At 43.6% G+C, this 72,089-nt stretch overlaps 1 pseudogene; it reads left to right on the top strand.

The window, feature by feature from the left end:
• The first annotated feature begins 56,702 nt into the window (after window positions 1-56,702).
• On the top strand, window positions 56,703-58,137 carry LOC106992554 (heterogeneous nuclear ribonucleoprotein K pseudogene; annotated as a pseudogene).
• Window positions 58,138-72,089: the final 13,952 nt, after the last annotated feature.

Raw genomic sequence — 72,089 nt, 5'->3', positions numbered from 1 at the left:
AGCATGTTGTTTTAATTAGACAATCCACAGAAAACATTTGGCACAGTGTTTGGCCAATAGCAAGCCCTTGAGTTTTTTAAGTTCTTAAGTTATATTAACATAATGAAACCTTTGGTGTTTGCTTTTTCACAAGGCCCTAAGAACACCTCCCTGATGTTTCAAAGCATAGCACTGGTTCTCAAACTTGGCTTGTTTAGAATCACCTGGGGAGTTTTAAAAAGTGCAGGTGCCAAGGATACACTCCTGAAGATTCTGGCTCAATTGGTTTAAGGTGCACTTGGGACTTTTCCCCCATTGTATAAAGCTCCCAGGGGACCTTGTATGCAGCAAAGTTTGAGAATCACTGATCTACAAAACTGAACCCATAACCAGAGAACAGGCAAGACAAGGACCATCAAGCAGTCAAGCTTACAGTCACCGCAATATCACTCCATCTCCCTACCTCATGAAGTTCACACTGAGATCTCGAAGCTTCTCATTCCAAAATATTTAAGATAAAAGAGGCCAGGCACAGCAGCTCATGTCTGTAATCTCAGCACTTTTGGGAAGCCAAGGCAGGAGGATCTCTCGAGGTCAGGAGTTTGAGACCAGCCTGAGCAACGTGATGACACCCTGTCTCTACAAAAAAAATTTAAAATTAGCTGAGCATGGTGGTGCATGTCTGTGGCCCCAGATACTCAGCAAGCTGAGGTGGGAGGACTACTTGAGTCCAGGAGTTCAAGGTTACATAGAGCTATGGTCATGCTACTATGCTCCAGCCTGTGTGACAGAGCGAGACCCTGTCTGAAAGAAAAAAAAAGAGAGACAGAAAGATTAGACTAAAATTGAACTAACTCCAGACCTTACCTGGTAGATGATTTTGGGGTGGGGAGAGGGAGGTGGAGGGGATGTCAAATCTTTTCCCATTTTCTCCTAAAAGAAGAGCAGCTTGGGAAAAAAAAAAAAAAAAAAAACCCAGCTCACCAAAAGTACAGAGATGACGGTTCTGGAAATTAAAGGAGTCATTGTTTTATTTACAATGTGGAGTAATGGATTCTTATTTTTTCCTATAATTTTTTTTTCTACCTGGTAGCAAGGCCTCGAGTTTGACTGCATTTTAACAAGACACAAGAGAATCAGAGGAAGCTTTTGATTAGGGCTGGACTTTGTTTTCCAGGCTTGCCGAGACAAAGGGGAATCAGGCATGTGATCTCCTTTTCCAGCTAATTTCACAGAAGACCTGGAAGAGGAAGGCAGCCTGGAGAGTCCCCATGAAGGTCCCCACGGGCCCAGATTTCGCCCTTTTGCTGGCCTGGCCTGAAGGATCCCAGCATGCTGCCACCAGGCCACTGCAGCTGTTCACGTGCCCCTGTTTGGGGAAGTGAGGCCTGGGAAAGCAACAGCGCAGGGTTACAGTTTGTCCCACATCAACGGAATTTTGACCTGAGAGCTGGCTTCCTCCTCTCAGCATGCTGGTCCTGGCAAGTCCCATCACCAGCCAGCCTTCCCAAAGAGGAACGCCTTAGGGTTGGCTCCAGCCCCTCAACTTCCTCTTTCTTCCCTAGTTCCCTTGCAAGGATGACCCAGGGCCCCTGGCTCCCAGCAGCTCCAAGATGGTGGGAATCTGAAGGATGGCAGAACAGAACTGGGACCAGTGGTCTGAAGCCAGCAAGAGGCTGATTTCAGCTCAAAGTAAGCAATAACTTCCCAAGAGTACCATTGGGGGACAGTCTCAGTGGTTAGAGATCCACATCAGGGCAGGTGTTTGCACAGGGCCATAGAAAAGATTCTGAAACCAGATGAAGTTTGACCAGTTGTTCTCAAAGACGCTGTCCCTACCAGAAAGTACACGTCTATGAATCTTCAAGTTAGCGTCAATTCACCAAGACAACAACAGGAGTAAGAAATCATTTTCTTACTGTTTCAAACTTGTAAATATGAAACATTTCAATCATACTGACATGTAGAGAAAATAATATACTAGATCTGTCAAGCCCATCACCAAAATTGAAACGTGTTTTGCCATATTGGTCTTAGATTGATCTCTCTCTGTCTCTCTCTTTCTCTCCACCCCCGCCTTCAAAGAAAAGTGTCCAGATTCAACTGAAGCTCTATTTCTTCATCCTTTCCCTCCTTCTCCAAAGGTAACTATTAACCTGAAGTTGGCTGGTATCATTCCCATGTGTGTTTTTACTTTTTAATAAATATAAATGTATTAATACAATTATATTGTTTACATTTTAAGATGAATTGCATCTATCTATGTATATACTTATGTGTAGCACATACCTGTCCTTTTACAACCAACTTTTTCATTCAGCATTGTTTTAAAGTTTATACATGTTGATAGAAATTGGATCTAGTACATTTCTATTAACTGCTACATAGTGTAGTATTCAATTCTGTTACCACATTCCATAAACCACAGCTTGTGGGCTATGTAGTCAGCACTCTTTCATGTGTGTACATATGTTGTGTGCACACATATACATGTGTGTATATATGTGTATCTATATGTATACATACAAACACAAATCTGTATACCTGTATGACGGTTTCTCCAGGCTGTTTATTCAGGAGCAGAATTGCTATTTCATAGCAGAAATGCATCTTTGACTTCAATAGATATTGCCAAATTGTTCTCCAAAGTGACTGTACCAATTTACACTCCCACCAGGGAGTTCCCTTACGGCCACATCTCACCATCCCTTTTGTCATCACACTTAATTAATTTTTACTAATCCAGTAGATGTGAATGGCATTTCATTGTTTCAATTTGCATTTCCCTTATCATGGGGAAGCAGTTATAGTTTTGAGCCAAAAAAAGAGTCTAATCCCTCCCCAGCCCACACACATACACTCAGTGGAGGCAGAAGGATGCATGGGGGTGGGAATGAGCCCAGATAGTGAGGTTCCAGAGACCCAGGGCTGGAGCAAGGATTTTGCGCCTCGGGGTCAAGCACAGATTAAAGTCAGAACAGAAGGTTGACTTCCAAAAGCACAGACCAAGGAACTGCCAAAGAGAAGTGACCAAGACCAGGGATAACAGCAGCTTGGATAGAGCCAGAACCCTGAAATCGCAGAGGTAGACAAGAGCAAAACACACTGGAGTCAACGGGAAATGGTCCAAGTTATTTCCTAAATAACAAAGGCAGTTGTTTGCAGCTGGCAGCTGGAGAGAACAAGATTGAGGTTGGGGCAGCTGAGCAGAAAGGAAGGGAGAATAACAAGTGCCAAGGTCCCGGAAGCCCAGCCTGCCACTGTCATTCCCCGGCACGCCATCACTCTCCACTGTGGAACCCGAGTGCCCTAAGTAACTCTTCATAGGTTCTACCAAACAAAGCCCCTCAGGTCAACAGACCAGCAAATATGGGCCACGCTTTGGTCTGAGAGTTTGGGGTTTTCATTTCTTAAGATCTAACAACAACCAAAGCACTGCAGTGGGTAAATGATTTATTTTTGGCAAACTGTTTCTCCTTCTGGTGGCTTCTTTTCAAAACATGTTTTGGAAACATTTAAGTCCTTCCCATAGCACTGCTTCTCAGGGAAGTTAAACAACGCTAAATTGACCGACTGACTTCAAGGCATGTGTGCTAAAATATGCCTCCCATATTAAAGATATTGGAGCTTTCTGGAAATAACTTATTTCCTTGGGGGACCCCAGAGGATGTGGGAATCCCATATATCTCTATGTCCTTTTACCAGGCAAAACCCTGAGAAGCAGAGGCATCTATCAACGCGTGTGACAGATATGGTCTTCTTAATGGGGACAGGAAACCACTCTAACCTCAATGGGTCCACAGTTTCAAAGTCAACTTTCCCTTTGGCTCCCTTTTCTAAGGACAATAGTCAAGGGAGTGTCTAGAGAGACAAGCATAAAGGGGCTAAGAAACCAAGACCCTGAGATCTCCTTTCCCTGATTTGATACCATGCGAGTATAAAATAGGATGCATCCCTCAGTTCAGAATAGACCGTATTTAATAAAACTCTAGAAACATAAACAAGTGTCTAGAACTATTCTGCAAACCCAAGCTGTGTGAGGGTCAATTCTCACTATTCTGACCATTTTAAGATAAAATGTGACAAAGATATACTACCTTTCTGATGACTCTTGAATAACAAGGTCATGCATGACAGTATTGGTCATTTCTAATTCCTCTTGGCATTGGAATCTATCATTGAATACTTTATCTTTAAAATAAGTTTTAGAGCCAGTTTATTCATACATTTGCCCACCCCACCCCCCAACACACACAATAACATCATGTTTATATAAGAACATCAGTCATGTCCTCTGGGATATCCAAATGCCACAGAGCCATTTCATTCAAGATTCTCAGTTGAGCATCTGCTATGGTTGATTAGAAGAGGCTACAAGTAGGTCAGGGTCAGAAGGGTGCAGCTCACAAAGCATCACAGATGGTTCAAATGAAGAGCCTTTAATGAGCGGACCCCTCATAGAGTTGTGGGCCAGGTTGAGGGAACAGAACAAGAAAGGTGAGGCACCCGGGGACCACCAATGAGAAGCAACAGCCACACCAAGGCCGAAGGGACACCGGAAGGAAATAGTGTTACTGGAGCCCAGTTGAAGCTGGAGTCCTGAAGGATGGCTGCCAGTGGGAATTGAGGTAACGGAGGGGCGCAGCTAATATCAGAGACCCGGGGCAGAGAAATATGCCAATGTCTCTTCCCTCCCACCCTCAGATCTCCTGCTGGGTTCCCCATTTGTTAAACCCAACTGGAAGCCAGCTGGCAAGGATGGCTGAGTGATGCAGTGCTTAGGTGTCAGGCCCCACTGGCCGCAGAGCAGGGTGGGGAAGAGAAAGGATAGATCAGGATTTGGAAGGCGCTGGGGGTGCCCAGTGTCTAGCACGGTGGCTTATTTCCCATCCCACTGTGCTTCCCATTTGAATCAGCTGCATCCCTTGGTCACAAGGCACACACAGCAAACGGCACAAATCTTCTCTTGATCTCTTGATCAAATAGCTCATAAATCTCCTGATCCACGGTCTCCACATTTCTTAGGAGAAACATAGTCTAATTCAGAGTCATTTAATTCAAGAGTCAATCAGGCCGGGCATGCCTGTAATCCCAGCTCTTTGGGAGGCCAAGGTGGGTGGATAACCTGAGGTCAGGAGTTCAAGACCAGCCTGGCCAACATGGTGAAACCCCATCTCTACTAAAAAATACAAAAATTAGCTGGGCATGGTGGTGGGCACCTGTAATCTCAGCTACTCCGGATGCTGAGGCAGGGAGAATTGTTTGAACCCAGGAGGCAGAGGTTGCAGTGAGCCGAGATCGCGCCATTGCATTCCAGCCCAAGTGACAGAGCGAGACTCTGTCTCAAAAACAAAACAAACAAACAAACAAAAGGAGTAAATCAAACAAGAGTTTCCCTTATAACCTGAATAATGTCATATTCAATTAGGTGGGTGAGGACCCACACTAGGCTTAAGCAGCAAATTCCATTTCTCCAGACCAATTTGCTTCCGGTTTTCAGCAGAGAGGAGACGGCTCTCTGTTCATTTTCTGGAGAAATGGCCTTGGATAGGCACCAGGCAGTTAGCTACCATTGATGGGAACAATGGACACCACTTTGTCCTTACCAAGTACGGGCACTGTTCCACAGGTTTGGGGTGTGTGCTGGTTGTTCCCCACTTGCTGAGGCACGAGATCAGAGGGTGAAAGGAGGAGGTGGGGTACTGACTTCTCTGCTCCCCTGGCTGTGTTGGCAGTGGCTGCCTGCCTCTCCCTGTGCCCACAGCTCCCCAGCTACAGCTCCACTGTGCCCACAGCCACAGCTCCACTGCTAGAGAGTGGCCCCTCTCCCAGGGCTACACTTCTCCCTGAGTTTTGAGAAAGCACTCCTTCTACTTGCCCCTTCAGATCTGGGGTGATAATAGCTTCTCTTGCAGGTTTCTCCGTCCTTTTTGGTTCCCAAACCCTCCCCACACCTCTGTAGATTGTCTTTTCATTAAACCTCTCCTCCATTATTATCCCTTTCAGTGTGTCGTCTACCTCCAGTGGTTCCCTGGCTGATACAATGTACATAAACCAGGTTAATGACGCTGAAGATCCAGACTAGAGCACCACATTCTCAAGTGCACCGTGGGAACTGATGCTGGCAACGATGCATCCGTTTCCTCCAGGGACATGGTGACCTGATCTGCCTTCAGCAAAGACACAGCGTACTTCATCTTGCATTCTTTTTTCACAAAAGGAGTGGTGAACCCAGAAATAGGTTGAGTAATCACTATCTTGAGAGAGTATTTGGCATTTAGAGAAAAACACCAGCTTTGGGATCAGCCTTCCCCAGCTCTCCTACCTCCCTCTGGCTGATATCGGACAAGTTACCACTCTGGGCCTCAATATCTTAGTCTGTTAAATGGGACAAAACATATCTAGTCTACAGGGCTTTAAAAAGTAACAAATTTTAAATGCCTGGTCCAGAGTATGTCTTTAATAAATCTAAATTCTCTCCCCCTTTACTTTAAGGTTCCCATTGTTTTCTCTCGCGTCCTGGTCTTGTCTTTGGGTCTCAGAATCCTCCTCCTGTTCTCCTCCTTAACATGAGTTGAGTTCACTTTACCCAACCATCTTGAATCCTTAAGTCCCAAGGGCTTCATTCTTAGACTGTAATGGGAGGATGGGTTTCTCAATGATTCTAGGTGCCAGCGATTTGCCTTGTGATGTAACACAGATGCACACACACACACACACACAGACACACACTTGAGCACGCACATGGAAACCTGATCCAGGACAAGCTCATTCCCACTTATGACTCATGCTTCCATTCAGATAATAGTAATTGGTCTCTAGAGAATATTACAGGGGATAAAACAGCAGGGAGAACAAATGGATCAGAGTGAGAACACTTTTTGGAAATAATAGTCACTAAGGGCCCAGGGAGCTGATGCCCAGCTTGGCTAGAATTTAGTAGGTATTTCTTCCAAGGCAATTTTTAATTGGTGCTCAGTTCATTGTGGCAAATTCAAGAGAGTTTCCGATTAGTTCAGTCATGACCATGGGGTGGAACCAGTCCGTGCTTCCTCTTCTAGTGATTAGATCTGAAATGATTAGATCTGAATATGAAATTCCAATTTGGAGTTCTCCAACAAGCCATCGCCAGCCTTCATACTTTAGGAAAACATTTCAGGCAGTGGTTCTCAAATGTTCATTCACATCGGAATCACACTCCCAGAATCATAATCATACGCCCCATCCAATGATTTTATAATTACCCTTGCATTTTTAAGAAGCTCCCCAGATGATCCTCATGAATATTAAAGACTGATAACAAATGATGCTAAGAGACTTGAAGAAGAGTTGTCCCATCTCCTCAATGCACCTGCCAGATGAATTAGAGAAAGGCGATCTGTCACTGGTGAACACACCCATGCACGTTGCCACTGGCCGATGAGTAAGGCAGCAGCAGGGATGACCCAAGGGGCATTTCTCTCTGGTTTTCAAAAGGAGCTTCTCTCTGACTTATTTCTCGCAAAAGATTTGGCAGACACATTCAATACGAACTTTCCACATAATAAAATTTCTGGTGGACAACCGATGAAGCGTGTTGCTTGGTAAGTGAAGAAAGTAGAGAGTATAGGCAGTAAACTGGGTCTCAATTTGGAGAGTGAGGGAGCAATTCTGGGTGAGGCAGAGAGTGAGCATATGGCAGAAGCACAGATGTTAGAGCTGGAAGACTCTGGGCTGTATACATTTATATTCTGCCTTCACAGTGTTGCCCTGCCTGCCTAGGTCTCCACACTTACAGCACAGTGGCCACAAGCCACATGTGGCCATGAGCCCTTAAAATATGCCTGGGTCATATCGAGATGTGACATACAACACACACCAGCTTTTGATGAGTTATTACTAAAAAAAAGTCAATTAGGGCCGGAGGCAGTGGCTCACCCTGTAATCTTAGCACTTTGGGAGGCCAAAGCAGGCAGTTCAGGAGTTCAAGACCAGCCCGGCCAACACGGTGAGACCCCATCTCTACTACAAATACAAAAATTAGCCGAGCATGGTGGCACGTGCCTGTGATCCCAGCTATTCAGGAGGCTGAGGCAGGAGAATCGCTTGAACCCAGGAGGCAGAGGTTGCATTGGGCCGAGATCGCACCACCACACAACCTGGGCAATAGAGTGAGACTCTGCCTCTCAAAAAAAAAAAAAAAAAATTCCGTCAATAAAATCTCTCTTAATAATTTTTCTAGTGATTACACGTAGAAATGGTATTTTTGACATACCAAGTTAAATAAAACATATGCTATGAAAATAACTTTACCTACTTATTTTTTATTCCATGTGACTTTTATTCCATGATTTAAAATTCCATAGAAAATTTTAAATCATGTATGTGGCTCTCATTTTGTCTCCCATTGTATTTCTAGTGAACAGTGTTAACCATACTAATATTCACCTGATTGTTTTTTGTTTAAATTTGACTTCTCTTTTTTACCTAACTAAACTTAGTCTTATCCCATGTACCAATAACCATGAAATAAGAAGTTTGATGTGCCAATTAAATTTTTTTCTAATAAGCATTAAGATAAATATATAACATAGCCTGTCCATCCACTACCTAAATTTGGTTTGTGTTTTGCTGGTGGTACCCAAAAGCGCATTTGAGGAAACATGCGTCTAGTGTAAGCCCTTTGACACCCAGGAAGAGGGAAAGAGAACATGGCGTCCGAGGCCGAGGCAGCCGGGGCTCTTTAGCATCATCTGTGAGTTGCGGCGCGCTGGGGTTACTTAGGGCTTCCAGCTGTGGGAACAGCCCCCACACAAACAAGCTCCCAGTCACTCACAGGCATGGACCAGAGATTGCGTGACTCTTTTCTGGTAACACTCTCTGGGCTTCCACTCTGCCCTGACATTTCATAAGGTAGGCGCCGTTCTTAAAGGGCCAGTAAGAACTGCAGCTTGCCTTTGAGTAATCGTGGAGGCCATGCCCTTCAATAACCCCTGTCTGCCCACTGCCTGCCCGACCACCACCGGCCTCCCTCGGCCTCCCCTTCCCCCCTCCCTCCACCAGCGCTGCTTCTGGGTGGCAGTGGCCATTGCCACAGTTCAAAGCTCCTCTGGCCCACAGCCTGGCCCTGCCTGATCTCGGGGGAGGAGTTTGGTTTTGTCCTTTGGATACAGTCCTCCTGAGAGGCTGTGTGAGCCCGTTGCCTTGGCCCGGGCTAAGGATCCTCCCATGAAGAGGAGAAGCCAAGCCAATAGCCCTGTCCCGCAACCTTTGTAAGCCCCTAACCCAGTAGGTGCTCCATCAGTGCAGGTGAGGAGGCAGCCAGGGGCCCGGCTGGGGGTGGGGGGCAGTAGGTTCCTACTGTTTCTGCCTGGGTCTCTTCTCCAACCAGCAATGTTTCCTCTTGAGGAGGAGGAGGAGGCTTGGGGCCAGTCCCAGCAGCCAGGACTCAACACAGGTGCAAGGTGAGAGAACACTGGCTTTCCTCAGAGGAGCCTTCTAAAACATTTTGGGCCCTTTAAACCGGCCCCCACAGGAGGTCCAAAACAGTCTCCTCACAGACATCAGGGCACGCCCAGCAGTGGTCCTGGGCAGCTCCCTATTTTGTCAGTCTTGCTGCTGCTTCCCTGGCCTCCCTGGCATTCTCATTCCTCAGAGCTCCCATCTGCTTTCGGCCTTCATGTCTCAGGCCTGCCCCAGTGGCTCCTTTGAGCTAACATGATTTCAACCTTCACCCAAAGACCAGATGTAAGCTCCCCACAGCCCCAGCTGAGTTAACCACTGCCCCAGAGCCGATGGTCTCACTCTGTCACCCAGGCTGGAGTGCAGTGGCCCCATCCGACTCACTGCAACCTCCGCCTTCCAGGTTCAAGTGATTCTCCTGCCTCAGCCTCCTGAGTAGCTGGGACTACAGGCATGTACTGCCACACCCAGCTAATTTTTGTATTTTTAGTGGAGATGGGGTTTCGCCATGTTGGCCAGGCTGGTCTCGAACTCCTGACCTCGAGTGATTCACCCACCTTGGCCTCCCAAAGTGCTGGGATTACAGGCGTGAGCCACCATGCCTGGCTCATTTATTCACCTTTAAGTGGACACTGGGATGTTGTGAGGTCACGTAGAGTTGAAGTGTGCAGCTTGAAATGCTAAGGAGATGAGGGAACACCAGCAAGGAGTCAAAACTCTTTGTGCCTCACCTCCATGAAAATGATAATAGTGAATAATCCTGGAGCAGTTACAACATGCCGGCCTGTGCTTAGCAGTGTATCACCTCTTGCAATCTTCATCACAACCTGAGGGAAAAGATTCAGAGAGGTTAAGTCACTTGCCCAAGGTCACACAGCTTCTAAGCGGCAGAGCCAGTCTGTCCTTAATCTGCGTGCACTGCCTCCTTCCCCGTGCCTTGTAAGAGATGGCGGAAAGGGAGAGCGGCAACCAAGGGGGGAAAGGAGGAAATATATTCAGTGCAGCTGCCCCAACGTCCCTCAAGGACAAGCACAAAGGGGCGGTGTGGGTGAGCACAAAGCCATTGGCCCAGGTGGCTTCCTCTCATTTGTCCCTCTTATCACCACAGTCCCACACTCAGCAGAGCCCCCTCAAGGTCGTGTGCCACACGCCTGTCCCCAGGGGTCTGTGACTGGCTTTCAGGGTCTGTGCGGTTGACAGCTTGAATTTGACAAGATCTGTGCTGAAAACGGAGCCCCTTAACTGACTCACAGAAAGCCCCCCGGGCCCTCCCTGGGGGCCCCCGTGATGGATGGGCCTCTCTCTGAGGCCTCAGTGGGCCGGCTGGGGAGGACCGAGGTCCACAGGGCCTCACTGGAGCTGCCAGGAGGTCAACTGCTGTCTGAATGACTGCTCTGTGCCGGCCGCCTCTCTCTCTCTCAATCCAGGCCAAGGTCTGTCTTTGGCAAACCCCACACGCCCCAGGGGACTGGGCACACTCCTGTCCCGATGCTCCCCTTTCTCCCTGCAGGAACAGGGTGTAGATCCCACTTCCAACCCCCATTTCTCCTCACAGTCCAGGGCCTCAAGGGGACCTGCTGGATGCAAAGCCGAGGTAACCTCTCCTCCTAGCGTGCCATTCCCTGTCCACCTCTGTAGACACAGACACACACAGGGTGTCAAGAAACGACAAGATGGTATGCACGCCGCACCTACAGGGAATCAGGGAATGAATTCATTCATTCAACACATTTTTGCCTGGCACCAGCTAGATACCAGGCCCTGCTGTGGTCACAGGGGACATAACAGGGATGGAAACAAATGTGTCCCTGTCGTCAGGGAGCTGACTATCTGGTAGCAGTTTTATATGCGGGGACTCCTGGGAAGAAGAAAATGCTGCAGGATTTTTAGAGGCCATGATCCCAAAAGGATAAGGCCGTGGCAGGGCAGCACTCCCCACTCGCAGCCTCTGTCTTGCTTCTTGCCTTCTCAAGGTATTTGCTACTCAGCAAATACACGTCAAAGTATTGCTACTCAGCGAGTCCCCTGACTACAGGTTCCCCAAACCAGTTGTGTTCAGAGTCGGGCTATGAGTATCTTAAATATACAGATCTCTACAAACATGCTCCTAGAGATTCCGCTTCTGTAGGTCTCCAGCAGGGTCCAGGAAACTGTATTTGTAAAAACTTTCCTAGGTGACTCCGAGACGTACCCAGGTGTGGGAAACCCTCATGCTTAACTCTGAGTTCCTTATTTGTTACACTTTTTTTTTTTTTGTCTTTTTTTTTTTCCTTTTTGTGGAGATCGGGGTCTTGCTACATTGCCCAGGCAGGTCTCAAACTCCTGGGCTCAAGCTATTCTCCCGCCTCTGCCTTTCTAAAAGCTGGGATCATAGGCGTGAGCCACCGCTCTGGGCCCAAGTTCCTTATTTGTCTAGGGATCTGTAGGACCTAGATTAGTGTGGGAATGAATGAATGAATGAATGAATGAATGAATGAATGAATGAACAGACAAATACATGTTTGAGGCATGTTTGGAAGCTTGCGTGTGGCTGTGGTCAGCGGTAGAGGCTTATAGGACTGGTAAAGCAGCGTGGGTCAGAGCTGCTGGGCTTACTAATACCCCACGATGGGTACACAGGATGGGGGCAGGATGTGGGTCATGATGCCAGCAGACCTGGGTCATCTCGCCAGTAGAGGCAGATGAGCTCAGTGTATGTGGAGTGCTGATGACTCAGAGGAAAGTGGAGTTCACAGTCCACAGACATTTCAGGACATCTCAGGTAGCCCATCTGTGCCAGGTCACCCAGAGATGGAGATGGACAGACAGTGTGGGGTGGCCCTGCACCCTGAAACTCCCGGGCACCACCTTGCATTGTCAGTTTCTAATCTTACACACACTGGGGAGAGGTCTGCTGTGGGCCAGACTGGCCACCAGTGCTGGGGAAGTAGGGACTGGCCTAACCACAGTCCTCAAGGATGCCAAAATCTGGTGAGGAAGACAAGCATAGAGAGAGATAGAGATGGCAGAGGCCAGGACAGGAAACCTCTGGGCATCCTGGCTGAGGACACGGTGGCACACCCAGAGGAGAATGAATCCTGGAAATGCTGAAAGCTAAAGAGAGGGTAGGAACCCCAGGGCTGGGGTAAAAATGTGTAGGGTTCAGTTGGAGAGTGATGTGGAAGGATTCCCACACTGAGATTTAAATGCAGTTTCAACCACTTCCTAGCTATGTGACCTCAGACTTGAGCTCCCAGAGCCTCAGTTTCCTATCCCATAAAATGAGAATGATAGTAATTCCTACCTCTCAAGGTTATTGTGTTGACAACACAAGAAATCAGGTGTGAGAACACTGAGCACACAATAAGTACTCGATAAAACAGAACGACGACAACCACTCATTGAGCCCTTTTCACACATTTCTCATATGTATAACACAACCTGAAGGAACTGTCTGTCCTTAGCCCCAGCTCTCAGATAAGGAAACAGAGAAGAGAAGGAGATAAACGGTGAAGCCAGAACGTGAACCCAGGTTTGTCGCATGCCAGAGGCTTCACTGTAATACTAGGCCATAAGCAAATATATTTTTGAAAGAGAAGATGTTTAAAAATCATAGTATCTGTGATTAGCATGATAATCAAAAGTAGCAGCTCATTGGAATTCCACTGAGGGTTAGAAAAATTGTACTGTATCCAGAGGATGCTACTAATCTCTTCCTTATATTGAGGACTTACTGGGTGCCAGGCACTATAGCAAGCACTGTTAGAACACCACACCAAACACCTTGGTTTGTTATTTTACAGATACACCAAGAGGGACTTGAAAAGATTAAGTGCCTCCCTAGGGCATTCAGTAAGTGAAAATAGCTAAGCCAAGATTTGGACGGAAGTCTCCTGGTCCTTGTTGCCTTGTTCCAATCCAGTTCTGCTGCACTGCAGATTCCCACCAGAGATCACAGAGCAGAACATGCAAAAGGTAAGACTCCTTGGACACATGAGGTATTTCCCAGGTGACATCCTCACTGGGACTGAAATCAGACTGGGTGGAGGTGAGAAGGAAGAAAAAGAAAGGGAACGGAGACAGAGTCCAATCCCAGGGTGAGCCGCTGTCCTTTCTACAGGCCATCAAGAAACTCCTACTGCCCTGGTTGACCTCTGTTAGAGCTTCAGGGACAGGGTGTAGGAGGACACCTTCCTACATGGAAGCAGGAATTAGAGGGACTCTAGAAATCTCATTTCACCGCAGGTGTCCATCCCTTTCTGATGGCATTGATAAGTTTGTGATGGCGCCATCTGCTTTGGATGACTTCCCCATAAACTCCAGGCACGTCGGATTTTGTTTGTCTGTATGGGTGAAAGGCCATTTGTTGTTGCTTGCTGGTTGGTTGGTTTGGTTTCTTTTGTCAACTAAAAATGAAATGCAAGCCTTCTAAACTGACGCCGGACGTGCAAGCCCACGGACAGGTGGGTTCCTTCCCTCTCCCCATCTAAAACCTCCCATCCATCAATGATGCCTGTCCTTCCAACCTCATGAGGTGGCTTCAGAGAAGAAACGAGGTCATTTAAAGCATTACAACAAAACAAGGGGGTTTTTGTTTGGTTTGGGATTTTGTTGGTTTTTCTCTTGTTTTACGTCATGACACTGAGCAGTATTGCCTCTCTTTCAATGGGTGAGGTAAGCACTTAATTCTGTAGTTCCAACTGAGGAATATGAAGGCCTGAGCTGGGATGTTGCTGAGCATGTGCGTCTCACATGTGCGCGGGAGCGCGCGCGCGCACGCACACGCACACACACACTTACACAAGTAGCCAAATAGACTTCCAACATGCCCCTTCATCATCACCCAGGTAAAAGACAAGTGAAGGGAGAATTCAGAGACCGGATTTTCCTTGCTCTTGTGACCCTGTTGGCAGAAACACTGGAGGCCCAGACATTTCCACAGCTCCAGTGGTCCCACTGCTCGAGGTGAAAGTAGGAGAGAAGAGGAGAGAAGATTTGGCCTTCACCTCCCATGTCCCTGGGAAGTAGGGCAGTCAGAGGCTGTTCCTCTGGGAACCGAGCCTTTGTGAAGTCCAGCTACAGCCTTGGAGATGCCAGTGGAACACACCCACAGCCGTGCTCTGATTCTTCACAGCTGCCACGGCTAACCACCGCTCTTGCTCAGCAAAGACCTCACATGGAGAAGGCGCAGAATGTCAAGTCTCAAGGGTTTGTTTCAATTTTTTTTTTTTTTTTTTTTTTTTTTTGGAGACAGAGTCTCGCTCTGTCACCCAGGCTAGAGTGCGGTGGCGCAATCTCAGCTCACTGCAACCTCCACCTGCTGGGTTCACGCCATTCTCCTGTTTCAGCCTCCCGAGTAGCTGGTATTACAGGCACCTACCACCATGCCTGGCTAATTTTTGTGTAGTAGAGACGGGGTTTTACCGGGTTGGCCAAGCTAGTCTTGAACTCCTGACCTCAGGTGATCAGCCCGCCTCGGCCTCCCAAAGTGCTGAGAAACAGGTGTGAGCTACCATGCCCAGCCTATTTCGATGTTTTTTATAGATTCCCCCCGCCACACCTACAAGCTGCCATTGCCTTTAGGTAGGACAAATGTCCTCTCTTCTTTATTATCTTAGACAGTTCCTTAAATCCATCCCTCTACTTTGACTAAAAAATAAGCTAAGTCAGGAAAAGCTCAGGCCAGGAAGCTGTGTAGGCGGTATCATAAATGTTCTACTCATGGATATAAATATCTTAGGGCTTTGTCCCCTTCCAGCAAAAGGCAGGCCATTCTGTGGAAAGAAAGGCTAAAAGAAGTGAAAATTAGTGACTAAAATGTTCCTCTTTTTTTAGTGAGATAAAGCAAATCTGCATTTAGCAGCTTTTCTGCTGTCCCAACTCCAGGTGTTTAATTGGAGCTAACCACTTCTGAAGTGGAGAGAAAAAGGGAGAGAAGTGAACCCGAGGATGGGAAAGGAGACAGGGTGAGATGCCAGAAGGATGGCTGAGCCTGTTATGCCCAAAGCACCCTCATTCTAGAGCTGCAGCCGTGGGACTGGTAGTTCTCCTTAAGAGAGAGAGCATCACTGTTGAATTATTTGTGCGGGCAAGGCAGAGATCACCCACTCCCACCACATCCACACAACGGGGAGAAAGTCCCAATGTCTGAAAAACAAAAACTTATAAATAGGGAAGTGTCTGAGGCTGAAAAAACCAGCAGACACCTGACAATTCTCCTTACGCAAATCTCAACTAGTATACCAAAACAAGTGACTAAAGCTGGCATCACTTATGAAGAAGTTGACCTCTGTTTTCTACAGTCAGATGACTGGAGTCAGAGGCTTAAAAAACAGGAAGTGCCAGATGTAATATCAACTGACCCAGACAGTGAAAAGTAAGGCAGAAAACTAAATTGGAAGACAGGAAGTCACAATCACACCACAAACAATACAGATATTTGTCTGAGATATGCTTGGCGGCGTGCCCTATCACGGCCAGAAAATGGAGGAGCACGCCTGAGATGTTTAGCAGAGGCCAGGCCACCCCCAAGGGCCAAACTGACGCCCTCCTGGAAACCTCTTCTCTGCTGCTGAGAAAAACTTCAGGGCTTATATTGCTGGATGAAAGTGCCATTTGCAGGCTTAAGGCCAAATACCATTACTAAGCCCTGGGATTTAGCTCCTGAAATAAAATCTCTGGCCCTCCCCCACCCCACCTCCTCCTTGCCCAAGGTAAGAGCAGTGGCCCTCTAGCGTTTCCGGCAGCGATTCCTCCTTCAGGTAACTGCATGTTCACCTTGCCCATCCCTCGCCTACTCTCAGTTTCCATTCAGCTGATTTGAGTTGGCCCATGATGCTGCAGGCAAACCCCTGGCCACACCGACTGATTCAGGGGTTACCCTTTTGAAGCCCACAAACATGACTCCTGAGATTCTGCTGGAACTATTGGGAAATATAAGCTCCTCATCAACTGGAATTACTAATCTGGTAGCATAAAATCTTACAGCTGCCAGAAGGCACCAGGTGGATAGAACCTGCTGGGGAATTAAAACCAACACAAAGGAAAGCAACACAATTAATACAGAGAAAAAAAAGACTTTGTCTTTAGGATTGGATTCCAAACTCCTGGATCCATCTTTACCTGAAGCTAGGCCACACTGCTGGATGTTTCAGCAGTGATGGTTTTGGATGGGAATCTGTTTAAAGAGTTATAACACAGTAAGCAAAGGGTCTAGTTTGTGGTCTTTGTGAGGTATTCAGCGGGACCCTCCTCTTCATTTGTACTGATCATCTGCAACTATATTCACCATGAGCCTTCAGCAAAGCTTCTTTGTCTCTCTGAATCTTTTCTCCTGTGGAATAAAGAGGTTCAACCAGAATGGGACTCTAAGGTCCTATGCTAAAATGATGATTCCAGAACTCTGTGATTTTCTCCTGAAATGTTTCAGACCCCTTAAAGCTCAGAATACACTCGACTTTCCATTCCCGTGAATGATTTCTATGCCCTTTCTACATAGCCCAGAGGGTCAGTATTTGCCTGGACAGTTTTTCAATATCACAGAAAACAACAGTTAGCTGCAAAGTTAGCTGGAAAATATTGGTTGAGGAAAGTTCTTCAACTAAACATTACCTCTGACTCTCTTCTCTAAAATCAAGGTGGCCAAAAGCCACAGGTATTGGAGATGTAAAAGTACTGCCCGTTTCTGCCACCCAAGGTTTCTGTGGTCCCTGGGTAGGTGATAGACTGCTAGTACCACAGACAATATGCAAAGGCACAGTCCTCAGGAAAATACAAGTTCCCCTTAAAAAAATTTTTTTGAGACTGTGTCTTGCTTTGTCACCCAGGCTGGAGTGCAGTGGTGGGATCACAGCACTGCAGCCTCAAAGTTCCTAAATTTTATTGTACACCTTTTTGATGAACTTTTTATTATCCGAAATTATTTAGGCTGCAAGTGACCAAAACACCAACTCAAAATGGTTCAAACAAAAAAGCTCATTTATTTGGCTTCTGTAATTAAGGATCGACATTCAGGTGCCCAGGTGCTCAAACGCTGTCTTCGGGAACATGTGTCTCTCCCTCTGCCTCTTGGTTTTACTTTATTTTCTGGGAAAACTCTTCTTATTTATTCATGTAAATAATCTACCAGCAGCTCCAACTTTATACGCTACCAAGTTAGCAGCCCCAGAGGAAAGCAAGAACCTCTCTGTCAATAGTTACATAAAAAACCTTAGAGCTAATACCCATCGGTCCAGCTTGACTTCTATGTTCCATCTCTGAAAGAAGCACTATGATGCCAACTGGCTGGACCTAGGTCACACACACATACCAGGCCTCCAGAGGGTGGGGTCAGCTCTATCTGGCCCACATTGGCTAAGACTGAGGAAGGGATGCTCACCCCAAGGAAAATTAGAATGCTGCTTCTAAAGGAAGGGGAAATGGATGTGTGGCAGGGAAAAAACAAACACTGCACAGCTCTTGAGCCAAATGCAAAAGGCCCAGCCTGGGATGCAGTATGTTTCCTTCTAAATGGAGGAATCTTCTCAAATGAGAGTAAAAAGTCCTATAGAGGGGTAGTGAAGAAGATGCAGGAGGTCAGCTCCGTGGGCTGGAGATTGAGGGTCAACACAGGCATTTGTCTTATGTGAAACAGCAACCAGTGTTTTGCAGGGCTGTGGAAAAGATTCGTTATTATGTATGAGAAGAACCTAGGAGGCATCTGATGTTGTCAAGGCTGTGCCCTGAGATGTGTTTGATGCCTTCCCTCTCAGCACACATAGACCAGGGCCAGCCACTGCAGAGGTAACTGGCACTGCCAGGCATCTTGCAAGAGCATTGGCATTGAATGGCCTCTCCTTCTATCATGGCCAGCTCAGTTCCACTGATATTCCAGCTGGAGCATGGCAAACACCTATTGATGAAAAACAATAGGGCTGGATTAAGGCTCTGGTGCACCTGAGTCACTGTGAGTCATATCCCCTGGGGGACCTTCTCAGCTCACCATTGTCATTAGTTAAAAAGATTCACGTAAGTCCGGCACACAGGAATGTCAAGCAGCAGCCAAGTTTGGGGATGTTGTCCTTTGGCTTGGAAAATAATTCTCCACTAAGAAGTTCACTGACAATGGCATTCAAATGTCCCCCAAAGACTGTTAATTTCAATTAGGGAGAACTTAAACTATAACATCCAAAGGAATGACTAATACTTTAAAGAATATGAGATATTTGGTTTGCTTTGCCAGTCCTCTTTTAGCAATTTTGGTCATTCCTAATCTTCTGCAAAGACTTCCAAGGCTGAGAATTAAGTCTGGCTGAGTAGAAGCCACCCTGGCACCTCCAAATTTTCCACCACCTTCTTCACAGTATAAGATTGTGCCCGGCCACCATCACTGACGCACCCCTGTGTCTCCTTCTCTTCCCCTCTACCCCAGAGAAGTTTGGCTGACAACCACAATAAGTGCTAATGGAAGAGATGTTGTAACTAAATGGCAGTGCATTTATATCTGCATGTGTCTTCTGCAATATAAGATAAACAGACTAATCTTCCTTACCAAGCTTAGAGGGATAACGAACAAAAATTAGAGTTGAGTAACCTGCCAACATAAATATTTCACAAAAGCTAAGCCACAGTAAATGGAGCCAAATTGTAGAATTGGAGTGGGACTTTCCAACGAAGATCTCCCTGAAGCATTCTCAAGTTCATTCTCTTAATAGAATAATTTCCAGTTCTTTTAATATTTGGTTTTTCTAGATTGACTACCATTTCTACCCAACTGATGAAATAAGTACTGATCTTCATTTGCATATAACAGCGATTTATTAGACTCAAGCAATGTGCCAGACATTATGCTAAACACTTTATATGGATTCTCTCTTTTATCCTCAGAACAATTTTAGGAGAAGGGGCTTCATTATCCCCATTTTGCAGATGAGGAAATTGAGTCTCAAACAGGTAACATGACGTGGAGCCAGGAGTCAAACGCAAGCAGCTCACCCATGGCCCATGTTCTTAACAGGGTTCATACCACATTTCCACATATGGGAAGAATCTATGGCCCAAAGTGGTTACATTACAGCCCCTCCTCCCCTGAGAGCCACACAAGGGCCCCCACCACCTTCCAGCTCATGGCTCCACCTTTGTCCTATTCTCAGGGCCTTCCCAGACCTGGCCTATACCCACATCTCCATCACTTTCCCACTCGCGGCTGCACATTTTCTTCTCTGTCCCCATCCATCACTCAGTTCCCCACCACCCCTAAAGGAAATACACAAGCCAAACTTACTCCCACTGCCAGGCTTTTCTGCAAGCTGTCTCCCTCCCTGGAAGGCCCACCTCCTCTTCGCCACTGTTGGAGACCCTGGGTCAAGTCCCATCTCAAAACACCACCTTCTTACACAGCCCTCCTACCCTCTCTACCTCCTAGAAACTCCTGTGGCCCACTTGGTTTTCTTTACCATTCATTCTGAAACTTAAATACGGCCTTCTGATATTGGTTAGCTTTGAATGCACGCATATGATTAGCCCAACTAGCTTGCAAACTCCTAAACAGCACGAAACACACAGCCTGGCTCCTCTGCGTCACTTTCGCACCTAGCACAGGGCCTGGCTGCATCACTCAGCTCAGCCTCAAGACAGTCAAGATAATTGAGTGCCTTCCAGCTACAGGGATATTTGGTATATATAAGACATCCCACTTAACTGTTGGTTTGTGCTTGATTACCATAACACAGCCCAAATCAATCCCTGAAAATGGACAGCCCACAGTAGAACCAGCTCCCAGCTGTGACACCCACGTGGCCGCCCCTCACAACAGTGTGTCTGGGGCTTGTGGGAGAGCCCTAGGAATAGCCAACTGTTCTTGCACATTGGAAGCTAAGGCAAGGATGCTGCATTGGTCTTGGGGTGGAAACATGTACAGCATGCTTCTCAGATCCTCTCCGATCCTGAGTGTCCAAAAAAAATACCACTTGTTGTTTTTATTTTTATCATTCTCTAAGTAATACTATTTATGATTAAAAATATATATAATAAAATAAAATAAAATAATGGGCCAGGCGCAGTGGCTCACGCCTGTAATCCCAACAATTTGGGAGGCCGAGGCAGGTGGATCACCTGAGGTCAGGAGTTCAAGACCAACCTGGCCATCATGGTGAAACCCCATCTCTACAAACATACAAAAATTAGCTGGGCATGATGGCGGGTGCCTGTAATCCCAGCTACTTGGGAGGCTGAGGCAGGAGAATTGCTCGAACCTGGGAGGCAGGGGTTGCAGTGAGCCAAGACTGCGCCACTGCACTCTAGCCTCAGTGACAAGAGTGAGACTCTGTCTCAAAAATAATAATAATAATAATGGAAAATATGAAAAAGGATAAAGAATACATTTTTATTGTCATCTATTATCTCATCTTTTTGGTGTATTTCCTTCAGTTTGTTTTTTTATATCTGCCTGGCGCTGTGCTAAACCATAGAGATTTTTTAAATGTGAAGACCCATGCCAGCCCTCAAGCCACTTGCAGCCCAGGAGTGAAGCTTACAAGATAAGAGTAAAAGATCATACAATATGAAGACTGAGGCAAGTACAATGGATGAGGCCATGGAGTATGGAACACACAGAGGGAGAAGTAAAGACAAAAGCTGAGAATTCTGAAAGGGCTTGGCATTTGATTTTCAGCAGCACCGTTACTGAGATCCTGCTCTGCGCTAGAATGGTGAAGAACTGATGAGATCCAGAGACAGGAACTGACTTGTTCAAGGTCACTCAGCTAGTTAGGACCTTGACAGTTATTTCTGCAATACTTACTGGTCATCTCTTCTGAAACCACAAGATCCTAAAAATGATTTCATTTAAATAAATACACACAGCAAAAAAGTGTGTATGTATATTTTTACTTATATAAAATATGTATCTACTTATATATATTTATTTTTATTTTACACACTCACATACACAAAGATACCTTTTATCAGGCTGCATGTTGATGCATACAGAATGCATGCCCTCACTTTATTGAAAAGACTGAAATTACTTGAAATTGGGGAACATCCTGGAAAATCTGGGACATATGGTTTGGTCACCATAATTATACTATGTGCTTTTTCTCAATCCAGTAGGGATTTCTTAAAATAGCCTTGCATTCCAACAGGATATAAAACCCTGTTGAAGATGCCCCAATCTGGAATCAAAGAGTCAGACGGGCTAGAAACAGATCTGGTTCATTTCACCCTCCAACTAAAATAGGATGCAAAACTAAACAATGTCATTAGAGGGACAGAGGACTTCATTTCCCCCAAACAGTCCTTTTAACCTAGAAAGCAAGAGGGCCGGAGCCATTGGCAAGCAGAACAATTTCTTGCTATTTTGCATTTCCTTCCTCAGAACTATCTTTAATAGTTTGAGCCATGGAAGAGAAAGAGAACAAACTAAAATTAATTTTTAATTGAATAAAACAACAAAATAAAGCACAGGCAGAAGCTTCCTAAGCCCCAGAATTCTACGTGCTCTGAGTCCAGGGCTCAGTTCATACAGACAAAAGGAATGAGGAGATTCGGGCTCTGTTCTGCCTGATTAATTCAACATTGTTCAGCAAAGGTCTGTCCCAATGGTTAGAACAACGACTAGATGATAATCACAAAGCCCTCAGTGAGCAGTTAAAAATGAATTTGTCTGAAACGTTCGCAGTGTCTACTGAGCAACATCAAAGGAGCTCAAGGCACAGCAGACTTTATGGAGTAACAGGTTTAAAAATGAACATTTTTCTGCCTGCTAACTCTAAAAGCCCAACTTGTGTTCTCAGAGTCCAGGAGAATAAATCATCCAAGCAAAGAGATAATAATACTGAAGACATGTGATGCAATTCCAAAAAACCCATTGTATGCCAATTATTAAACCAGAATGCTGATCACATCCTTATCAAAACTGTATGTCACCTTGTAGGTCATAGGAAAATATGATCTAGAAAATAGAATAAAAATCACACTGCGAACTTCATGAAAAACAACTAAAGGAACTCTCCTAGTTCAGCAAAAAAGGTCAGGCTGATCATCATTTTTTGATGACTTTCTTGTAGGGATAAACTCAAATACATTTTCTTTCTCCCTTTCTGTTTGCAAGAATAATTGTTTTAAGGAAACATTTACGGCATCCTGATAAGCAGCACCTAGAAGATGACATTCTGGCACCAGGAATTCCCAAGACAGCAGAAGCTCCTTCCAAGCTCTGAGGCTGAGGGAGTGGGGCGTTTGGCTGGTTTTCAGCATCCATCCAACTCACAGATCCTCCCGCCTTGCTTTATTGTGTGTGCTACTATTTTCCACACATCACTGGTTCCAAACGTTCTTCTCCCCAGAGCCCTTTCATCTCATTCCGCTTCTCTATTACTCTCTGGGTCTGTTTACTTTCCTTCCCAACCTTCATTAATTTCAGCAAATACATATATTAAGCACCTACTCTTGCAAGACTCTATATCACTTTATCTCTCTTTGTAACACTCCAACATACCCATTTTCCTTCCTCAGAAACGCTATCTTCTAGATTCTTTAAAAATTCTGTGTGGATAGGAGGAGGATGATAAGTTCTTGTGAAATATTTCAGACTTACAAAAGAACTACAGAGTAATATAGCGAAACACCTATGTACCTACTGCCCACATTAAAGGATAAAACATTAATACAATTGGCATCTCTTGTGTAACCCCCTCCCTGGCCACATCTCCTCTCCATCTCCCCAAATATAACCACTAAACTGAATTTGGTTTTTATTCTTCCCATGCATTTTAGAACATTTGTACTATATATGTCTATATCCAGTCACAATTGGATACACAGTATATAGTATGGTTTCACATTTTCTTAAACTTGATATGCATCGTTTTTCTTTATACACACATTTTCTTTCTTCTGTTTGCTCTTTTGCTGAGCATTGTGCAGTTGAAAAGCCATCCATGTTGATACTTGTAGCTCTTGTTTATTCCACTGTCACTACTGTCTATTATTCCATTAAGTAAGTTCACCCCGGTACATTTATCCAGTCTCTGCTTGATGGACATTTAAGTTAATTCCAATGTTTATATTACTACAAGCAGTGCCACTGTGAACATTCTTGCACGAGGCTTCCTGCACACATTCCCAATATCCTCTTTAGCTTCACCTACATATTGAGTACCAGAGGAGTTGCTATTCCTTAAGTTGTCAATAAAACTCCTTCTGACCCAGCTATATTTCTCCCCTGCCTGAACTCTGGCCCTTTTCCATCTCATCCATGACTTAAAAGGACATGGCCAAGCTACTTTGATCAGTGAGGCTGAAAGATTCCAATAGATACCACCAACCCGGTCTTTGGTTCTGCCTCTCATCAACATGCGTGGAGCCAGGGAAGTTGCATTCTCATTCTGTGAACCGCGGTGCAGAATCAAGTCCTGGAGCCAGGGAAGTCACATTCCCATTCTGCAAACCTCGGTGCAGAATCAACTCGTTGCTATTGGGTTTTATATGACACTTCTGACTCACTGTTTGTTCCCTGACACAAAGCAGGTGATGCTATCCCAAGAAATTAATTTGGATTTCCTTTACACTTTAAATTGTAAAACAAGAATGAGCCTCTCAGCCTGGGTGGTCTGTTTCCTAGCTTATTTTTCCTAATCCCTTTCCCCACAGTCGGGTGAAAGCACCATTATCTGCTCCTAGGCAAGGTCTAGGATGTCACATCCCAGGCTTGTTCAGTTCCTTTGGATTGCTTTATTTCCTTTATCATCTCTCTTGTCTGTGCTTCCAGATGTTATTAAATAATCTTCTAGATATGCCTTTAGGATTTGCTGCAAAGACACTTGAGATAAAGTATCTGTCAGAACCAACCTGGTAAGAATAAATGGGAAATATTTGGTATGAGAGTTGGGACCTTCCCTCCAGCAGTGATTATTCGAAGACAGAACAGTTTCTGACTGACGACAGAGTCTCTTCCAGAGTCTCCTTTATCAAGACATTAAAATCTTCCTCGTACTGCCTAGGAGTCAAATCTCCTTTTTATCATTTTCCTGAATACTGTTTTCTTAATGACTTTACAAGAAGGAAACGTGGAGAGTCTGAATAAAACCATGATAGAAATAAGGATATTTGAGAAATAAGAATATGGAGAAGGAATATTTGGCTAATATCTAAGTGCAATAAACGATTAATAGCCATAATCATTGACAATTCAGGCACAAAAGACAAGTTTTTTTTTTTTAATGGAATGATTTTTGTTTAAATTTCAATAGGTTTTGGGGGAACAAGTTGTATTTGGTTACATGGATAAGTTCCTTAGTGGTGATTTCTGAGATTTTGGTGAACCCGTCACCTGAGCAGTGTACACTGTACCCGATGTGTAGTCTTTTATCTCTCACCCTCTCCCACCGTTTCCCCTGAGTCCCCAAAGTCCATTGTATCATTCTTATGCTTTTGCATCCTCATAGCTCCCATTTATGAGTGAGAACATAAGATGTTTGGTTTTCCATTGCTGAGTTACTTCACTTAGAATAATGGTCTCCAATCCCATGCAGGTTGTTGCGAATGCCATTATTTCATTCCTTTTTGTGGTTGAGTAGTACTCCATGGTATATATATGCCACAATTTCTTTATCCATTCGTTGATTGATGGGCATTTGGCTGGTTTTGTATTTTTGCAATTGCAAATTGCGCTGCTCTAAACATGTGTGTGCAAGTATCTTTTTCATGTAATGACTTCTTTTTCTCTGGATAGACACCCAGTAGTGGGATTACTGGATCAAATGGTAGTTCTACTTTTAGTTCTTTAAGGAATCTCCACACTGTTTGCATAGTGGTTGTACTAATTTACATTCCCACTAGCAGTGTAAAAGTGTTGTCTTTTCACCACATCCACACCGACATCTGTTATTTTTTGCTTTTTTGAGTATGGCCATTCTTGCAGGAGTAAGGTAGTACGGCATTTTGGTTTTGATTTGCATTTCCCTGATGATTAGTGATGATGAACATTTTCCATGTTTGTTGGATATTTGTGTATCTTCCTTTGAGAAATGTCTATTCATGTCCTTAGCCCACTTTTTGATGGGATTGTTTGGTTTTCTTCTTACTGATTTGTTTGAGTTCCTTGTAGATTCTGGATATTAGTCTTTTGTCACATGTATAGGTTGTGAAGATTTCTCCCACTCCATGGGTTGCCTGTTTACTCTGTTGATTATTTCTTTTGCTGTGCAGAAGCTTTTTAGTTTAATTAAGTCCCATCTATTTATCTTTGGGTTTTTTTGCGTTTGCTTTCGAGTTTTTGGTCACGAAGTCCTTACCTACGCCAATGAAAAGACAAGATTCTTTACCAAGAAATGGTATCAACCAAGAAAACAAAAGGAACTACTAAAAACAAAGAATATATAAAGAACACAATTGAAATACACATCCCCAAATGACTTACATATTTTAAAACTGGTGTTGGGAAGGAAGACAATACCTTCTAAAATTGCCACTTGGAAATCTAAATCAAGAATTTGTCACCAAAACATGTAGGGCAAGTTTTCCCCATTGAGTATGTATTCCTTGATGTACACATGCACACACACACACACACACACATACACAAACACTCACAAAGCATGAATGCACATATGCATGCACACAGTGTATGCCTGAAACTTGCAAGTACTTTAAATGTTTACAAATGAAATAATATGGAAACATTTCAGAGGTGCTTTGTCTTTGCCAGTAGACCAATTATGCAATTATATTCTATTTAGTGAGCATTCATTATAGTCACACATTGTGCCAGTTACTTTTATGAGGATTTAATACACACCCAAACCAAGGCAATTTGCTTCACATGTATTATTTCATTTGCTCCTCACAGAGGATTTTCTTATTCTCCTTTTTTTTCATGAGGAAACTGGAGTTTCAATCAGTAAATAATCTACTGAAGCTTTCTCAGTGAATTAAGAGCAGGACTATGAACCCAAGGTTGTCTGTTGGACTCCAAAACCTAAGGACTCAAGCACTACCCTAACCTGGGTCCACACAAAAGTTAACCATGATACTTAAAATCTTTTAGTCCTCGCAGTACCTTGAATATAGTAGGCATGATGGATGGGTGGATGGATGGGTGGGTGGGTGGGTGGATGGATGGGTGGGTGGGTGGATGGATGGATGGATGGATGGATGGATGGATGGATGGATGGATGGAAAAATGGATGGATGGATGGGTGGATGGATGGATGGATGGATGGATGGATAGATAAATGGAAGGATGAATAGATGGACAAATTGACAGATTGAGGAGATGAAGGATGGTTTTTCTCTCCATAATAAGGGATGTATATAAACAAACATCCTTCTGGATATGGAGAGCATCTATTACTATCTATAGTAGGTAGGTAGGTAGGTAGGTAAGTAGGTAGTTAGAAAATAAAACACTTGATTTATCTGTTTTATGAATTTAGTTTTTCTTTAGAGTTTCCTTTAACCTTTATATCTCAATATAAAGCACAGATGGAAGTATTTAGAAACGAGCTTTCCCAAATTGTGCCTTTATGCCCTAAGCTCATTTGAGGAACACATGAAAATAGCAAGTCTAGGGCCTAATCCCTACATGGATCTGGTGGTTTCACCAGCTCTTCCCATACCAAACCTTTCTGTGCAGCCAGCTGCCTCCCCTGAACAGGAGAGGCCTGGCCGCAGCAACCTCCAAGAAAAAAAAAAAAAAAAAAAAAAGGTGGGGGGGAAGTCTGCACACCCACATCTGCTCTATAGCAACCCGCATGCCCCAAGCAGAGCCACAAAATCCTCTCTATATAAGGAGATCAGCATTTCTCAGGATGGCCAGACCTTGAGCACGAAAGTAGGAAACTCAAGTAAGGAAGAATAAACCTGCACAAGAGCTGCATGAAGCACTGGCGCCAGGGCTAACACTGCAGCCAGGGCAGCCCATGTCCGACCAGCCACAGGCCCTGCACAAGCGCGGCACTCCTACATAAACTCTGATGGGACACTCCAGGAAGGTTTTTGCACACGTTGTTTAATGAATCTTCATCTTACTGAAGTTCATATTGTGTTGATCCCATTCTGCAGATGAGGTGAGTAAGGTTTCCAAGAGGACAGATGATTTACAGGACAGAGTCAAGAGTCAAGCCCGCATCTGTCTGATTTCGAAGCTAGTGTGCTTCCAAACACACTGAACTCCTGATGGTCCCTTCCTGTTCCTGACCCATCCATCTGCCACCCAGCTGCACAGTACAGCTCCCCAGGTGCACAATAATGTGAGAGTTAAATAACAGTAGTAAAGACCCATATAAAATGTTTACAGCCATATTAAGTTTTCCTCATTGCAGAGTGACTGGGTGCTTCCTGCATCTGATGAGCATTTGGCTTTGAGATTTAACCAAGACTGCTCAAAGTACACAAACACAGCCCACAGCAGAGCGGACACTGTGTCGAAGGTAGGGAAATGACCAGTGTGATCCATTTTGTGTGCAAGCTATGACGATGCTAGAGACTTTGGTCCAGTGGGTCTCCCTGAGATGAAAATAAGACCCTAGTGCAAAACAGTAAGCACACTGATGCATGTTCATAGCTTTCACCTATTTCCCGAAGAGGAGCTAGGACCCCCAGAAGATGGGAAGCACCCTCTCAGGGATTCCTTTTAATGGCCAGTTCTTTAGGCGTTGTCCCAGGGCAGCTGTGGAAAAGGCTCGGTGTCGGCACCTGTTTGGCATTCAAAGCCAAACACAGGCTATTTTCCAAGCCTTCTGTGCTGGGCCTACCAGGACAGGAAATGCAGATTAACATCCTAAACAGACCCCTCTCCAAGTTAAGCTCAGCATTCTCCTGAATCCCTGTCCAATCTGCCTGCAGTACTTCACCATGAGCTACAGTGCTTGCAAAGCTGTACCGTGTTCATTACCAGGCACACACTTCACAGCTGATTTCAAATTTCCACAGACAACAACTGTGAGAGCAGGCAGCTAACGGCCCTTAGCTGTTAGCCAAAGAGCATAGATTCTCAAGAAAGAGAAGTCAAGGATGAAGCCACGGCAAGTTTGACATTTGGAATCTAAATTTGACACTGCTGGAAAGGTCCAAAGGCCTCAAGCCCTTGTTCTCTGGAAGGCACTGTTTCACTAAAAAGGAGAAGGATGTCCCCGACAGATCGAGCAAATGTTTTCAGGACACTGTGGGGTTCCCAGCCACAAACCGCGTGTCAAAACAGAGACCTCGAAGGTGTGGGCATCGGGCAGAATTGACGTGAGGCCAAGGGAACAGGAAACAATAAGATAATAACCCCCACTGAAGCCTAGAAACCAAGAACAAACAAACACACACCCAGGGTCCCTGGGATGTCACATCACGGGCCTCCTGCCAGGGAGTGCTGAGGGGGCACAGAGCTGCCCTCCCTTGCCATCTCTCTGAAGCCCCCCACCTTGAATTCTATGCAAAAGCTGTGCTCCCCTACAGCTAGTCTGGAAGGGGAAGAACTTTCTTTAAACTACAGCTGAAGAAGTCAAGACTTCAAGAAGCAGTTTGAATAGCAGGGAGTTGGATAGAGAGCAGGCACAAGATCGAAAGTTTCCTCCACAAAGAATCAGTCAGGTCTTCAGGCTCACTTTTATATCTAATAGGAAATCTAAGGAGCAGAGGACTTGGCCCCAGCAAAACATTATAATAAGAAAACCCATGATATATAATGTATGACTTCTTACCATAAGTATGCATTACTTTTCTATTTCCTTAAAAACCACTAAAAATATAAAAAATAAAAATTCTATGAAGTAGATATCATGGGTGTTATTGTCACCATGTTCTATGAGTAACTCCTGTACCCAAGGTCACACAGTTAGTGGAGAACTAGAACTCAGGCCTTGTAACGCTTAACTATTTCTTCCGTTCACCTCACCAGAGGCATCTATAATAGCTGCCTGGGTTCCAACTTTTTTGTTTGTTTGTTTGTTTGTTGTTTGTTTGAGACAGAGTCTCACTCTGTCACCCAGGCTGGAGTGCAGTGGCTCGATCTCAGCTCGCTGCAACTTCCACCTCCCTGGTTCAAGCGATTCTCCTGCCTCAGCCTCCTAAGTAGCTGGGATTACAGGTGCGTGTCACCACGTCCGGCTAATTTTTGTATTTTTAGTAGAGACAGGGTTTCATCATGTTGGTCAGGCTGATCTCAAACTCCTGACCTCATGATCCGCCCACCTCGGCCTCCCAAAGTGCTGGGATTACAGGCGTGAGCCACCGCGCCCGGCGGGTTCCAACTTTTTATAGGCAGTTTCATAGCAGTAAAGGTGACTTTACAGGCCAAAGGAATGGTGACTCCCATCAGGTGTCAGCAAGGTGTGAGAAAGAGCCCGGACGACCGTCTTATTCAGTTGAGGCCTCCTGTATACTTTGCACACACAGATGACAGCCTCCCATGCCCTCCTCAAGTTTCTGGGAATGCAAAGGTGTTAAGAAATGGACCCCAGGCCAGGCTCAGTGGCTCATGCCTGTAATCCCAGCATTTTGGGAGACCAAGATGGGCAGATCATGAATTCAAGACCAGCCTGGCCAATATGGTGAAACCCCATCTCTACTAAAACTACAAAAATTAGCCAGGCATGGTAGCACACACTGTAGTAGCTGTAGTCCCAGCTACTCAGGAGGCTAAGGCAGAAGAATCACTTGAACCCAGGAGGTGGAGGTTGCAGTGAGCTGAGATTGAGCCACTGCACTCCAGCCTGGGCAACAGACGAGTCTCAAAAAAAGAAAAAGAAAGAAATGGACCCCAGCCACCTGAGTTCTCACAGAGCGGGGCAGGGGAGGGGAGCAGAGAAGTAAAGAGAATTTGCAATACGGCATGAGAGTACTGAGATAGTGGTGGGTGCAGGATGCCACAGCAGCATTTACCGATGTTTATTGGGTCCCACATTAGGCCAGGCCCTGGGGATTCAGGGACAAATAGGAGGAGGTCCTTATCTTTGAGGATCTCTCTAACCAGGGGAAGTAAATTAACTCAGCCTAATGGGATCAGCCAGTAAGTGCTTTGGTGGACATTTGAATAGAACTCAGAGGATGGAGGAGAGGATTCTGAGCTGCAGGACACCTGGCACTCACTGCGTAACCCCTAGCAAAGGCCCACAGTCAGCGCTGCCCAAAGGCACTGCCATCTCTTCCACCGCTGTGCTCCTCCACCCTTCCCTCTGATTGTTAGAATAACTGAGAAAGTTCAGGGGTTCGCTTCACTTCAAAGCGATTTTCCTCATTGTAGTTGTTCTTGCCGTTCTTGTGAAGCAATCCTTCAGCTCTCTGTTTGCCTTCTCCTTATCATTGTTTTCTCTGCCAGACCTGGTGGGGCCTCCAGAGACAAATCCATTCGGGAATAGCCCTCCTCCCAGAAAAGTCCATCAAAGGCAGCTCCTGTGGGTAAAAGGCTCCACACGCAGAGGGCAGCTGTAGGAACCACACCAGCTGCTCTCCTGGGTCAATAGGTCAAGCCCAACAAAAACTCGAGCTCACATTTCTGACCCTGAGTGCCTCAATAAACTTCAGAGGGCATTTTGAGTATTAAGGTGATACTTGTAAAAATAACCAGAAGTGTGGCATTTCTACTACGGTGTAATGGCAAAGTAAAATTGGAAATGGCTGACGAACGGCTATCATTGACTCAAGCAAGTGAACTGAAAAACATGCCGGGAAAATAAAACACTCCTGTGACAGAAAGAGTTGAAGGTATGGATTCAAAATTGATCCTCCGGCACAAGCAGGCAGTTCAAGTGTAGAGGTTAGATATAAATCGAAAGGGATCTGGAGCCTCGGTCCTCTGGAAGGAAGAAGGAAGCCTGAGAGCATTTGCGGGTCTCTCCACAGAGCAATAACACAGAAGCTAACAGTGAATGTTTCCTTTTGAGATAGAGTCTCACTCTGTCACCCAGGCTTGAGTGCAGTGGCGCTATCTTGGCTCACTGCAACCTTCGCCTCCTGGGTTCAAGTGATTCTCTTGCCTCAGCCTCCCAAGTACCTAGGATTACAGGTGTGTGCCACCATATCCAGCTAATTTTTGTATTTTTTTTTTTTTTTTTTTTTTTTTTGAGACGGAGTCTCGCTCTGTCGCCCAGGCTGGAGTGCAGTGGCCGGATCTCAGCTCACTGCAAGCTCCGCCTCCCGGGTTCACGCCATTCTCCTGTCTCAGCCTCCTGAGTAGCTGGGACTACAGGCGCCCGCCACCTCGCCCGGCTAGTTTTTTGTATTTTTTTTTTTAGTAGAGACGGGGTTTCACCGTGTTAGCCAGGATGGTCTCGATCTCCTGACCTAGTGATCCGCCCGTCTCGGCCTCCCAAAGTGCTGGGATTACAGGCTTGAGCCACCGCGCCCGGCCGCTAATTTTTGTATTTTTAGTAGAGATGGAGATTCACCATGTTAGCCAGGCTGGTCTCGAACTGCTGACCTCAGGTGATCTGTCTGCCTTGGCCTCTCAAAGTGCTGGGATTACAGGCACGAGCCACCGCACCCAGCCAGTGAATATTTTCAACAGCTTGCTTTCTTCTACTAAGCACAACACCTTGCTAAATAAAGGTGGATCCTAGTAAGCATTGCCTAAATGAATATTCTAGTGTGGTTTTTTTCACTAGAATTATACTTGCATTGCAAATGTGGGTGCATCTATTGATTTGGCCTGTAGGCCTTCACGTTATTTTTATAAAGGTAAATGAACTAAGGGGATGACTCCACGTGTCTCAAGGCCTCTACCAACTACTCTTCTTCCTTTCTTTCTTCCTTTCTTCCTCTGTCTCTCTCTCAGCAACAGGAAATTTGATCACTGAGCCTATAGCAAAGGCAGCCAATCAATAGCTCAGAGTGGAAAAAGCTCATCTGGGAAAACTCATATAACTGACCCAGCAGAAGGGAAGTAATCAGAGTACGCCTCATGTCATGTCCCTACTGGCCAAAAATACACACATTTGGGAATACGTATAAGCAAAATAACCTGGTAGATTACTATAGAAGAATTAAGACGAGGATCAGGAAAGGGACGAGTCTGATGGAAGTCAAGAACCTTTGATTACTCATCTCCTGCAAGGACAATCTGAGAGAAAACACAGTGACATCATTAACCATCAATCATTTATTTTTGGTTCCAGGCCACTTCAATAAAGCAAATAATGCTAAAGCAAGCCATATGAATTTTTTGTTTCCTTGTGCATATAAAAGTTATGTGTACACTATAATGTAGTCTATTAGGTGTACCACAGCATTACATCTAAAAATGGTGCATATCTTAATTTAAAAATACTTCATTGCTAAAAAATTCTGACAATCATCTGAGCCTTCAGCAAGTCACAATCTTTTTGCTGGTGGAAGGTCTTTCCTCAGTGTTTCTGGCTGCTGACTGATCAGGGTGGCAGTTGCTGAAGGTTGGGAGGCCTGCGGTGATTTCTTAAAATAAAACAACAGTAAAGTTTGCCACATTAATGGACTCTTTCTTTCATGAAAGATTTCCTTGTAGCATGCATTCCTGTTTGATAGCATTTTACTACCGTAGAACTTCTTTCAAAACTGGAGTCAATCCTCTCAAACCCTTCCACTGCCTTATCAACCAAATTTATATAACATTTTAAATCTTTTGTTGTCAGATCAACAATATTCACAGCATATTCAGCAGGAATAGATTCCATCTCAAGAAACCACTTTCCATACTCAACCATAAGAAAGCAACTCCTCATCTATTCAAGTTTTATCGTGAGATTGCAGGAACGCAGTCACATCTTCTGGCTCTACTTCTCGTTCTAATTCTTTTGCTATTTCTGCCTAACATGTGGCTACTTCCTCCACTAAAGTCTTGAGCCCCTCAAAGGCAACCATGAGAGTTGCAATCAATTTCTTCCAAACTCCTGTTCATGTTGATATTTTGACCTCCTCCCATGAATCATAAGTGTGTTTAGTAGCATCTAGAATGTCGAATCCTTTCCAGAAAGAATTTTACTTAGCCCAGATCCATCAGAAAAATCACTATCTATGGCAGTTCTAGCCTTATAAAATGTGTTTCTTAAATAATAAGACTTGAACATCAGAATTACTCCTTGAACCCTGGGGTGCCGAATAGATGTTGTGTCAGCAGGAATGAAAACAACATTAACCTCCTTGTACATCTCCATTAGAGCTCTCGGGTGACCAGGTGTATTGTCAATGACTATTTTGAAAGGAATATTTTTTTCTGAGGAGTCAGTCTCAACAGTGGGCTTAAAATATTTAGTAAATCCTGCTGTAAACAGGTGTGTTGTCATCTAAGCTTTGTTGTTCCATGAATAGAGTATAAGCAGAGTAGATTTAGCATAATTCTTAAAAAACCTCAGGATTTTGAAATTATAAATAAACATTGGCTTAAATTTAAAGTCACCAGCTGTATTAGCCCCTAACAAGAGAGTCAACCTGTCCTTTGAAGCTTTGAAGCCAGGCATCAACTTCTTTCTAGCTAAGAAAGTCCTATATGTCATCTTCTCCCAATACAAACAAGGCTGTTTCATCTACTTTGAAATTCTGTTGTTTAGCGTAGCCACCTTCATCATTTGTCTTAGTTAGGTCTTCTAGATGGTTTGCTGCAGCTTCTCCATCAGCATTGCTGTTTCACCTTCCACTTTCATGTCATAGAAATGGTTTCTTTCCATACACTTCATGGACAAACCTCTGCTATCTTCAAACTTTTTCTTCTGTAGCTTCCTCACCTCTCTCAGCTTTAATAAAATTGGAGAGAGTTAGGGCCTTCCTCTGGATTAAGCTTTGGCTTAAGGGAATGTTGTGGCCGTTTGACCTTCTGTGCAGACCACCCAAACTTTCTTCACATCAGCAATGGGACCGTTTCGCTTTCATATCATTCATGTGTTCACTGGAGTAGCACTGTTAATTTCCTTTAAGAACTTCTCCTTTGCATTCACAACTTGGCTAATTGTTTGGTGCAAAAGCCTAACTTTCAGCCTATTTCGGCTTTCTACATGCCTTCCTCCCTAATATTAATTATTTATAACTTTTGATTTAAAGTGAGTGTCAAGTGACTCTGCCTTTCTTTCACTCGAATACCTAAAGGATGCTGTAGAAAAATTAATTGGTCTAATTTCAATATTGTTGTTTTTCAGGAAATAGGAAGGTCCAAGGAGAGGGAGAGAGATGGAGGAATGGCTGGTTGGTGGAGTAGTCAGAACACATACATTTACGAATTAAGTTCATCATCTTATGTGGGCACAGTTCAAGACAATTCCAATGGTAACATCAAAGATCACTGATCACAGATCATCATAACAGATATAATAATAATGAAACAGTTTGAAATATGGTGAAGATTACCAAACTGCGACACAAAGATTGCAGTGAGCACATGTTGCTGAGAAAATCACACCAACAGACTTGTTCGATCAGGGTTGCACAGGCCTTCAATTTGTAAAAAACGCAATTGCTTCAAAGGGCAATAAAGCAAAGTGCCATAAAACAAAGTATGCCTGTAATTCACCTCTCTTTCTCCTCTTTCCTGGCCCCATCCTCCCCAAAAATATCATGACTAACTTTTTAAATCCTCTCAGCAAACTATCCCAGCATCAACCTCACCTCTTTTTTTATGCCTTCAGGGATGTAGCCAAAGCTAAGGAATATGTCCTGTTCCGTGGAGAGCGGACGATCAATAGGTGGTTCCCAGATAATGGAGTGACTGGAGTGAGGGTGAGCTCCCCGTTCTCCAGCAGCTGTCAGAACTGACTACCAAAGTGCTGAACTGAAGACAGCCCAAGATAGTACAAAGAGTAATTTGGACAGTGGAGTGACCATTGTTCTCAGAAAGAGGACAAAGCTGGGGAAAATGGAACACATTTAAAAACCTTTAGAAACACAGACAATTCAACTCTTTTTTGGGGGAAGCATGGGGAGAGACAGGAGGTATTTTACTAGGTCCTCTGATGTGGAGGAGCAGAGCTGTCCATATGTGTATGTGTTATTTTTCTAGAGCGAGTGAATAGCTGTCATCAGACTCTCAAAATTCTCCCAGAACCTTCCTTCCCTCTCTATCCCAAAGAACCATTAAGAGACTGCCCAGGAAACTGGGTCAAATGTAAAACATCACACAGTGGAAGAATTCCAAAGTTGGATACCCAGGAAGTCTGCCCTCTGCCTTTAAACACAAGCATGTGGGGATCTTTGGCTCTGTGGCTTCATTTAGCTCATGTATTGGCTCCCATTGAATGTCTCATAGGCAAGTACTCTTTCTTGGTCAGTCCTCTGTAGGTAGAGTTTGAAAAATGCACTCCGATTTTCAAAGACCCCAGCCAAGGATCTGCCTCAACTAAAACGCTCTCTTCCCACCTCACATAAACACCTCAATCCCCTGAAGAAGGAGGCTTAAGAGTTTCCAAGTTTGTGACTGGTTATTACTACAATGGACAATTCACTGAGAACTGAAAAGTTTAAACTTTCAAAATTTGAATAACTTTGGTTGTGGCTATTCAAATAAGGAAATGTTAACGTTTTTTTCTCACCATTTATTCACTGACTCATTGAGCAAGAGTTTATTGATCCAGGCCCTGGGGATGTTCCATGAATGACACCATTCCTCCCCTCAGGAAGCTAATTGTCCCAGACTCTGTCTACCTTCAGTTACTCAGAGTGACAATTTTCAAGCTTACTACAGGATCTAAACTAAGAATCCACCAGATGACTGTCTATGGCAGTGGCCCTACTCTTTGAAAGTGACTTTAAAACTTACTGGCAAATTCTATCACAAGGATTCTGATGAGGACCACCTGGGGCTGCCAGGCGATTTAAGTGAGAAGAGATAGGTGAAAGGTCTTTGTAAGCTCCAAAGCACTTTATAAATGTAGTGTATTGTGACAATGACCTCCTTCTACTCAGTTCTTACAACTTATAGATTTTTCTTTTCTTTTTTTTTTTTTTTTTTTTTTTTTTTTTGGTGGTGGTATATGGAAGAAAAGAAAGTATCAGTAAGGCTATGAAGATAGACTGAAATTTTAAGGGCATTGCAAAACCTGTACTACTCCTTTTGCCACTGCCACCACCAGCAAGAAAAGGAAATATTTTCATATGGGGAGCAGGATACAGAATCAGAGGACAATTTAAAGCAGATAGCCCAGGAATATGGATATGGGTGCGCAGAGGTGCTGAAAGCCTGGAACATGAACAAACACTCCCCTACATTTTAAAAGAAGAAGAAAATAGATTTTGCAAACAGACCTCAAAACCAACATTAACCTTGGGCAAGAATTGAGAACTGATTATAATAACAGCTGCTAATATATATGAAGGCTTGTCATGTGCCAGATACCATGCCAAGCATTTTTCATGTATTAATTCACTTCCATTTGGTAAGAACTCAATGATAAGAAATTAGTTAATACACGTATAATTAGAACAGTGCCTGGCACGTAGTAAGTACTCAACACTCTAGCAGGATTATCAGCTCCATTTTACAAGTGTGGAAACCGAAGACAAAGAGACGAGTCTGTGTGTTTATATTTACACAATGAATTACAGTGATAGACCCAAGCTGCCTGATCTTAAAGTCTGGAGGAAAAACATCTTCAAGGACCTTTCTGTATTTAAATTTTTATCATTCTTTGAATGACTAATTCAATTCAACACACAGTACCTACTTTAAGTAAAAGAGTCCAAGTTCCAGGAGAACTTGGAGTTTTTAAGTACCTGCTTTGAGTAAAAGATTCCAAGTTCTAGGAGAAAAGGAAACTGGGTTATGTCACTGCTGTATCTCCAGTCAATTAATTGCAGGCATTTGGAAGAATAAGAATTAAGTCACGATACCGCAGAAGCTCACGAGCCAGTGGAAAGATACCTGCTTAAAAACCTAATATCTGTCTGGCTGATATACGGACTCCAATAGAAGAATGTGCTGGGGAATGAGAAACTGCACATCAGGGAGAAACCTCTTGAGCTGGGTGTCCTTCGCTGTGAGTCAATGTTAGAAAGCTTTGAATCATAACCAGGCAGGAAGGGGACTGATGCCCTCTTGGCATAATAAGGCCACTGCTATTAGTCTGTTATAAATAGGGTTAAGGTTATGTTAATAGAAAGAATATTAATTTCTCCTGATTACCAGATGGGGGTCTTTAGAAGGAAATTAGTCCCAGGGGTCATAAACTGTCTTTGAGTTTTTATACTTTGGGAGAAAGCCAACCCAGCCTGGAGTTAAAGCCCCACTGTGTGTTCCACCCCACCCCAAAAAAAATCCTCTAGGCCAGATCTCACCCCTTAATGGTACCAGGGAGTGAGGCGCCCGGAACAGGAATGCAGCGCCCTACCCGATCTGCCGCTACCACTTCCATCACATGCCACACTTGACCAAAGAGAGCTTTGGAAAAATCACATAAAACCCTTCAAAAACAACTCCTTAAACCCTCCATTAATGTCCTAAGGGAGTGACCAGCTAGAGTGATTGTGTTGAGGCAGCAACATAACAGTCATTCAGAACTACCTTTTCCCAAAGCTGTTTATAGATTGCAACGGCCACATGACAGTTCTCACCTTTGAAACATATGTGGAAGGTTTTAGGCAGGGCTGCAAAGAAAGTTCCTGAAAGGGAGGAGAAGGCATTATCAGCTGTCATGCACCTTTTTGCCTTTCAGTCTTCCACTATCCTCCTTCATGAAATCCAGAGATGGTGGCTGGAGGCATGGCAGCCCTTTCACAGCCGCAAGGAAAATGTCAAGAGACTCACAGAGCTCTCATCTTAAAATCCCCGAGTTACCAAATCAGTATCACAAACTGAATACCTAAAGATTTCTTCTCATATGATAAAAAAGAATTCCTAGTGTATTTAAGCCATTGTTATTTGGGTTTTCATTCCTAAAACTGGACTCAAAACTCAAAGCAGTCATAGATTACTATAGAGCAATGAGGTGCAGTACAAAGAGCTAGGAGGTCGGACTCATGCTGGAGTCCTAGTTCTTTAGGAACTGTGTGACCTGAATCAATGACCCTCCTCTGTAAAGGAGAGTGTCTTGCTGTGGGTACTCCCAAAAGCCAAGTCTGAACAAGGACTTGGGTGGCAGCAGGTGATTTATTTGAAAGGTGATCTTAGGAGGCCAGAGAAAGGTAGTGGACAAGGAAGGAGGGAAGATCAATAAAGAGTGTGCTATTGAGCTGGGTCTCACTGTGGGCAATTCTGATTCAAACCCCTGAGGACCTTCAAAGAAAATTCCGTAGAACCTTCCTACTGAAAATGTGGGCCATGGGCCAGCCTCCGCATTAGCTGGCAGCATGTTAGAAAAGCAGAGTCTAGTCCCCACCCCAGACTTCCCGTACAATAATTTGCACCAGGAGATCCTGTGCACATTCAAGTTTGAGATGTCCTGGTATAGAATGCACCTCAATGCTGGGCATTGGAAAGACAGAAGGCTCTTGTCACTCATTAGTAGAGGAAACATTTGCTCTCTTGCATTTCCTGGCTGAACAGACTTCCACAGCTTAGGAGAAAACCCTAAAGAAGGAAAGTTGGGAGACTCAGCAGGCACTTGAGGTGGGAACCCTTCATGAGGGGAAAACTGATCACCCAGGCTGAGGGGATGAGGTGTGGAGCGCCAGCAGCATCCACAACTGCGGGTAGTTATAATACCTAGTTCATACGGACATTGGAGACATGAAATGAGCTACTGTATATAACAGGAGAGTTGCCCAGTACTCTATTGCTGTTATAATCATAGCTACAACAACCAACCTCATTTGAAAAGACATCTTATGACTTACATGATAAAAGCCAACCTAGTTCCTGTATCTCCAACTCCCTGAGATAAGAAGCACAGTCCTTGACCTCAAGGAACTTCCAACCTTGATAGGGAGATAAGGCTTGGGGACATGAAGCAATGCAAGACTGGCGTCACACATTATGTAATAACACACTCACATCAGTATTAGCAAGAGTCCTTTTGTGTGCTTATTATATACTAGGCACTCTTCTAAGAGGGGTGTGTGTGTGTGTGTGTGTGTGTGTGTGTGTTTTAATTCATTTGATCCTTACAAGAACCCAATAAAGTCGGTTCTATTATTAGCACCATTTCACTGATGAGGAAACTGAGGGACCAACAGGTGAAGTGACCTGCCCAGAGGCTATACATTTAGTCTCCACACACCACTAAAACTAGTATAGCTCCACATTGCCTATCACCTCTCCTGCAGTGAGCCTCTCACTGTGATTTTAGACATGTTCTCTTTTTCCATGCTTAACTCTCCTTCAAGGTAAGCAAGTTGCCTAACGCTGTCGTCATTGTATAGATAGTGTGGGAACTGGAATTCAGTGAGATTACATTTCAGAGCACAGCAATAGCCAGGGCTCCATTAAAGGCTTCAGAGGAACCAAAATCAGCTGAGCTCCTATTCACCCGGAGGTCAGGGAGGTGGGGTGGACAGTGCCTAGACCTGGAATCAGGAATGCTGAGTCCTAAGCCAAGTGTGGCCACTAACTCAAGCCATTTAGCCATTTGAGTCTCATTGTTCTCATCTACAACCCAAAGTGGGTAGGATTAGCTCATACCCTAGTGTTCCCTTTAAGCTCTAAATTCCAATGGCTGAATGACTTGCTTAAGCCCTCTACTCATCATTCAGTCCTCCTGGGAAAATACCTATAATGCAAAACCTGAAAGTAAGGAGAGTTTTTCCAGTCTTATTTGCTATAATATTATTTCACCAAAGATTTAAATATTGATCATTTAAGAAGCTGCAAAGTCAAAAACCCACATAATGATATCTATAAACATTCTATGGATGTCATCTCCCATCTAATGTCAAGGTGTACTGTACTTTCAAGACTATTTTCTAATTTTGCAAAGCATTTGCACTTGGACTAACCTGGCCTTCCACTTTGTACTCTATATGTCTAATTCATTTGCTCTCTGTGACCTGATGTAGCCCTCAGCACCCTTGCTTCTTCCACAATTGTACCTTATAACTTCATCATTAATGTCACAACGTGAACTCACCCCAGCAACTTCTTACCATGTGTGCCAGGTTACTTTCTTGCTGCAGTGATGCAGTCTTCCTACCAGTGTGCAGTTTTTTAAATGGATCAAAGATCGGAGCCTATCTTCTGAAAAGTCACCCTCCAGGCTCCAATATTCTGGAAATCCATTGTTTGAAAATACCGGTTGGACAACTTCAACACAAACAGAAAAATGCCATTCTGTAGGCTTCAGGAAAAACATTTATGAAGGTGCCCTATCCAGTCAGTTCTCTCTTTGTCCACCCACAATCCTCCTCCACCCTCAAGAGAAGGTCCTGTGAATTGAGAGGAGGCTCAGGCCCTAAGAAAAAGCCCAGAAAGGGGTGATGTGAATGGCACATTGTTCTATTCTGCCAGTTGCTCTGACTCAAGGACCACAGGTTAATTTCATAATCTTCCCCTTCCACTCCTCTTTCTGTTTTTCTTTTAAAGCAAACAAGGCATCAGCAGGACTCCCAAAGCAATTTAAAAGTCATAAGCATCTGTCACTGTGAAGGATACAGCATCCACTATTTGCAAAGAACTGTAGAGACACAAATAGCACAAACTCAGTTCCTGTCCCTCCAAGTGCCTAAGATAAAGACAGCACAGCCTCTGACCTCAAGGGACTTACAACCTTGATAGAGAGATAAGACTTGGGGACATGAGGCAATACAAGACCAGTGCCACACATTATGTAATAACACACTCACATGAGTATTAGCAAGTGTCCGTGGCTGGAATTTCCCCTGTTCTCTTCCCCTCTTCAGTGCCTTCAAAGTCTTCTCTTGAGCCAATGTTGTTATTTGTGCCTAGTTGAAAGACTGCTCCCTCCTGCACCTGGGCAGCAGAGACAAAGACCCTAACTTCTCTGAGCAGCCTGAAAAGCGACAAAGGGGAATTGGCACAGTTGGAGTTGAGAAATTGGCAGAGAGGTGATAACATTTAAAGTCACAGACATTGCTCTCAGCATTTATTGATTGTAATTCAAGAGAGGAAAAAGGAATAAAATTATCCCCATACTGGAAGTCCTTTGGAATATGCGCCAAACAGTGTCTAGGGAAAAACTGCCATGTTCTTGAAACACATGTTACTCCTCTCCCCTCCCACACCCACAGCAGACATCACTAATCAATGACAGCACTCTTCCCTGCTGGGCACTGCGTGTCCTTAACACTGTTCTCAGCACAGCACTCCAGGCAGCCACAGCAATTGAACAGAGTTGCCACAGGAGATGAAGTCTCTTCTATCCCAGCTAGTGAAAGGGAGTGAAGACACCTGGTGCTGCCTTCTGGGTCCCCTCACCTTCTCACAAACACAACATGTTCATCCACACCTCCTGGCCATTACAGGTCAAGACACTGTACTTGAATGTTCTCCCTTCTGCTTTTCCAAAGCAGAGTCATCCTTTCAGGTCTGGTTCAAATTTCATTTTTCCAAGAAGCCTCTAGGGTGCCCCAACCCAATGTTCCCTCACCCAATCTCTCTTTCCTTCCATTTCCCAGGGCTGCCTTCTGATACCACACAAGGGAGCTCTATCCTGTGCCCTCCGGTTTTGTTTCCTTATTACTCTTTCTTCCTCTACTAGACTTTAAACCTCTAATGTCTTCCAAACGTTTAAAAAACTTTGTTCAAAAAAAAAAAAAAAAACTAACACAGGACATCGGATACAGTAGAATATCTGGTAAATAGGGGTTTTGTTTGTTTTAAATTTCAGTAATGGAATTGTTAACTTTGGGGGTGACTTTTAGTTTTGCTTTCTAGAAGTAGAGGCTGCTGTTTGCTTTGGAGCCCCTCCCCTCTTTATTTGGGGAAGTTCATAGGCCTTTCAGTTCCATCAAAGGAAGATAAGTCCCCACTCATTGTCCCCGGAGGAAACTGTGAGGTCTTCTTATATTTGCATGTATGTGCCAAACATGTAAAGTAAGCTCCCAAGCCAGACTGTACACTTGAAAGCAGAAGAAAAATGGTTTTTCCTAGAGAGAAATGCATACTGGACTGTTAGCTCTCCCCATTCCCTACCTGTCATGGACTGAATATCTGTATCCTCTCCAGATTCATATGTTGACATTCTAACTCCTGCTTTGATGGTATTAGAAAGTTTGTGGGGGTGATTAAGTCATAAGAGTGGAGCCCTTGTGAATAAGATTAGTACCCTTGAAAAAAGCCTCAGAGAGCTCTCTCTCACCCCTTCTACCAAGTGAGGACACAGAGAGACAACAGTTATCTGTGAAGCAGGATATGGGTGGGCCCTCACTGAATACCGAGTCTGCCAACACCTTGATTTTGGACTTCCCAGCCTCCAGAACTGTGAGAAATAAATGTTTATTTTTTAAACCACCCAGTCTATGGTATTTTCGTTACAGCAGCTTGAACAAACTAAAACATTATCCCCAATGGAGATAATAAAAGTGAATACCTGGGACTCTGGAGAATGTGCTGAGGACCACTATACTGGGTCATGGAGCTCGCCCTTAGTTAGACTTCTTGAGGGGAGGGAGAAGATTGTGTCTGGGCTTGGAGCAAATGTGCAAGGAGTGGTTCTTCCTTGAGATATGGGGCCAGGGCAGGGGTGGCAATGAGCAGAAGAACCTGTGGCTGAGCCAGACAGTCTGGCTTTCAGCAGTAGCATCATGACAACCCTGATGGCAGGGGACAGCAGGCCTGCAGCCAGATTGACCAGACTTCCTGACCATAGTAACCAGGCTGATGTCCTGGGACAGAGTAGCAAGCCTAGGAGTCCCCAAGAACATCCTGGGAGAAGAACAGCCACAGGAAAATGGACTTCTCCATCAATGAGGGGTCAGAGATACATGGGGTCAGAATCATGTTAATTGACTGTTAAGATACAGAGAGAGAAAGCTGCTGCAGGTGATCTCTTTCAAGTAGGTGACATAGATCTGGGGTCCTACCTATTTGGACCCTATCTCTTCTTACCTCTCCTGCTTTCCTAAAGGGCTCAAGTTGAAAATCATAAGTTCTAATCTGAATTCCTTGTTTTATGCCTAGAAGAACCAGAGCCCAGAGACATAGAGAAGATCATTCGAGAGCACATGCCAAGCTAAAGACAATACCAGGGACAGAACCTCATCTTCTGATTCCTGGTCCAGTTCTCCCTCCAGCTCAGCAAACAGCCTTTGGATTCCACTTGGGAGCAAGTCTTCCCTGAATGCCCACCATGTGCTCAGTCCTGTGCTGTGCTGAGTGAAACACACAGATGTGTAGGACTTAGTGCCTGTTCCCCAACCCACACCCAAGAATCTTACAGTCAGGTTGGGGAAATAAGGCCAGTGAACCCTGACTTCCTCATGCTGTGGGTGGTACTGGAAATCAATCTTCCTGCTTTAGATTTGTACCATTGCTAGGTCTGAATATCTGTGATCCTCCCTCATACCCAAAACTCATCTGTCAAAACCTAATCATCAATGTGATGGTATTAGGAGGTGGGGCTGTTAGGAGGTGATTAGATCTGATAATGGAATTAGTGCCCTTATAAAAGAGGCCCCAGAGAGCTGCCTTTCTCCTTCTACCATGTGAAGGCACAGCAGAAAGGTACCATCTAAGAACCAAAAAGCCACCCTCACCAGACACCAAATCTGCTGGCACCTTGATCTTGAACTTTCCAGCCTCCAGAACTGTAACAAATAAACTTCTATTTATAAGCCATCTAGTCTAAGGTATTTTGTCATAGCAGCCAAGCTGACTAAGAAAACCCACCTATACTCATGAAAGAGTAATGCAGTTGGGGTACTATTACCATTGGCCTAGCTCAAGAGATTTCTAGCAACCTTTCCCTCTCTCCCCAAGTAGGGTTCCAGGTAGAATGCATGCACTATTGCATGGGGCCTACTTATACAAAAAAATGCATTATTTATTCCAAATTCAAATTTAACTGGGAATCCTATATTTTTTATCCTAAATCTGGCAGGTCTACCCCCAAGTCCAGATGTTGAGGGAATTGTGCAACCACTGGCCTTATCTTGAGTTCAGCAGTATCCTAGGGTAAAAGACACAGAAGAAGTACATAGGTAATCAGTGGGGACTGAGCAAAACCTTGGAGTGTGGATGGATGTCACTCTGGTCAGGCAATGATGGGCCAAGGTGCCAACTGTTGATGAAAGGAAAGCATCACCAGACACCTACTGCAAGCTCTGCTGACAGAAATCTGGGCTCCTTTCAAGTGCCATGGTCAGCTTCAATGTTGTGCTTGAACAACACTTCTCTTGCTGGTCTTTTGTCAGCTCCATTCTCCCAGCTTACCCATACAGCAGACCCATCCCCTCCTTAGTAACTTCCCAGGCTTAGTTCTAGCTCTTGAGGCCACCTTGTGCTTCCCTCCTTCTCCCTCTCTGCACTCCCCTTGCCCACATTCTTACTGGCACTGAACAAATCCTTCTTTCTACCATGGCACTTCGTTCCCTCTACCTCCTCCTCAAACCCTCTTCTCTTATTCCCTCAACATAAACGTGATGACCTATCTGACCCAAAGCTCAAGTAAAGGAAAAATCAGTTCCCACCTCCTGAGAAGCAGGAAGAACAGAAGCCTCACACCCTCCCCGGAGGTTAGGGGAAACATCTGTGCCTTAGGCCTAGCAAGGAAAGGGAAGAAACACAAAGCATTTCACTTCTTTATTAGTTTAAGTATAGAATAAGTGGCTACAACAAGACCAAAATTGCAGAGTCTAAAACAAGACCTAAATTTCTCTCTTATACTTAATATCAGGAGGCAGATAGGCAGTCTACAGCAGGTAAGCAACTTGATTCCCTAAAGCCAACCCAGGACTCAAGTCCCTTCTTTTCTTCCATTATCCTACTGGCATGTGCCAGCGTCTATTCTAGCCAGTAATAAAGGGAAGAGGGCAAAAAGGGGAAGGCCAAACACGTTCTTTTAATAAGGAACAATTGTGGACTTCTCCTCACAGGATGTCAAGTCACATTCTTCTATCATCAGCCACATCTAGCTGCAAGAGAGGCTGAGAAATACAGATTCTAGCTGGGCAGCCATGTGCCTTGTGCAAGTGGGGAAGAGAAATGTCTTATGAAAAATGAAGAAGGCACAATTATTATTCTCTGCCAAAATTAGAACAGTCTGAAAATTCAAATCTCACTATAATATACCAGCAATACACAACTATACATGATGCAATAGAAAGGTGAGTAGTGCAAATGACATACTATTAATATAAGGTCCCCAAGGAGAGAGGATTTGTTGTGAGGTTTATGATGGGGATAAAATTTCACCCAGGTCCTGGGAAGCCAATAATCACTCAACTTTCATTTCTTTGAAAGGTAATTTTTAACCAGAGCCCCCAATACCACTAAGGACATCTACTTATTACAACAAATTGTTAGAAAAAAAAAACACTGGATCCTTGATAAGATTGAAGCATACACTCAAGACATTCATATCTCCAGTTACTTTGCAAACAACATATTAAACCTCAGGCCTCTCTCTCTTTCTGGTTTTACAGGTGTGTTGTAAGAAGTTGAGCAACTAAAATATCGTAAGGAGATAAGAATTAAGTTTAATTTCCTCTCATAGCCCTCCACTCCTCCTGAACAAAGTCATTTCCTGATGTATTGCAAGACAACGTTAATCATCCCCACCCCATTAAATCTATTTGCTTTCATTACATGTTCCTAATCCAGTTGAGCATGGACAAAACATTGGATTTACTTCCGATGGATTTCACCTCTTATTTTAATAACTACTTCCTTCACCTATTTTCCCTGGCTTGTCTTTCATCTTCTCCTCCCTAATCCTTCAGCTTCCTCACGATCTGGGATATAGAGAGCTCAAAGAAGCTCTAACAATGCCCTTTCTTCACATCGGCCAGCTCCCATCTGCACTCCCAACTTGATCTATGCCCCACTGGTTCTGAGCATTAGTCTGATCTCAGGGTCAACAGCATAAGAACTACAGCAAGACATTTTGCAGGCAAAGGTACTGGGCTACGGCAAGCTCCCTCATCTGCTCTGTAACAACATTTGAAGCAGGTGTAAAAAGTCACACCAAACCCATCTCCCTTCGGAAGCACAAGGTCAAAAGGATAAGAATCAAGGAGCTGGCGCAATCCTAGTCATTCTCTTTGTTCACTCCCTCTTGCTACCAGGTCGGGAGGGTCCAGGGAGAAATTAGGCTCAGAATTATAGTCTGAGCAACTTGGCTTTCTCTAAAATGAATGCTTCAGAAATGCCCTGTAGGCAGATCATTAAAACCTTCTTAAGCATTGTTATGGGAAGGCCTCTGAGAGCCACAAATCTTGCCACAGAGGTACACTATTTATCCAGTCAGCATTTCCATAGCGAGCTGATGGCTGGTGAAGGATTTAACAAGGTGGTCCTCCCAGTCCCTTCACTTTACAAAGTGCCTGTTACAGGTGCGTAGGCTGACCTTGAGTAGGTTCGTGTCTTTTCTCTGAACCTGTTTACTCATCTGTAAAACAAAAGAATTTGGTCAAATCCTACAAGCCTGAGTTGTAAGGAGATAGTTTTAAGGACCCCGTTCCCTCTATCCATTCCAAAGGGCCTGGATTCCACTCTGGAATGAAATGATGGTTCCACCTTGGGAAAACTGGCCCAAACTCAAATAGACTAATTGGTGACAGAAAGGCCATGTAGCCTGAATATTTAATTAGGCAATGGGAGTAGACATCTCTCAGGTGTCTGCTGAGCTCGGCCCGCAACCCACTTTTCTTCCCAACACAGTTCACATGGTTGGGCTTCCAATAGCCCTTCTGGTGGTTAGACCAACTGTAGACACCTGACCCATGGACAGCCAATCAGATTGCCTCCTTCAGGAACTGGGGTTGGCCAGTCAATTTCCCCCGGAAACTGAAATCCTAATGTGTTTGTGGGCTGCTCTGGGTCAAGATGGAAAATGCATGCTCACCTTCCATTCATTCTTTCTTGTCTTTGAACTTTAAAATGTGAGGTGTTCATTCTCATAGATCCTCAATTGCCTACGTGTATCTGCCCAACAGAACTTACCATTTCTCCTCAAGGTAGGAATGGGCGTGAAAAAATACCAGTTGTGTAACCCCCATTTCGTACCAGAAGAGCTTCCTTGCTGGTTTTCCTGGCTTGGCGGCATGGTGTGGGAGCTTAGGCACATAGACCAACCTAGAAGGTGAGCTTGAAGATAGCATTAAAGGTAACCACCTGAACTGATGATTCAGAGCTAGAAAGCCCATACCATTTAATTAGCTCCCTTTGCACTGGCCTCAGTGGCATTTGAATAACATGATCTTGGCACTTACTGCAAGTTGTGAAGCTAATGAGACTTACCTCTACAGCACTTATATGGACTTTGGAGGCCAGGGCAGTGCAGTGAGGAACAAAGGGGAGTTGAGGAAGGATTATGTAACAGGGCCTCTGGGCTGTAGGGCTGTCATGGTCAGCCCTATGGACCAAAGAAGAGACTGTTGATCTGCTGATAGAGTGATGACACCCCAGGTTTGCTTTTTATTAGCCGTTCTATTACTGGCCACCACAGCATCCATAGTTAAAATCCAATCTGAATGCTCCTTGAGAATCCTTGGGCGCAGAGTGTCAGAAGAGAGGCTGACAAGCCTTGTATCTTGTGAGCTACTCTGTCCTCACAACAATGCCCAGACATCTGTGCCACAACCTGTTCTGACTTCCCTTTTTCTGTGCTTCAAGCAGCCTTTTCCGTTCTTTGCACTAAACCAAGTTTGCTATCACTCACCTGCCTCAATGGTTTCAGGAGGAGAGCTGTTGGTAGATGTGCTCACTCGTGACCTGGTGCTCAAAGCAGTGAACTAGAGAAACAGCCTGGTGGGTGGAGTGGCTAAAAGGAAACCAGGGCTCAGGATAAGGAGGAGCAGCCTGCTGATGAGCTAGGTGCCCTTGGGCAAGTCCCTTAACTTCCCTGACTTTCTCTTAACTCCTCCGTAAAACAAGCAGAGAGGATAAGGTAAACTTCAAGACCCTATGACTACATGATATGATTTCCCTTGCTCCCTCCTCCTGCAATGCCTCCTGTGTCCTGAACAGTTCCTGTGAAAATTACTTCTAGGAAAGGTATTTGCCCCTCCAAAGCCTTTTCCAGATGCTGCTTGCCCAAAAGGGAGCGAGCTCTGACTGGGATTCACCCCAGACTTTTTTCCTCTAACACCAGAAATGCTCATTTGAATTGATGACTTGAGGACTGGACGTCTGTGTTGCTCTGGCGATAGACAGTTGAGTTTATTGGAAATGAACACCAGGCTTTCAATTCACATCAGTCTGGGTCCTCGGATTTGCATGATTGCACATTCAGAGACAGGCACCTGCACTCGGGGCATCCTTGGCTGCCCACACGTTCCACTGAGCCAACCCCAGCTGCTACAAGCTGCCTGTTTAAACAAGGCCTGCTGGGAGTTGAGCAGCGTTGCTGAGGCGAAACTGTGTTAGTGGTTGAGGCTGTTCACACAGAAGAGTCCCAATGTTGACCAAGCCTGTCTGGTAGCTGCTGGGGCAGCTGCAAAGGGTGTGTGACCCAAAGGAGCCTCCTCCCTCGTGGGCTGGAGCATCCGCTAAAGCCTGTTCTTCATTCCTACTCAGCATCAGAGCTGAGTCCTATGATGCTCAGCTCCTCCACCAGGGAAACCTCCTTGGACCTCAGTCCAAATTCAGAACCTCCTTCATGAAGATTTTATAGTAGCAGACAATCCATAGTTAATGTCAGGGTTTAAGTCCCAACATTACATTGACTAGCTGTGTAACCCAAGGGCTTGTGGAGCCTGTTTCCTCAACTGTAAATGGGGATAATAATATTGCCTACATGGTTGGGCTGCTGAGGATTAAATTAATTAATACACGTTAAACACTTAGAACAGGGCCTGGGATGTGGAAAATGCTCACTAAATCTTAGTCATTATTTTGTCATTAATTTGGTTGAGAGAGGTCAGATGTGGAAAGCACCTGGAAAAATACAATTTAAGTTCATCGTTGAAAGGCAATAATCTTATTTAAGTATCAAAATGTTCCTTGTAAGCAAGATGGAATTGTTTAACTGTGACACCAGGTACTATAAACTGCAAAGTAATCTCTCATGAAATTTTAGAATTTGAAGATTAAAATGCACTACTTAGAATGCAGTCTGGAGAGAGGGTAGGAGAATGGGAAGAAGGTCTCCTCCTTTAACCAGAGCTGGTAGACCACCCTCAAGCTTTCTAGTCTCCCTCCCCATGGAATGACTTGCCATCTTGCTCAGCTCCAAGCAAGAAAACCAAAGAACCGAGAAGTTAAACAATTTTTTTTGCTGATCTGCAATTCAAGACCAGGTTCATCTGGATCAAAAATCCTTTGCTGATTCTGCCTCTCCAACCAGTCAAGCACTGTGCCGGGCAGACACTCTGGAGGAAACACAGATATATGACACGGCCCCAAACCCAAGAGTCAGCACTCTAACAGGAGTGTCTAATATTACACAGAAGTTCTGGAATACAGTTGAGAAAACCTCTCAGCAATTGAGAGAGAGAGAGAAAATTAGATGATCAAAGCAAGAGATCCAATATCCAACAAACAGGAAATCTAGCAAAAAAGAGAGAGAATGAAAGAGAGGAAACCATTAAAGAAATTTAATAAGGTTCCTCAGACCTGAAGGACACGAGCTTCCTAAATGAAAAGGATCTGCTGAGGATACAGAACTATAAGTGGCAGGGAATCCATCGTCATGAAATTGTATATAATCAGGGATAAAGAGAAGATTCTAAAGGCTTCCAGAGAAGGAAAATAAGATACAAAGGATGAGGCCCAGGATGGCACTAGAGTTCTGACCAGCAACACTGGAAACTAGAAGAAAATGGAGCAACATGCCCAAAGTTCTGAGTGAAAACTGTTCCCCACCTAGATTTTAATATCAAGACAAAGTCAATTGAATGTGAAAGTTTAAAAAGTCATTTTCCTAAAACCGTGAAGTTTTCAAAACATTTCCTTCCCATGTACCCTTTTTCAGGAAGTAGTGGATGTATTCCATCAAAATAAGGGAGTAACCCAGTGGTGTGCTGTAGCTGGCTGACGCCAGCACCCAAGATTATCTCTTTTCAACTCTGAATTTAGTGGCATCACAGTGGTCGCTTAAAACCAGCCATGATGGGAATATTGATACCACAGAAACCAGCAAACACTATGAACTAGGGTTTCCCATCCCCCTCAACCCTCCCTGACCCCCAGGTGGTTGTACATTTACCAGCACACCACTGGAATAAACCAAGAAAAAGAAAGATAAAGGATCTGCTGTGGTCTGAATGTTTGTGTTTCTCCAAAATTCATATGCTGAAACCCAGTCCCCCACTGTGTTGTTATTAAGAGGTGGAGCCCTCATAAATGGAATTAGTGCCCTTATAAAAGAGGCCTGAGGAAGTTTGTTTGTCTCTTTCGCCCTTCTGCCATGTGAGGAGACATAGAAGGTGCTAACCATGAGGAATGGGCCCCCATTAGACACCAAATCTGCTGGTGCCTTGATCTTGAACTTCCCAGTCTGCAGAACTGTGAGCAATAAATTCCTATTGTTTATAAATTACTCAGTCTAAAGTACTTTGTTACAGCAGCCTGAACTAACAAAAGACCTTTAGGAGAAAAAGCTCAGTGAATTCCAAAGATAATGGTGAAGAGAAATCTCAGTAAAGCTGAGGAAAAATCAGATAGAAATAAGGTTCCAGGGCCAGGCATGGTGGCTCATGCCTGTAGTCTCAGCACTTTGGGAGACCGAGGTGCGTGGATTACTTGAAGACAGGAGTTTGAGACCAGCCTGGCCAACATGGTCAAACTCCGTCTCTACTAAAAATACAAAAAAAGTAGCTGGGCAAGGTGGCACGCGTCTGTAATCCCAGCTACTCAGGAGGCTGAGGCAAGAGAATCACTTGAACCCAGGAAGCAGAAGTTGCAGTGAGCTGAGATTGCACCATTGCACTCCAGCCTGGGTAACAGAGCAAGACTCTGTCTCAAGAAATAAAAAAATAAAAAATAAAAGAAATAAGGTTCCAGAAAAAAATATCTTTCAAAAAGAAGTTAAGACTGATAAATTATCTGAGAGTTTCAACAATGTTGAGAGATCTTCTAAAACTCTGGTAAAGACTTTAGGGACATACTAGTCACAGATATCAATACCAAGAAAAAAAAAGGGCAATTATTAACTACAGGGGAAATACAACATTTCACAAAAAAGAAGGAATTGTAACTGTAGTACATTATTTGGCTCTGCTATGAATAATGTTGATATAATCACAGTGAAAGGAATATTAACATTGATGTGACTAACACTACAATGTAACTTTATCAAAATAATGCAATGAGGGAAATAGGGAGATGTTAAAAGAAGTAGAATACTTTCTAAATCTATAGTAGCAAAACAATAAATAAATGTAATATAAAAATATTTGTAGTATAAGCATGTTACATAGAACTAAGAAAAGCCTGGGCACGGTCGTTCATGCCTATAATCCTAGCACTTTGGGAGGCTGAGGGAGGCAGATTGCTTGAGCCCAAGAATCTGAGACCAGCCTGGTCAACATGGTAAAATCCAGCCTCTACAAAAAATACGAAAATTAGCTGGAAGTGGTGCCACTGTGGCCCAGCTATCCAGAGAGGCTGAGGCAAGAGGATCACTTGAGGCCTGGAGGCCAAGGCTACAGTGAGCCAAGATCATGTCATTGCGCTCCAGCCAGAGTGACAGAGCAAGAACATGTATCCAAAAAAATAAAATAAAATAAATAAGGAGAAATACAGCTGAAGAAACAAATTTTAAAACTGTACATGGTGAACTTGGGGTGGGGCAAGATGGCAGAATAGAGCCTCCACCAAGCATCCCCGCCGTAAAAACACCTTTTTTTTTTTCAGATGGAGTTTCACTCTTGTTGACCAGGCTGGAGTGCAATGGCGTGATCTCAGCTCACCACAACCTCCAACTCCCAGGTTGAAGTGATTCTCCTGCCTCAGCCTCCTGAGTAGCTGGGATTACAGGCATGTGCACGCCCGGCTAATTTTTACATTTTTAGTAGAGACAGGGTTTCTCCATGTTGGTCAGGCTGGTCTCAAACTCCTGACCTCAGGTGATCCACCCTCCTTGGCCTCCCAAAGTGCTGGGATTATAGGCATAAGCCATTGCGCCCGGCCGGGATGCCAATTTAATAATTATCTACACACACACACACACACACACACACAAAAGCACCTTCATAAGAACCAAAAATCAAGTGAGCACTCACAGTATCTGGTTTTAACTTTGTATTTCTGAAAAAGGCACTGAGGAAGTAGGAAAACAGTCTTGAATCTCCAATGCCACCCTTCCCCATCCCCTGGCAACTGCAGCGCAGTATGGAGAGTGTTTTGGTGCACTGGAGAGAGGAAGATCACAGCATCTGTAAGGCATTGAGCTCAGTGCTGCCCTATTAGAGAGCAAAGTCAGACCAAACTCAGGTGATGCCCAACCACCAACAGAGCATTTAAATCAGCCCTAACCAGAAGGGAATTGCCAATCACAGTGTCTGAATTTGAGTTCCTGCAAGCCTCGCCACTATGGGCTAACATGCTCTGGGGCCCTCAATAAACTTGAAAGGCAGCCTAGGCCACAAGGACTGCAACTCCTAGTTGAATACGAGTGCCGAACTGGGCCCAGAGACAGCGGACTGAGGGGGCATGCAACCTACTGAAACACCAGCCAGGGTGACTAAGGGAATGCTGGCATTTCCCCTCCCTTAAATCCAAGCTGCACAACTCACAACTCCAAAAGAGACCACTTCCCTCCACTTGAGGAGAGGAGAGGGAAGAGTCGGGAAGACTTCATCTTGCATCTTGGATACTAGCTCAGCCACAGCAGGATAGGGCACCGGTCACAGTCATGAGTCCCCCTTTTCAGGCCCTAACTCCCAGATGACATTTCTAGACACATCCTGGGCCAGAAGGGAACCTGTAGCCTTGAAGGGAAAGACCCAGTAGTGGCAACATTCATCACCTGCTAACTGAAGAACCCTTGGGCTCAAAATAACCAGCAGTGATATGCAAGTATCACACCAAGGGCCTTGGATGAGACTCTGAGACTTGCTGGCTTCAGGTGAGACTCAGCACATTCCCTACTGTGGAGGCTATGAGACGATGCCCCTTCCACTTGAGAAAAGCAAAGGGGACTTTGTCTTTCACCTCAGGTACCAGCTCAATCACAGGGGGGTAGAGCACCAAGCTGGCTCTTGGGGTCCCTGATTCCAAGACTTGGATCTTGAATGGCATAATTTCTGGACCTGCCCTGGGCCAGAGGGGAGCCCACTGCCCTGAAGAGTGGATCCCAGACAAGGCAGCATTCACCACAAGCTGACTGAAGAGCACTTGGGCCTTAAGGGAACATAGGTGGTAGTCTGGCAGTACTCCCCATGGGCCTGTGTTGGCAGTGGCCATGAGGTGAGGCTCCTCTACCTTTGGAAAGGGAAGGGAAGAGTGGGAAAGACCGTGTCTTGTGGTTTGAGTGCCAGCTCAGCCACAGTACAGTAGAATACCAGATAGACTTCTAAGGTTTTTGACTCTAGTCCCTGGCTCCCAGACAGCACCTCTGAACATGCCTGGAGCCTGGGGGAACTCACCACCCTGAAGGGAAGGACACAGGCCTGGCTGGCTTTGCCACCTGCTGATTGTAGAGCCACAGGGCCTTGACCAAACGGAGACTGTAGCCAGGGGGTTGTTACAGCAGGCAATTGGTGAGACTCAGTGCTATGCTGGCTTCAAATTTGACCCAGCGCAGTCATAGTGGTGGTGGCCACAGGTGTGCTGTGTCACACCACCTCCACCTCCGGCGGCTCAGGACAGAAAGAGAGAGACTCCATTCATTTGGGTGAACTCACAACTCCAAAAGACACCACTTTTGGAGAACAAGAGTCTCTGCCTGGTAATTCAGAGAAGTCTTTCAGATCTTTTCCAAGACCATGAAGGCAGTGCCTCTAGGAGTCTACGAGAACCACAGTGTTACTGGACTTTGGGTGCCCCCTAAAGCAAATACAGCTTAGATCACAATATCCAAGTTTGTTTGAATATCTGGAAAACCTTCCCAAGGACAGGTACAAACAAGCCCAGACTAAGAAGACAATAAATACCTAACTCTTCAATGCTCGGACACCAAAGAACATCTACAAGCATCAACACCATCCATGAAAACATAATCTCACCAAATGAACTAAATAAGGCAGCAGAGACCAGTCCTGAAGGAACAGAGATATGTGACCTTTCAGACAGAGAACTCAAAATAGCTGTGTTGAGGAAACTCAAAGAAATTCAACATAACACAGAGAAGGAATTCAGAATTCAATCTGATAAATTTAACAAAGAGATTGAAATAATTAAAAAGAATTAAGCACAAATTCCAGAACTGAAAAATACAATTGGCATACTGAAGAACGCATCAGCATTTTTTAATAGCAGAATTGGTCAAGCAGAAGGAAGAATTAGTGAGCTTGAAGACAGGTTATTTGAAAATACACAGTCAGATGAGACAAAAATAAAAGAATAAAAATCAATAAAGCACACCTACAGGATGTAGAAAATAGCCTCAAAAGGGCAAAGCTAACAGTTATTGGCTTTGAGGCCAGGTGCAGTGCCTGTAATCCTAGCACTTTGGGAGGCTGAGGCCGAAGATCACTTGAGCTCAGGAGTTCAAGTCCAGCCTGAACAACATGGCAAACACTGTCTCTACAAAAGATTCAAAAATATATATATATATCTCCAGGCATGGCAGCGCATGCCTGCAGTCCCAGTTACTTGAGGGAGCTGAGGCAGGAGGATCACTTGAGTCTAGGAGGTCAAGGCTGCAGTGAGCTGAGATCACACCACTGCATTCCAGCCTGGGTGACAAAACATGACACTGTCTCAAAAAAATAGATAGATAGATAGATAGATAGATAGATAGATAGATAGATAGATAGATAATAGATAGATAGATAGACAGACAGATAGATATCAGAGTAGAATGAATAAAATTGAAATAAAGAAAATGATATAAAATATCAATGAAACAAAGAGTTGGTTTTTTGAAAGTTAAAATTGACAAACATTTAGCCAGGCTAATGAATTAAAAAGAGAGAAGATCCAAATAAAATCAGAAATAAAAAAGGAGACATACAACTGATACCACAGAAATTTAAAGGATCGACTATATCCCAATAAATCAGAATATCTAGAAGAAATGGACAAATTCCTACACACGTACAACTGTATAGGACATGTACACCAAGACTGAAACAGAAAGAAATCCAAAACTTGAACAGATGAATACCAAGTAATGAGACTGAAGTTGTACTAAAAGTCTCCCAGTAAAGAGAAACCTTGGACCACATGGCTTCACTGCTGAATTCTACCAAACATTTAAAGAAGAACTTATACCAATCCTACTCAAACTATTCTGAAAAATAGAGGAAGAGGGACTACTTTCAAACCAATTCTATGAAGCCAGTAATACCCTGATACCAAAACCAGACAAAGATACATTTAAAAAAAAAAAAAAAAAAGGTCAGGCGAATATCTCTGATGAATATTGGTGCAAAAATTCTCAACAAAATACTAGCAAACTGAATTCAACAATATATTAAAAAGATCATGCATTATTACCAAGTGGGATTTATCCCTGGGATGCAAGAATGGTTCAACATCCACAAATCAATCAACATGATACATCATATCATCAGAATGAAGGACAAAAACCATAAAGTCATTTCAATTGATGCTTAAAAAGCATTTAATAAAGCTCAACTCTCTTCATAATAAAAACTCTCTGAAAACTGGCTATAGGAGGAACATGTCTCATCATAATAAAAGCCATATATGACAGACCACCAGCTAGTATCATACTGAATGGGGAAAAACGGAAAGCCTTTCCTCTGAGCTCTGGAAGATGACAAGGATGCCACTTTCACCACTATTATTGGACATAATACTGAAAGTCCTAGCTAGAGAAATCAGACAAGAGAAAGAAAGAAAAGGCATCCAAATTGGAAAGGAAGGAGTCAAATTATCTTTGTTTCCAAATGATATGGGCTTATGTTTGAAAAAACCTAAAGAATCCACCAAAAAACTGTTAGAACCGATAAATTCAGTAAAGTTGCAGGATATCAACATATGAAAATCAGTAACATTTCTATACACCAACAGTGAACAATTTGAAAAAGAAATTAAAACCTGATCAAACAACTCTATAGGAAATAATCTAGTAATCTGATTTAAAAGTGGAGAAAAAATTTAATTCGACATTTCTCAGGAGAAGACACACAAGCGAGGCGGCGGAGGGACGGTGACCTCGCGTGGCTACTGCAGCGCTGGGGTGTCAGTCATTGGTCTGACCCAGAACACTTCAGTTCTGCTCTGCAAGGATATATAATAACTGATTGGTGTGTCCATTTAATACAAGAATGTGGAAACTGAACAGCCAGAAGAAACCTTCCCTAACACTGAAACCAGTGGTGAATTTGGTAAACGCCCTGCAGAAGATATGGAAGAGGAACAAATATTTAAAAGACCTGGAAACACTGATGAGATGGTTGAATTACACATTCTGCTTCAGAGCAAGAATGCTGGGGCAGTGATTGGAAAAGGAAGCAAGAATATTAAGGCTCTCCCTACAGACTACAATGCCAGTGTTTCAATTCCAGATAGCAGTGGCCCCAAGCCTATATTGAGTATCAGTGTTGATATTGAAACAATTGGAGAAATTATAAGGAAAATCATCCATACCTTGGAAGAGGGCCTGCAGTTGCCATCACCCACTGCAACCAGCCAGTTCCCGCTCGAATGTGATGCTGTGGAATACTTAAATTGCCAACACCATAAAGGAAGTGACTTTGACTGCGAGTTGAGGCTGTTGATTCATCAGAGTCTAGCAGCAGGAATCACTGGGGTCAAAGAGGCTAAAATCAAAGAACTGAGAAAACACTCAACCAACCATCACGCTTTTCCAGGAATGTTGTCCTCATTCCACTGACCGAGTTATTCTTATTGGAGGAAAACCCGATAGGGTTGTAGAGTGCATAAAGATCATCCTTGATCTTATACCTGGGTCTCCCATCAAAGGACATGCACAGCCTTATGATCCCAATTTTTATGATGAAACCTATGATTATGGTGGTTTTACAATGGTGTTTGATGACCGCCGTGGACGCCCAGTGGGATTTCTGATGCAGGGAAGAGGTGGTTTTGATAGAATGCCTCCTGGTCGTAGTGGGCGTCCCATGCCTCCATCTAGAAGAAATTATGATGATATGAGCGCTCGTCAAGGACCACCTTCTCCTCCTCCTGGACAAGACGGCTGGGGTGGTAGCAGAGCTCGGAATCTTCCTCTTCCTCCACCACCTAGAGGGGGAGATCTCATGACCTATAACAGAAAAGGGAGACCTGGAGACCGTTATGTCGGCATGGTTGATTTCAGTGCTGATGAAACTTGGGACTCTGCAGTAGATCCATGGAGCACATCAGAATGGCAGATGGCTTATGAACCACAGGGTGGCTCCAGATATGATTATTCCTATGCAGGGGGTCGTGGCTCATATGGTGATCTTGGTGGACCTATTATTACTACACAAGTAACTATTCCCAAAGATTTGTCTGGATCTATTATTGGCAAAGGTGGTCAATGGATTAAACAAGTCCGTCATGAGTAGGGAGCTTTGATCAAAATTGATGAGCCTTTAGAAGGATTCAAAGATCAGATCATTACCATTACAGGAACACAGGACCAGATACAGAATGCACAGTATTTGCTGCTGAACAGTGTGAAGCAGTATTCTGGAAATTTTTTCTAAGACTAGTGAAGAACTGAAGGAGTCCTGCATGCTTTTTTTTTTTTTTTTCCCAATCTGCTTCTGTTTAAAAAGCCAACATTCCTCTGCTTCATAGGTGTTCTGCATTTGAGGTGTAGGGAAATTTTCGCTGTTCACCAGATGTAATGTTTTAGTTCCTTACCAGCAGGGTTGGAGGGGGAAGGGCATGCAAAAACAAACAAACAAACAAACAAAAAAACTAACATTGAAATTTTGAAACAGCAGCAGAGTGAGTGGATCTTATTTTTTGTTATTGTTGGTGGTTTGAAGAAATTCCCCCTATGTAATTATTATGAACACCTTGCTTTGTGGTCATTGTAACATTTGGGGGGTGGGACAGGCAGGAAAAGTAACAATAGCCCACATGTCCCTGGCATCTGTTCAGAGCAGTTCAGAATGCAATGCTCTTTTGTAAGAAACATTTTATGATTTTTAAAATAAATTTAATTAACCCAAAAAAAGAAGATATACAAATGGCAAACAGGCATAAGAAAAGGTATGCAACATCACTGATCATCAGAGAAATGTGAATCAAAACTACAATGAAGTATCATCTCACTCCAGTTAAAATGGCTTTTATCCAAAAGACAGGCAATAGTAAATGTTAGTGAGGATGTGGAGAAAAGGGAACCTTCCTACACTGTTGGTGGGAATGTAAATTAGTAATCACATTTACAATAGCCATAAATATAACTAAATGCCTAAGTATTAACCAAAGAAGGGAAAGAGCTTTATAAGGAAAACTATAAAACACTGATGAAAGAAATGGAAGAGGGCATTAAAAAAATAGAAAGATATTTCATGTTTATGGATTGGAAAAATCAATAATGTTAAAATGTCTATACTACCCAAAGCAATCTACAGATTCAATGCTATTCCTATCAAAATACCAATGACATTCTTCACATAGAAAAAATAATTCTAAAATTTATATGGAACCACAAAAAACACAAAATAGCCAAAGCTATCTTAAGCAAAAAGAAGAAAACTGAAGGAATCACATCACCTGACTTCAAATTATACCACAGAGCTATAGTAACCAAAACAGCTTGGTACTGGTATAAAAACACACAGACCAATGGAACAGAACAGAGAACCCAGAAACAAATCCACGCACCCACAGTGAACTCAATTTCAACAAAGGTGCCAAGAACATGCTTTGGGGAAAAGAGTATCATTGACAAATGGTGCTGGAAAAACTGGATATCCATATGCAGATGAATGGAGCTATGCCTCTATCTCTTGCCAAATACAAACATCAAATCAAAAGGGATCAAAGACTTAAACCTAAGACCTCGAACTATGAAACTACTACAAGAAAACATTGGGGAAAATCTCCAGGACATTGGTCTGGGCAAAAATTTCTTGAGTAAGACCCCATAAGCAGAGACAAGCAAACCAAAAATGGACAAATGGCATCATATCAAGTTAAAAAGCTTCTGCACAGCAAAGGAAACAATCAACAAAGTGAAGAGACAACCCATAGAACGGGAGTAAATATTTGCAAACTAACCAGCTGACAAGGGATTAAAAACCAGAATATGTAAGGCACTCAAACTACTCTATAGGAAACAATCTAATAATCTGATTTGAAAATGGACAAAAGATTTAAATAGACATTTCTCAAAAGAAGAAATACAAATAGCAAACAGGCATAAGAAGAGGTATGCAACATCATTGATCATCAGAGAAATGCAAATCAAAACTACAAGATATCATCTCACTCCAGTTAAAATGGCTTTTATCCAAAAGACAGGCAATAACAAATGCTGGTGAGGATGTGGAGAAAAGGAAACTTTCTTACACTGTTGGTGGGAATGTAAATTAGTACAACCACTATGAAAAACAGTTTGGAAGTTCCTCAAAAAACTGAAAATAGAGCTACCATATGATTCAGCAATCCCACTGTTGGGTATACACCCCCAAAAAGGAAATCAGTATATCAAGGATATATCTGCACTCCAAAGTTTGTTTGAGCACTGTTTATAATAGCTAAGATTTGGAAGCGACCTAAGTGTCTATCAACAGATGAATGGATGATATGGTTTGGCTGTGTCCCCAGCCAAATCTCACCTTGAATTGTAATAATCCCCATGTGTCAAGGGTGGGGCCAGGTGGAGATAATCTAATTATGGGGGCGGTTTCTCCCATACTGTTCTTGTGGTAGTAAATAAGTCTCATGAGAACTGATGGTTTTATAAATGAGAGTTACCCTGCACGAGCTGTCTCTTGCCTGCTGCCACGTAAGAGGTGTTTTGCTTCTGCTTCGCTTTCGGCCATGACCTTGAGGCCTTCCCAGCCATGTGGAACTATGAGTTAATTAAACCTCTTTCCTTTATAAATTACCCAGTCCTGGGTATGTCTTTATTAGCAGTGTGAGAGCAAGCTAATGCAATGAATACAGAAAATGTGGTACTTATACACAATGGAGTATTATTCAGCCACAAAAAATGAATGAGATCCTGTCATTTGCAACAACATGGATGGAACTGGAGGTCATTATGTTAAGTGGAATAATCCAGGCACAGAAAGACAAACATCACATGTTCTCACTTATTTCGGGGAATCTAAAATCAAAACAATTGAACTCATGGAGCTAGAGAGCAGAAGAAGGGTTACCAGAGGGAAGGTGGGAGCGGGAGGGGAAGGTGGGAATGGTTAATGGGTACCAAAAAAATAGAAGGAATGAAGAAGGCCTAGTATTTGCTAGCACAACAGGGCAACGACAGCCAATAATAATTTAATCATACACTTAAAAATAACTTTAAAAAGTATAATTGGATTGTAATACAAAGAATAAATACTTGAAGGGATGGATACCCCATTTTCCATGATGTTGTGATTACTCATTGCATGCCTGTATCAAAGCATCTTATGTACCCCACACATACACCTACTATGTAGCCACAAAAATTAAAATTAATTGTAAATGGCTACCTCTGGGAAATTATAGAGAATTGGGAAGTTGGCAAGGGTAAGGTGAGTAACCCCTTACTCTAATCCTCACAGTACAGATGGCCCCTGACTTATGATGGCTCCACTTATGACTTCTCAACTTTATGATGGGGCAAAATTGATACTTGTTCAGTATAAACCGCATTTTGAGTACCTATACAATCATTCTATTTTACATTTTCAGTAGAGTATTCAATAAATTATATGAGATATTTGATCCTTTATTACAAAATAAGCTTTGTGTTAGATGATTTTGTCCAACGGCAGGCTAATGTAAGTGTTCTGAGCATGTTTAAGTTAGGCTGGGCCAAACTGTCATTCGGTAGGTCAGGTTTATTAAATGTATTTTTGACACAATATTTTCACTTATGATGAGTTTATCGGGACATTCAGGACATAACCCCATCATAAGTTGAGGAGCATCTGTACTATCTTATTCTTCAACTGTGTCCCTAATTATTTTAAACAAATAAGGAGAGGAGCCAGCATGACACTGATGATCTCAGCTTCAGGCCTTATGGGATCCTGAGATGAAGAGCAAGACAAAGTGAGCTGGGGAAGATGGAGAGCTCTAGACTTCCCTCTGTCACAGGCCTGTGAAAGGAAGGAGAACAATCAGAGAGGAAAGAAGAAATAGGACAGACAGGAGCAATAATCCATACTGGAGCTGGTCAGCCGAGACCTTCTAAGACTGAGTCAGCTTCTTTCTGAGCTGTTCCCAAACGAGTCTGCTAGCTATAAAACTCAGAATTCAGGGATAACAAGTATTATTGACAATAATGTAAAACATATGATGCAAAAGTGTCCCACCATAAGGATGGTTTAAATAAAAATAATATATCCAAATATAGAATACTGGAAGACATTTAAAAGGATGTTTAGAGGGCTATTAAATAACATGGAAAGGCATTTAAAGTCTATTTAGTTTAAGGGGAGTAAAAGCGGAGATCAAAAAAGGAGAGTGTACAACAGCATATATGGCATGCCTTTTTGGTTTAAAGTTATGTATGCAAAATATTAAAACTATACACATATACATGTGCATAGAAAAAAGACTGGAAGAAAACAACTAATAAGTAATATTTATTTTAAGTTGTCTATGTGTTTTTAAATCATCTACAATGAGCATATATTCCTTTCATAATAAAACAATAGAGGTGCTGCTGTTCTTTTATTTTATTTTATTTTTTTATTTTAATTTTAGACAGGGTCTCACTATGCCACCCAGGCTGGAATGCAGTGACATGATCATGGCTCGTGGCAGCTTCAACCTTCTGGGCTCAAAACAATCCTCCCACCCCAGCCTCTACAGGCAGGTACCACCACACCTGACTTTTTTTTTTTTTTTTTTTTTTGTAGAAGGGGTCTCCCTATGTTGCCCAGGCTGGTCTCAGACACCTGACCTCATGTGATCCTCCTACCTCAGCATCCCAAAGTGTTAGGATTACAGGTATGAGCCACTACACCCAGCCATACATTTTTAATTAATAAAATGAAAGGTACGATCTTATCACTGTCACCCTTACTCAATATGGTAATATACGAAATGTCTACCTGCATTTCACATTTCATTGCAAGCATTTAAATTACAAAAGGCTGACACATTAAAAGAGTATAACTATCATTTTTATTCAGGTTGGCCAGCCTCTACCAGAAGAGCTTCAGTTGTCTTGACACCAGATTTTTTTAGTAACACTCCAAATTTGGCCATCCCCTTCTAAAGCTGTCAGACAACAAATAGATATCCAAATGCAATGTGTGTCGATGTGTAAATGCTGGTGTCTAAGTTAAAATACAGCTCTTAATGTGGCTAACATCGTGGCTAAGATCAAAAGGAGTGCTCCCTTTCCATCAGCGTGAATATAAACTAGGACAAACATTTTGGGAAACAACTTGTAAATATGTATTTAAGCCTCAAAAACCGACTCAGAGATTCTTCTTCTGGGAACATAATCTAAGAAAACTATTGAAATGCAGAAGAAAAAAAGACATTGCAGCATTATTTATAATGCAGATGGATAGGTAAAGTGTTTAATCCCAAGGATGAGATATTACACAGCCATCAAAAAACATGTTTTCAAATAATTTTAATGACACAGCAAACTGGTTATGATTGTTATGAAAAAAGGATACCCAATTGCATAATCTCAAATACTTAAACAAAATGCACAGAGTAAGTGCATTTTGGGAAATGCATAGTGTAAGTGCATAGTAGAACTTTCCTCTTGGCCCTCCAAAGTTTCACTGAAAAATCAACTTACAAAAGGCACATTAATTGGAGAAAAGGCATACGAATTTATTTAATGCATAGACACAGGAGCCTTCAGAATAAAGAAGCAAAGATACAGGAGAAATTGTCCATTTTTATGCTTAGGTTCGACAAAGTATGGGTATCCTTGTAGACATATGACTGATTGAACAAAAAGGGTATGAGCTAACGCTAATAGACTGAGCCGGGAAACCAAGCAAGGCCTGTCTGTCTACATTCCTCTTGGCCTAGCTGAGCAGTATTCTGCCCTTCTGGGTGTGGTGCAGGACCCTCTCTGCAATGGGGTCTTATGACCTCCACCAAACAAGGTAGGTCAGATACTTTATTTACGGCCAGTTTTTACACAGAAAGAAGTGGGGAAGGTTAGAGTAATATTTTTAAGTTTTGTGGCTGACTTTGGGGAAAAGGGGTTCTGGTTTCTATGACCTATCTTGGGGCAGAGGGATTCTAGTTCCTATGGCTAGCCTTGCGGGAGAATAGGACTGAGAGACAAGAAGGCAGGAGAAGATACAGAAGAACTTTTGCTTCTGAGGCTCTTTCTGAGGCCTCCATTTTGGGGTATTGTTTTGTGAGCCCCAATATTGGCATATGTGATGGTTAACTTTAAGTGTCTACTTGACTGAACGAAGGAACGCCTAGAGAAGTGGTAAAGCATGCCTTCTGGGTGTATCTGTGGGGGGGTCTTTCCAGAGGAGATTGGCCTGTGAGTTGGATTGCATGGGGAAGATCTGCCCTCCATGTGAGTGGGCACCATCTAATCACCTGGGAACCTGGAGAGAACACAAAAGGTAGAGAAAGCGTCTTTCCTCTCTCTCCTGGAGCTGGGATGCTCTTTTTTTTACCTGCCCTCAGACATCAGAACTTCAGATTCTCCAGCCTTTGGACTCCAGGACTTACACCAGTGGCCTTCCAGGTTGTCAGGCCTTTGTCCTCCGACTGTGAGTCACACCATCAGCTTCCCTGGTTCTGAGGCTTTCAGATTCAAACCGAACCGTGAACCAGGTCTCCAAATTGCAGACGGCCTATTGTGGGACATCTCAGGCTCCATAATCTTGGGGACCAATTCTTCTAATAAATCCCCTCTCGTATATTATTTATATTTATATTTATATCTAATTTATATTTATATCAATACATAGATATCTATCGCATTCATTTTGTCTCTTTGAAGAACTCTGACTAATACAGCATGGAAGATGAGAAATTCATCAAAACATTAATCATACTTATCTTTGAGTGGTGGTATTATGGATGACTTCCATTCTCTTACCTAGACTATCTATGTCTTCTGAATTTTTTATACCTAAGAGGTGAAGTGACATTCCTTAGTTCATAGAAACTAGCAAATGCCAATGTTGTTTTAAATATATTCATTCAGAAGTGGGCTCATAAACTGATACTCTAGAAACAAACAAAAAACATCTTAATGTATAACATTTGCTATTTCCATGATGTAAATACTTCCACTGTGGCCAATTTCATGTGTCAAACAGGAGGCCTCTTAGAGATGGGCTGGAGCAGGGCAGAGGTGGCGAACACCAAGAGCAAAAGAGCCCCAAGGCAAAGGGAAGCTGAAGGAACTGGGAATGAGTTGCTCACTAAGCACATCACCCCTACCCCCAGACTTCCGCTTCCACTCTTGTAATCCAGCTAAGAGTCACTTTTACCTGTAGCTGTGATAAAGAACACTGAAAAGTGAGATTTTTCAGTCCTGAAGGTAGATTCCAAAAAGTTGGATGGTACAGAAGCCAAACTAAGGGCCATGTGGGTCAAAACCTGTGATTATCAGGGGTCACCCAGAGAAAGTAGGTAATTAGCAAGGAGGCCCACCCCCATTGCTTTGATTCCTTGTATGCCTGGGGCTGGGCTGGAGAATGTGCATTTATGACAAGCTCCCAGGTGATGCTTATGTGCTGGTGCAGAGATCACACTTTGGGAACCACTGACCTGGATGGTTCAAGTTACCAGCAACAAAGGAGGAGGATTCCAGTAGGCGAGTGAGTGCAGGGAGTCCAAATATAGATTGAAGGAAGGAAGACAGCTTCTGTTCCTTCTCAACACACAATTAATACAGTAGTTTTCAGTTCAGGTCTTAATAATTTACAGGCCTCTAAGGCAGCAGTCCCCAACCTTTTTGGCACCAGGGACCGGTTTCATGGAAGACAATTTTTCCTTGGACCTGGGGAGGGGGGTTGGTTTGGAGATGATTCTCAAGTGCATTACATTTATTGTGCACTTGATTTCTATTGTTATTACATGATAATGAAATAATTATACAACTCACCATAATGTAGAATCAGTGGGAGCCCTGAGCTTGTTTTCCTACAACTAGACAGTCCCATCTGGGGGTGATGGGAGACAGTGACAGATCATCAGGTATTAGATTCTCGTAAGGAGTGCGCAACCTGGAACCCTCAAATGCACAGTTCACAATAGGGTTTGTGCTCCTATGAGAATCTGATGCTGCCACTGATTTGACAGGAGGCCAGCCTCAGGCAGTAATGTGAGCCATGGTGAAGAGCTGTAAATACAAATGAAGCTTCCTTCGCTCACCTGCCACTCACCTCCTGGTGCGTAGCAGGCCGTTACTGGTCCATAGCCCAGGGATTTGGGGAACCCTGCTCTAAGGTAATTCTATTTTTTATTAGACTGGACATATAGTTGGGAGTTACTATAAATTTCCAATAGCCTTCAGCTTAGCAAAAAAAAAATTTGAAATTTTGAGAAATTTACATGGGTAGGATGTTGTTGAGCCTCCTAGAAATAACAAGATTATTGTCACAGTTAACATCAGCACATGCAGCCTCAGAGAGATCCGGTCGTCCTAGATCACTCAGCGAGGCAACGTGTAGGTCAGGCTGGATTGGCTCCTGTGTCCCTCCTCCCTCCTCCCCACTCCTCCCTCCACCTCCATCCTTTCCCCCATAGGTTCTCTCACCCTCACTGCACCCCCAGTCTCACTGACTTTAGAGAAGGGATTAAGCTTTAGATTCTTCCATGTTTGTGTCCTCTGGCATTCTGGAATCTCTGAACTTCTCATGGTAATGCTTTTCAATGCTTAAAATAAAATACCCAGGATTATAAAGGAAAACAACTACATTGAAAAATTGTTATCAAAATAGTATTAGAAAACAAAGTTTGGGTATAGGAATGTGTAGCAATGACAGATATCACTATATATTAAAGTACTTATAACAAGACCTAGGGGCTGGTCCAGTAAGTGTCAGAACTTTGAAGTGCTGAAGTCAATAATAGTTTGAGATATCTGTAATAATTTCAATGTGCTATGGAAATAGCTGTGGTTTTTACTGGTGAAAACATTATAGGTTTGCTAATGTTACTGTGGCTTGTCATCTAACTTCATAATTAAAGGACATGCCAATTTTCAATTAGAGATGTAATTATTTCTTCTTATTCAAGTTCATGTATCCTTTGAATTCTAAACATATACTCCTTGGGGGACAGGGGGTCCATAGACATCAGTTAAGTCAGATTCAACAAATCTAAAGAAATCTTCAAGACACTAAAATTTATATTTCCATCTTATTTCTCATATTCTTTTAAAACTATGGCTATGTGATTCTTTGGTCTGATTTTTTATTTTAAAACTTGGAATGAGGTATTCTTATTCAGTAATTACCCCAGGATCCACTACATGGAAAACAAAACACACTCATAATCCTGTCTCAACAGGACTTCCAAATGTCATCAATCCAGCTTGCTTCCTAAATAATGTAGAACATCATTGGCTAAAAAGAAATTGCATTTTGACTCATGGGCCCATCTTTTCAGAATCGTAAACTCAGAAATCTTGCCTGCAGGGTGCTAGCCAAATCAGATCCGGCACTAGCTGCAAAACATTTTTGGCTCCTTAGAACACATTTCATTTCATTCCTTAATGCATCTTAATTAATGTCCAAAGTTTTCCCCACCCCGAGAACAAAAACATTCCCCAGAAAACTTTATTCTGTTTTGGGAAGCCAAATGCCAACGTTCTCTATCATAGTTGCAAAGGTAAGAAAAAATTAACAGTGTTTATTCTTTTCCTGTCTTCCGTAACTCCACAGCAACACATTGAGGTAACTGGAAGTTAAATTTCTACTTTTTAATAGTCTTGGGCATCTCGGCAGAGTGTGCAACGCCTGGGCATTCATGTTTTGCTTTTTTTCATTGCATTCCCCAAGCTCCTGCCCTTTCAAAGATGTATGTAAATGAGGGGGCCCAACGAGCTATTGATGCAAATTTCTTTAAATCAGAATCCTGAAAACCAAAAGGCTGTTGGTGGTTTCAGAAAATATCTTGCAGGAAAATGCTGTGTCCATAGTGAACTGTCACTGCATGACCCTGGGAAAATTAACTTGTGTGGAGGGAAAAACAAAGAGCAGCGGTTGGAGCAGGACACCTCTGTCAGTCTCCGAGCACAAAACTACAGCTAGGCTGCTGGGGAGGAAGATTTTGAAAGGGGGTTAGGAGGGGTGCTGATTCTTTTCCTTTCCATAGACTTGAGGATTATTTTTTAACAGAAAATGTCTCCAAACATTATGCTTAATAACATACGAAGAAATGCGTGAAAGGGTCTTCCATGGAGAGATGAAATCCCTCCGCCTATCACTGGAACCTGAGACCACCGTGCTGATATCACTAGAAAGCCCTGAAACCAAAGGTTTCACTGAATCAAAGTTTTGCTGGCCTTGCCCCACATCCCAGCTCTCCCTGCCACCAGGAAGCTGGCTCTGCAGTTTGGATGTCAGAGCCACTTCATGCTTAGGGCTTTTCCTGCAGGGTGGAGGGACAGGATTTTGTCATTACCTGGAATCTGTTGAGAATTTGCTTCTCCCTCAAAGAACGATGTATTTTCACGTCAGCATATCCTTGGATCAAGAAAGAGATCTTCTGTAACCAAGACCTTGGGAATCCAAGAGAAGAGAAACTAGCACTGGGTGAAACAGGCAGGCCTCCACAGCTTCACTTCGCAGTGCCTCTGTCTCATTTGGGAAAGGAAGGTAACATTAATAGTACCTGCCTCATGGGATGTTGCGAGTGACTTTCAATGCAAGGTTGAGAAGTGTCTGGAAGAAGCCAATGAATTTTATGATGTCTTTTAACCCAGCTCCAAATACCTGAAAACACATACCTTTACGGAAAATTATTAACTTTTTGAACATGTATCAGTTGCCTAGAAAATACAGGACCTTGTCCATTAGGAGCACCTTGTCATTTTTCCAGAAACCTGCATTTCAAAACTTTTCAAAGTGGTAGAAAAGGAGCACACATGCTTCTGGGAATCCTCCCTCTTGTCTGAAACCACAGGCAGCTGCCAGCCTGCAATCCCAACACTGCCACACTAAAAGGGTCTTGGGGAACCCACCCCAACAACACTCTGGCTTGTGGATGAGATGCTGAAGACCAGCAACACCTACCTGTCCACAGCCAACCAGCAGAGCCCACTCCAGAGCTCAGCGACCCTCACCCCCAGCCCAGACCTCACCTTCAGCTTCATAGGGTCCTCACAACCGTGAGGTGACCCTGATTCTCCACCCTCCCTTCCAAGTGCATTCCAGAGTTGCTGACAGTTGAAGATGCAGTCTAAACCTCTGAGCTGCCTTTGAATTTAGTCTCTTGAAGCCATCTGAACTCAGAAGCTAGAATTAGAAACTAGAAAGTCAGAGGTTTGAGGGAGAAATTTTCCCTGAGAATGGTCAGCCTGCATTTATTATTGAGGTCCCAGTAATTCTCTTTACCTCTCTCAATAGATTTCACTGCTCCATTAATTTTAGTACCTTTGAAAGGTCTAAATGCAACCCTGGATCTCAATTCCAAATAGCCCTTTAAGGAACAGCAACCCTGAGAAGGCAAGGTACTTAGCTACAATTGGCTTCGACCATAAGTGAGGTACATGTTCACAGTCAGCCCAACCCACAACCCAAACATCATCACACAGCTGCCAGCCTCTAAATTCACACACTAGAGTCCAGACAAATGCTTAGGGGCCCACCACATAAATTCATACTCTACACAGTGGCCTCAAACACATACACACACCTGGCATGCACTATACACACAAACCCTACATACACATATATGCACTGTTATCAACCTAACTAAACATGTGCTAACACACACACACACACGAATACTATGTGTGCACACATACACACACATTCTCATTCTGTCTCTCTTGCTCTCTCTTACTTTGTTACCTGCCTGATTGCTAATCCTCCAAGTCATGGCTTTGTGACCTTGAACTTCAACTCTCAGGCCTGCTTCTGTTGCTATGCATTTGGCATTTACTCTTGGATCCAACTTTGAACATAAGCTGACCTTATTGGTCTTTAACGTAACTTGCTTTACTTCTCATGAGATCTGCAACCTAAATCTGCAACATCCATGCTCCAGCTCAGACCTCTGAGGAATCCAAATTCTGATACCTCCCATTTAATCAGAGATCCAACCCAACCAACCCAACCAGCCAGCATGGGGCAGAGCCTCTTCTTCCACCACCACCTTGTTCCCAAAGCAGGTGGACAGGGTGAATTGATTAGGCAGCACAGCCCCAAAGGACATCAGAGCATAAAACTTACTGCTTGAGCCAGCTGCTCCATTCAGTTAACCTGGAATTCCACATCTACAGGCTCTGAGTGATCTCATCACAGGAATATACAATCACTGCCCCACTTCAACCCTTAAAAGAAGCCATAAAGGCTGGGCACGGTGGCTCACACCTGTAATCCCAGCACTTTGGGAGGCCAAGGCAGGTGAATCACGAGGTCAGCAGTTCGAGACCAGCCTGACCAACATGGTGAAACCCCATTTCTACTAAAAATACAAAAATTAGCCAGGCATGGTGGTGGGTGCCTGTAATCCCAGCCACTCGGGAGGCTGAGGCAGGAGAATCGCTTGAACCCCGGGAGGCGGAGGTTGCAGTGAGCCGAGATCACACCACTACACCCCAGCCTGGGCAAGAGAGCAAGACTCCATCTCAAAAAAAAAAAAAAATCTACAGGGAATTGACCCATCCTTGAATGTCTTGAGTTTATTTCAGACACTGGGAGTTGTTTGTTTGTTTGTTTTTTGTCAGAGACCAGCTTGGCATCCTGACTTTCCCTTGGCATGTTCTACAGACAGTGTGGCAGCCATCCATAGCAGCCAAGAACAGCCTGGCACAATCCCTCCCAGCCTCACCAGCTGCTGTTGCCACCAGAACTACTGACCAGGCAGAGTGTGGCTGTGCTGAGTATGCCCTTAAGATACCTACTGCCCATCCATGTCTTGATTTTGTCCTTATTTCCCAACCCCATGGTCTAGTTCAGGGCACTGCACATAATTGGGGTCTCCAAGAATGTTACCAACTGAAGTTTGCCTGCTTTTTTCCTCTATTGTTTTCACACAGTTTTGTTCTCGAACCCAGACAAGGGGGAAGGTAGAGGCAGGGGGAGTGATCTTGGATCCCACATGGAGAACATTCATTTCCAATGACGCCTCTGCTGCCCACTCTTAAACCCACTCCCAGAAGAAAACAGAGACTGGAGCCCAAGTTCTACAAAACAGCCATGGGCATTTCACATGCACACAAGTGACTCACCCTCCCCCACAGACTCCGCAGTCATTTTAATAGCCCATGACCTCATTGTAATTGAAACCCATCCATTGCTGCAATGAATGAAAATGGACTTGGGAAGAGCAGCCCAATACCATTCTCCTTTCTTGCTCCTGTCTCTGACCAGAAAGAGGTATTGATGCAGGGGAGCCACAGTGGATTAGTTAGCAGTTAGCCCCCAAGACAGGCGGATCCCATCCCCAGACTGCCTTAACCTCTAGGTGAAATGAAACCCAGGAGAGACTCAGGACTGGGTATATTGATGAATTGATACTTTGCCAAGTAATTAGAAAATAAACTTTAGTATCGAGCTCAAACATAATGGTAGTATTTTATTTTTGTTGATTTTTGTATAGAATCGTACATGCAGTTATACATACATAAACATATAGATGAATTTTAATTGCCTGTGTTCTGCCTATTTACAAAAAGATTTGAGATGGCTGAAAGCTATATAAAAGACAAATGTATATTTTTATTTTTATTATTTTTTATTTCTTTTTTTTTTTTTTTTTTTACTAATTTGAACTTTTATCTTAGATTCAGGGGTATATGTGCATGTTTGTTACCTGGGTATGTTGCATGATGCCAAGGTTTGGGGTATGATTGATCCTGTCACCCAGAAAATGACCATAGTACCCAAGAGTGAGTTCTTCAACCCGTCTGATCCCTCCTTCCCACCTCTAGCAGTCCCTAGTGTCTATTGTTGCCATCTTTATGTTCATGAGTACTCAGTATTTAGCTCCCACTTATAAGTGAGAACATGCTTATTTGGATTTTTGTTCCTCTGATAATTTGCTTAGGATAATGGCCTCCAGCTACATCCATATTCCTGCAAATGACATTACCTCATTCCTTTTTATGGCTGTATAGTATTCCGTGATGTATATGTACAAAAGTTTCTTTATCCAGCCCACTGCTGATGAGCACCTGGGTTGATTCCATGTCTTTGCTACTGTGAATAGTGCTGCAATAAACATACAAGATGTACCTTTTGGTTGAACAATTTATTTTGAAAATTATATTTTTTAAAAGAGTAATGAAACAATTCAAATGTCTATCCACTGCTAAATGGATATAGCCATCAAAGTGGAATATTACTCAGTCATAAAAATCTGTATAGTACTGATACATGTTACAACATAGATAAGCCTT

Source organism: Macaca mulatta, chromosome 12 (assembly GCF_049350105.2).
Source record: "Macaca mulatta isolate MMU2019108-1 chromosome 12, T2T-MMU8v2.0, whole genome shotgun sequence".
Classification (NCBI taxonomy): Eukaryota; Metazoa; Chordata; class Mammalia; order Primates; family Cercopithecidae; genus Macaca; species Macaca mulatta.
The sequence above is the reverse complement of the archived record's forward strand: the minus strand, read 5'-3'. Positions and strand labels throughout refer to the sequence as shown.